The 72,089-nt window shown below is 38.7% G+C and overlaps 1 protein-coding gene and 1 long non-coding RNA gene across 2 annotated transcripts; one reads left to right on the forward strand and one right to left on the reverse strand.

The window, feature by feature from the left end:
• Positions 1 to 15,150: 15,150 nt before the first annotated feature.
• On the reverse strand, positions 15,151 to 23,824 carry LOC112984484 (uncharacterized). Its single transcript, XR_003259509.2, has 2 exons — positions 22,895 to 23,824; positions 15,151 to 21,142 (listed from the first exon to the last, which is right to left on the reverse strand). It is a non-coding gene; the product is annotated as an uncharacterized LOC112984484 (long non-coding RNA).
• A 19-nt stretch (positions 23,825 to 23,843) lies between these two features.
• On the forward strand, positions 23,844 to 44,862 carry BPNT2 (3'(2'), 5'-bisphosphate nucleotidase 2). Its single transcript, XM_026102373.2, has 5 exons — positions 23,844 to 24,462; positions 34,422 to 34,581; positions 35,521 to 35,616; positions 37,492 to 37,653; positions 38,869 to 44,862. Exons 1-5 carry the CDS (start codon positions 24,076 to 24,078, stop codon positions 39,138 to 39,140), a joined length of 1,077 nt encoding a protein of 358 aa, XP_025958158.1. The 5' UTR covers positions 23,844 to 24,075; the 3' UTR covers positions 39,141 to 44,862.
• The last annotated feature ends 27,227 nt before the right edge of the window (positions 44,863 to 72,089 follow it).

A 72,089-nucleotide genomic window follows, 5' to 3' on the forward strand; every position in this document is an offset into this window, starting at 1 on the left:
AGGCAGGAAGAGGATGAACCGCAGTGATGCAATACAGATACAGAGTTGCTGCAGAGCTTGGGGGGGGGGGGGGTATTTTTTTTCCCAACTTTTTATTTTTAATGTCAATTTTTTACTTTTTCATATAACATCTGAGCAGAAGGGGGTGTTCAGTATTATCATGAAGAACTGGAGAATAGTTTGCCTTTGCTAGCTGCAATAGAAACATCAGGAACAGCTGCTTCCTTAGCAGCAGTCTGCAGAACCCTGGCTTCTAAAAGACATGGGAAACTCTAAGAACCAGAACAGACCTGAAAAGTGCAGGACAGGGGGTTGTAGACACATTCTGCCTGCTTTCCACTGTTCTTGGGATGCTTTACATTGTCAGGCAGAAAGAAACAAAGCAGTCCTTCTGCCTTCTCAAGCAAACCATGCTGTCTCTTTAGCCCAGAATTTATTAAGCACAGCAAGAAGATGATGCTGCACCATATACTTTGCCCTGAAGCAATTTTGGAAAGCAATTATATAGAAATTTGCCTGGAGAACACACTACCTGCTATGCTGTCTGATTAAATATTTCAATTACATGAGTGAACCAGAGCATGAATGCCTTAACCCTTTCTAATGCCTTAACCCTTTCTAAATAAAACTACACAATTTTATGATTGGCAGAAAATCCATCAACTTATAGAAGCTGACAGATGCAAAGTGCAGAAGATTTGTGCAAATTGCACTATGGGTTTGCAAAATACTTGGCAAATTTTCTGTTTAGTTTTATATAAACCCCACAGAATTCCCCAAACTACACCACAGAAACAGTAGAAAGTTTGAATGGATATCATATATGATATATAACTACAAATCTCAGAATTCAGTTGAGATAATGAAAAGTTACCTGAGGAGTATTTTTAAATAAACTGAAAAAAAAAAAATATGGTCAACAAGTACAGCTACTAACAAGTACATTCAGAAGAAAGCAAATTCTTTTTTAGATGTGTTGTAAATCACCAATGATTGAGTTTCATGTAAAATAAGTTATTAATAAGCTGTAAATGTCTCCCATGTGATGAGTATCTCATGTTCCTTTGCTTTAAAATTAGGTTTACAACAGAATTTAAAAAATAACAAGTCAGGCAAATTGAAGCTAAACAAAAAATATTGGAAAGCAAAGCAGTAATATAAGGGGTTCTGGGTTCTTTATATTTCATCCTCATCCAGACTGCATTTATAGTAGATAATAAATAACTGGCTCTATTTATCTTGCCAGCATTGCAATCTTTTTTTAAAGTTGAATTTCAAAAAAGTGTTTCCTCTCATTAGCAGATGTTGAAACTGTATAAACTGGGTCTACACTTCCACTTTTGTTAAGTTTCATGATAAGTCAATGGGTTTAGTTGGATTTTCACACAGACAATACTTAGAGATAAAGGGCAGAATTTTTATACGATATCTCTTGTCACAGAAGTATTAGAAATTTAGGGGAAAATCCATGTTTTTATTATATCTATGGCACTACACCTTTCTTATTTCTGCAGGCTGTTAGGAGGAGTCCAAACAGTCTCATTTTCCTTTGAATGTCACATCTCTTTATAGTGATGATGTTATGTGTAACACCAAATCAGATTTTACTCTCACATAGATTATTGTGAATCTACATAAATTGCACTAACATCAGTGAAATGGCTTTGCATTTAGCATTTGAGCCAAAGGATAGAAATCAAATGTATCTATTGAACTGAGTAGGCTATTGATCAGCAGATTTAGTTCACCATGTTCAAAAAAGAAAAGGAATATGAGAAAAGCTTATTCTATCTTGACTACTCTAATGCATATTTTAGGAGATCTAAGGGTAATTAATCACCTCCTCTGCCACCAAAAAAAAAAAAAAAAAAAAAAAAAAAAAAAAAAGATGAGAGAAAAAGGAGATTCAGTTTCTAGAGCAATGGGGCTTTTAATAGCCAAGTAAATTTCCCTGTGCCATTCCCATTCAATGAGCCACTTACCAATATAGGACTCTTCCAGGAAAAATTAGATGAGCAAAAATCTTGTACAGCTACTTACCTCTGCAATGCATTATGCTAGGGAAGCTGCAGAATCCCTCTCTGATCTGGAACTTTCTGCCTATATCCAAGGCATATAGAGTATTGTTTCTTTGCATCTACAGGAACTTATCTCACGCACAGAAAAATCTGTGATAACAGACAGAGGGTTTGACAAGGCTACAGCAAAGTTGAGAAAAGCTGTAATTAAGATTCCCTGTGCAGCCTTAACGAAACCTCCTCCTGCGCTCCTTTTAAGACACTGTCTGTAATTAAAATCTCATATACCCTTCTTTTTACAAGACACCAGTGCACTCTGTGCAAAGGATGAATGGTGATTGCCGACAGGGGAGTTGCTTAGTGCTTTGCTCTTTCTGCACTGCTCAGCCCACCCTGTATTTACTGCACACTGTCGCATCAAATCAGACCCCTTCTCTCTGCGCACTCCAGGGTGTTCATTCTCAGCACCAGATTTCGTATCTCATCTGTCCCATTCCCCACCTTCTGGCCTTCTCATCTCAGTTTCAGTTTTCTCAGCCTCATCTGGTCTCAGGCTCCCACACCACCCCCATTCCAGGTAAATCTACACTGCAGTTGATTCTGCACGTGGAGCTTTTGTCAGCATAGGCAAGCTAGCTTTAAAATAATTAACACTGTTAGCAGTAAAACCTGGACTGGAAACCTGCTAAGACACTGGTAAACCCATAGTGGCCACCTGGGGCTGAACCCCTTGTCACCGCAGCACGCAACGCCGATACAGCACTGTAATGCGCATGCGCTGCCTCTTCCGCTTGCCAGCTCCAACTGCTCCCAGACTCCCTCTCCAAAGCTATTTTCTCTTCTAATGCCCAGATCAGTTTCTGTCTCCTCTGCATACAGATTGAGGATTTCTTTTTCCTCAGTGCTGCCTGGATGTCATCATGGGTGGCTTCCTTGTCTCGACAGCAGCAGACATGGCAGTAATACTCCCGTTCACTTTGTCTCCATCTCCTACACAGCTCTATTTCCCCTTTACAGCAGGGGCTTCCATTTTGTCTGAGAGCAGAAGTGCTGACTTATTCAGTCTAGGCAATATTCACATGTGCTCGGCCCCAATCATCAGCTAAAAGACAAAAAGCAGGTTGTTCTGTGAACTTGCCTTGACATTTTGCGGAAAGCCAAAGCAGAAAACAGATGCTCGTGAGAGCCTGTTTTGCAAGGAGAAGAGCTGTACCTCAGCTCGTTCTGAGCGCTAGCACTGCTCTGGGTATTGACTAGCCAACAACCATTTGCTACTGGCCTTCTGCAAAAATACAGATCCAATGGGAAAGCTCAGTGCAAACAAACACAAGATAAACAAAATCACAGCAGTAAATGCTTATATTCAGGATGACATAAGCTTGATTAATATTTGCTTACCCAGGGTTTACTGTGCCAAAATAATACTGAAATGCAAGATTTCCCTCAGCTTTTTTATAAAGTCAAATTTCAATCTCCAGCTTTTATTGCTTTGCACACAGTACAATTAGTTGTGCTTGTTGCTTTCATAAAAGCTATATCCAAGGGGAAAAACACCCTAAACAATCCCTAATTTGGTCCCTCAGAAGGAATTTGTCAACCATCTCACAAGATTAAATGGTGATTAAGTAGCTGCCTAGAATGAGAAGCAAGATGTTGCTCTACAGCTTCTGAAATATTCTGGGAAAGAGACTGAGACTTGTGTTATCCCTGTTATCCTGGAAGGAAGTCAACCCACTGCATGGTGTGCACTGACTAGAAATAAGACTCCACACTTCCCTTATTTTCCTATCTTCTTGCAAATGTGGAGTATGCATGTTTAATTGCTTTTACTCTCACCCTTTAAGGAGCCCTTAGGCCTTATTCCTTTTCCCTGACATGCTTTACTGCACAGCCTAGGCCAAAGCAAATCAAGAAGAAGAAACCACACTGGGGGGTTGCCTAAGCCTATTCTCACCAGAAGACTTACCTGAAGTATTTCCATCAATCTGTTTATCAGATCTGGGATTCAGTTAGGTCTTTCATTTGAAGTATCTGCTTCACTCAAAACTGAGTTTTGTTTGTTTATTTTTTCTTGTGGTTAGAAATTGTTTGCACTTTTCAGCCAAGCTTGGGGGGAGTTTTCTTCAGAAGCTTCTAGCCACATATATGTGCATACGTCTAAACCTGCTGTTTTTTTTTTTTTTTTTTTCCAGGAGGAAACTGATAACAGTTTTTGTGTTCAGCAAGAAATTGTGTGGGCTGAGGGTATGGGGCTTTCCTATTCCTTTTTATTCCCACAAAATATATTTTTCTCCATCTGTAATTTGCAGGTTGATGCATTGCAGCTGTATTGAGCTTGCTATTGTTCACTCCAATTTATGCTCAACTTGATGTATGTAGCTGGGCTCCTGGTATTCCCCTCTCATGACCCCCGCAGGACATTGTCAGGGGCATGGATTCAGTTGTTGAGCTAAGGCAATGAATGAGATTAGAACTAGGTTCACAAGGGAAATGTACGGTTTACCTAAAGACTAACCCACCCATACTAAGTGCAAGATGCAAAATGTCCTTTGCTTCATGAAACCAAGCTTCTTCACTTCCAAATTTTGGGGGTCTAGCTGACAAAAGCCAGACATTAAAAGAGAAGAAAAGTTGCTCAAGCCAGCTGTATGTATGGAATCATGGTGTCCTGGGGAGCCTCAGAGCTCTCTGCAAGAAAAGCTTTTTTATTCATTATCTAATTAGCATTGATGTTTCATCAGCTCCATGATACACATTAGGAAGTTTTAACTTATTATTGAAAGTGCATTAAATGCTATGATTTAATAATTACTGATTGCATTACATGAGAGGTTATTTATGATTTCAGACACAAGGTAATACAGACAGAATTACATACTTACCCAGAAAAGGAATTCTGCTAACACTTAAATACTCAAATATTTTTTTTATGATTGTCAGTGTTCTATCTATTTACTGGCAATTAGGTTTTTAACTGCTAAACATTAGCTAACTGTTTTCACATTATGGACTCTCTCTGCAGGAAGGCAAAGGTTTCACATACAAGAGAACAGAAAACCTAAACACAAGATATAACGATAACACATTTCATTTAAAGTAATCTCAGACTCTGTTTCTTTAATCCCTCATGCATTCACTCTACCTATGCAGATTGTTCCTGTCTTTAAATAAGCAAAACATTAATCTGAGAAGGAAATAATACGGGAAGAAGAAGGTACATTTCAAAGCTCATGAGATTTGTAAGATTTACATACACTCTATAATCAGACATCAAGTACCTAAATGCCAAATAAATGAGCTTTCTACATCATTTTGGCTGTGTTATCTATTTTTCATCTGGACAGACTTCACAAATAAAATCCTTGTGGCTTTGGTGTCTGTGCTGAATCCAGGAACACACAGATGCTGTACTGAAGCCAGTTATAGTTTTGACTTTCTCCAGGACTACCAAAACTAACTCCTGTGAGGTCACCAGACACAAGTAAGAAATACTGACTAGATAGTATTTAACTGAGTGTAACTGATGATGAAACTTCCTCAGGCATGTGTGCTGCTTCTCTCAGGAACCCTTACTCCCTCTTGAGTGAGAAGCATCCAGGGCAGCTGGGATGGGAGCTGCCGGTTTGCTGCTGTGATTTCTGCACCCTGGGATGGGTGGTGTTGGTGCCTGGGGGCTTGGTGAGCAGAAACTTCTGGCAGGCAGGGTGCTGAAAGACAGGTCAGAGGAGAGAAACTGAGGGGCTCCAGGGATGCTCCGTTAAGCAGTTATTTCTGCAGGTTTAATGGGACAAAGGGCTCCAATGTTTCCAGGCAGGTTGAATGAAATAGCCTGGTTTTTTTTTCTTTCAGTTTCTTTTGTGAAATTCCCTTTAGGCAGGATATCTTGAGTTGCTTTTCTCTTTCTTTAATGTGAAAAGATTTGGGGCGTAGAGAAAAGAGAAAACAAAAGTGGAAGAAATGGACCCAACCTGCAAGAATTTACTAGGGAAGGACCACTTTATTTTCATATCTTTTTTACTTAGTATGATGTCCCTCCAAGCAGATTTTTTTGTTGTTGTTGTTCTAGTTTAGAGCTTCTGTACTAAAATCTTACCTGTGGAAACTGAGAATCTTTTGGCTGATCACTTTAAAGAAGAGGTGGTGTAGTTCTAGCTCAAAGCTCTGGCTGATGCAGGATGTCTCATAACGAGTTTAAATACTTCTTGCATGATTATATGAACAAAAGACACAGAGGAAGTAGCGAGGTAAAATTTTCCTTAGGAACATGGTACAATGTGAGTAGAATTCATTTCAATTAACATCAGGTACTTAAGAGCTAGCTGTGTCCTCTGGGTTCATTTACTGTATAGTCAATGAACAAGTTGCTGGAGAGAAACCACTCACTTTTATCAGTGGATAAATCCAGTCCACAGGTATCACTCTCTGCTTCCATGGACTACAGAAAGAACCTAATTATTAGTAATTATTATTACCGATTATTGATAATTATTATTACACAGCTAGGTGACTAAAGGTAGATGAGATGAATCCCAGACAAGCCACCTCAATTTGAAAAGTGCTTTGGATTTGATGCAACTCTCCAGAATGTAAGCTTGCACTTACAAGGTGCCTTGAAATCAGGCTGCAGTGTGGTGAATGCAGGCATGTTACCTGATTTTTCAAACTATACAAACATGCTTCCTGGATAACTAAGCGCAAGATGTTTGCCTGTTAGTGTATCCTAACTGCCTCTGTAATAGGTGAAGCTCTCAGCCCTATCTTTTGCCGTCCACAAAATGCTTGGCTTTAGGATAGAGCAAATAAGTGCCATTTGTCTTTGAAACAGTTTTCCATTCCTCCAGAGCAGCAATGGCCCTTGGAATCAGTGCTAGGCAATTTGGGAGGTGTGTGAAAGGGAACAAAGAAAAACACTTCTCAGCTTCAATCAGCCACACTGCTTTCAAGCAGCTCAAATCAACAACTTTCAGCCCAGCTCTTCCCATCTCACTCTTACAGTATCTACTCAGATACCACCAGGATCTTCAGCTCGTTCCTTTTCCCATCCTGCTGCTCCCCGACTGTAATTTTCACCTGCCCCTTCTTAGCGGCAGTGCTAACAAACCCCTCATGCTGGCACAGGAGACCTCCTTCCAATACTCCACTCCTTGACTATGTTGAAATTACAAAAATTAGAAACTTGGGTGAGTCACAGGTAAAGAATGTCAACAGTCTGGGGTTTCAAAATTGAAAATATTTTGACAAGACAGTCCTACATTTCAAAAGTGTATTAAACACAAATGACTTTCCATAACATAACATCACTGATAGTCTTGCCTGAGTTGGTCTTCTCTACCTGAGAAACATCAGCATCACTTAATATGAACGATAAAGTTACATGACATTAAAATCACAGTTTCCAAACTCAAATTCTGTTCTGATTGAAGATGGTATAAATCTGAATTTCATTGCTATAATTATTCTGTGTTCAAGTCAGTGTAAGAGGGAATAAAATCTTTTCCAGCAAGCACTGCTAGTCCTTATTTTAACAACACATTTTAATTTTATGGAGAATTTTAACTAATGCAATTTAAAGAAGAGGATGGAAACAGAATGTGGAACCAAGTCTCTTTCAATGAGTGCATATATAATATCTCCCTGTGAAGGAGCTTGCAAACAGTGTAATTGCTCATCCAGAACAGGCTTATATTTTTAATTTTAGCTAATGTTGATTTAAATAACAGTTTAGTAACTGTGAAAGAAATTTAACACTTGATTAATTTTATTGTGATTAATTATTCCAATATTTATTAAGCTTGTTGTGTTAGATTCACTCATATTTTGTTTTCTACTGCTTTAATTTCATTAGTCCCAAAGAAATTACTCCTGATTTTTGTGAGGCCCTACGTAATCTAAAAAATCTTTAATTGCGCATAATACAGCTGTTGTTCACACCTCCTTTTATTTATTCTGAAAACAGGAAAAAGTTAGGAACTCCACTGAGCTTAACAGCATGAAAAGCATGATTTAAACACTTCAAATACAAGTCTAAATAGGTGACTTTAACATGACTCATTTTGCTCTTTGCTGGGTAAACTGTTGAACAGGCAATCCAAAAGAAGCCATTAGGACAAATCAGTTCAAAAGAGGTTTATGGGAGGCTGGGTTAAAGCCTTGAACTTCAATCCTGGAATCTAACTCCACTAGAGTCTTAAAAAAAAAAAAAAAAAAAGTAGATCGTAAACATTTGAAAACAAGAACTGAGTGTAATGAGTGTATTGAGATGTGCCTGATTCTGTAGCCTGTATTTACAGCTCTGAAACATACCAGCCCTATGTTAAGGATCTCTTTCACCTATCAAAGACCGTGTGTGGGCTGAGTCTCTACAAGAAAGACTTGTTTTCTCAGGAGTGAGTAAGTCTCTCCAAAACATCCAGATGGCAATGTTAGCAAAGCAACGTTCTAGAGTGATTCTAAATTTGCAAGGTCCCCAGGGCAAAAGATATGCAGAGAGACATCTGTGTTTCAATGATAGTTTACCAATAATTAAAATTATCAGCAGTAATGATACAGGAAAAAGAATACTCCCTAGTGGATATAGCTTATCACATCTCTCATAGCTACTACATTGCCATCCAGTCTTCATTAAATGAATACTCTAGATGTATCCAGAACATCCCTATTACATCTGACAAATTAGTGATGTCCTTTAAGGGCTCAGGAAACTAAGCATGATCGGTCACATGGAAAATGCAAAAAGCTCAGTTATGATCACAAAGCTCCTGTAACTGATTATAACCCCGTGAAACTTGTGAGAGACAGAAACAGACTCAGCTAGAGCAAAGGCTAGAACAGAAATTGACACTTTCTCACACAGCCAGAAATATCCAGCTGCACCTGCACTTGCTCAGAAGCGCATACAACATAATTTCTAAGCTCATGCTGTCTCTATTAGCAGTTTAGAGCTCTATGATTTTTCAGTGTATTGGTTAACAATCACATGACATTCTGGATTTGTAATGCCTGAAAGGCTTTTCTGCCATGTTATTTTTTAATATATTTTTTCTCCAGTTTAGAGCATATAAATTAAGACTGAAATTATGCATTAGCATGGAATAGGCTAGGAACAAAATAAGTGAGTCACAGAAGTGGCTAGCTCTTTGCAGCATTGGTTCTGCTTAAGCAGGCTCACTGAATCAACTCATGTAACCTGGCCAAACACAGTAGTAATGGTGAAGTGACAACAACTGTTTGGAAGATTTCAGTGAATCCATGACAACCAGTCAGAAGAAGGTGGTTTGCACCTCTCACTATTGCTAGAAAGATAAACTGTTCAAAATCTGACCAGCTGTTAACATATATTATTTAAAAGATTTATTTCCACAGTTAGAGATTCCTGTAGTTAGAAGCTATACCATAGAATGCTCTAAGAGCTGCAAAGTGTCTGTTTGTACATGCTAACAGGTATGGCTGTAAAAAAGGGAAGACTTCTGCTTCCATCAGCAGAGTTTCTCTATGCAAGAAGCCATTCTCTAGTAGCCCCTCTGGCAGAATACAGTTCCTTAGTGCCAGGAGAACAGGAAAGGAGTCCCTGCATAGACTTAGTCTGCCTTCAAATGTGAATTTTCTGTGTTGCAAGGTGAGCAATCACTAACACAGGAGCACTCCAGTGTATAAACTATTTTGTTTTACTTCTCTAACAGGTAGTGTTCAAAAATGCTGAACGTCTCTAGATATTTGAAGTATTTGTTCAGCCCATTCTTGGATGTAATATTATCTTTTATCCAGAACAGCACACTCTCTCCTTTGCACAACATCACCTGTTCAAAGTAAATTTAATGCCACTGATAGTATTAATAGTTTATAAAATAATTAGCACAACATTACTTTTCTTTAGGTTTATTCGTTGGTCGGACCTCAAGGTATTCAGCTTAGATTTATTTCTATTATTCAATTTCTCTAGCAATTCCATTTCCCATCAATTAGATTACAGAATTAGCAAACAAGGATTAGTAATGTTGTGGGAGGAAAGAAGTATATTTATTGAACTATGGTAACAGTAAACATTCAGTTCACCTCTTCAGTCATTTTAGCATTTGTCTTTACAGACGTCCCATTAATTTACAGCCAGGGATTCTTTTATTTTTGTTAATCTTTCTGCCACTTGTGAAAGGTTTTAGTATTCACCACAGATTATTAATGTACCTGTCTTTTTCCTGTTTTCAATCTACCTCAGCTATCAGATGCTTTGGAAGATATTTCCCCTAACAAATTCCATTGGTATTGACTGTTTACCACATCAAATGTTCAGTGTGCACTGTCAGTTTTAATCAAGTGTTTGCTTGAACAGGATCCATTATTGTCATTGTATTGCAAAGAGCTAGATTAGTAAGGTTTTTCACTTTGCAGATTATTGAATCTTTTTGATGAACTGGGCTGTCTGTAGTCTAACAATCATGAGCGTTTCGTTATTAAGAGTCCTGGAGAATTCTGAGTGGTACAAGACAAAGAGGTTTCAGTCAGCACTCTGGACTCTGATTTGTTTCAGCATCTGTTGCCTGCCCTGTGGAGCAAGTCTGAATGCACAATGAATGAAAGCATCGAAGTATTGATTACTGTCTGTGTAATATATATATGTACATGTATATATGTGTGTGTGTGTGTATGTATGTATGTATGTATGTATACATCCCTGAAACACCAGTTAAACTGTTTTTGGCTTAAACAATGTAGTCTGACAAATTTATGTGTGGGTATGGTTCATAACATTTGCTTTGAATTCTCTTTCTGGACAAATTAATTTCTGTTGAGCTTCATCATCAAGATGTTGAAGTGCTTGTTAAGATTGCATGTAGCCCTCTGATAACTGTGTTGATGGATGATACCTTTCTACCGTGGGAAGAGATCTAATGCCTACGGCTGATTCTTTGATATATATGAAGTTCTGTTCATATGTTAGTATCTTAGCAACAGCAGACAGTCTTATTCAAGTTCACTGGTTTCTCCCTGGGAAATGAATATGATGATGTCATCCCAGTCTAATCCTCTATTCCATTGCATTTAGAGGTATAGAAGATCAATTTATTTAGTGCTGTGCACTACAAAGCAGCAGCTCTTGGAGCAATTAGCCCAGGAAGAGCCTAAGTAGTGTTGCTCTGATAGGGAAATCAGCCATTAGATGGAAAATTTAGTGTCAATAAGATACAGCTCTTCAGGGGACTGTTTGATAAGTTTGCAGCTTAGGAGCTTTAATGTTATAAAATTGGGGATCAACAATAACAAGGTAACTTGCAATTTGATTATATACAGGCCAGTCTTTATAAATGCATAGGCAAAAAATGAAAAGGTCATGTAAATCATATATTGCCTAGACTATAGTGGAAGAAAAATAAGCTCTGTGGGAGATTGTACCTATACAGCAGTAGAACTGCAGCCATATTTGGTACGGTATTAGTTCAGTTGTTTGGGAGAGAGAATTCAAGTATGTATCCTAGTATTTTGTGATTGAACAAAGGTTATAAACCAAACATAAGGCTCCATTTCCTTCTGACACTGCCGGCTCTTCATTTGAAGCATCTCTCTTATTAGTGGGGAGGCACTGCTGTAATGTTAAATGAAAGAATAATGTAATCTATTTTAGCTGCTTCTTTCTAGATGTCAATCTAAATGTTTAGCATTCAAAAAAAAGAGTGAGTTGAGTGCTATAGCTAGATGAACTTGATTTTATGGTCCGACTTTAAAAACAAGTTTCCTCCTACCCCTTGGCCTTAATATGCAAAAGTTCAAAGTTACACAGCAAGATATGTGCCCTCAGAGCCCTGTTCTGAAGCCCCTGCTCATGGGGGCAGTCCTGAGGAAGAAAGCAGACCAGTGTCTGTAAGCAGCACTGGTCTTTTGATTAACAAAGAACAGGTACTCCTTCCAGGCTGTTAGGTTCTTGGTCAAATAAAAATATACCATACTCTGTGCTTTTAATACCTGAAAGGCACCATTGGTCTGTCTCCATCTCCTGTTGTTCAGATTTTCAAGGTACATCTAGAGTGCTGGAGCTGTGCATTAGTCTGCATTCAGTTTCAAACACCCCCTAATGTTTCTGTGTGAATTTCAACAATGCTAAGTGTCTGTGATGTTAATGTAAGAATCTTGATAGTTACAACCTACAGAGTGTGTGCTAACCAACTACAGCAAACTTACATGGGAACCTGATTAGCATCAGTCACATAAAAACTACTCTTCTTCACAGGTTTTCTGTTTCCTAATAACAATCTCGTGTTAGTCTAAATAATATATTTAAGATTAAGGATAAACAAAAGGGAATTTTTTAAAGAGAAATAAGAAAATCTTTATACTTTTTGTTTATAACTTTAGTGCTCTTCAGTGTCAAAATACATATATCAGTCAACATATATTCTTTACTTGACCAGAAAAATTGGTTTGAGACTAAAATTTAGTCTATCTAAAAAATATATTCTTACTCTTACTGCTCTCAAGAATATAATAAAAATTCACACTTTTATTCCAGAATATTCTGTGAGGATCATAATCACATAGACAAATAAATTCCTGATTGCAATATTCAAACAACATATAGTTGTTTTGGAACAATTTTTCAAAGAATATCTAAAGATATTCTAAAGACATCTAAAAGATATTGACTATATATACATAAATATATACATATTTTTGGTCATTAGATAGTCATATATCTAGTCTACATCTAATCCATAGATTATATTTGATATAGATATTTGACTGATGTGATCCCTGCATATATTTCTATTCTGCTTAATGGAAAATTTTATTTGAATACATAAATACGCTTTTTCATGAGTATTAAAACAGTCTTATATCTAACAGCACATTTTTTGTTTCTGTGGGGATTGAGAGCCTGTGTGTGCAGTGTATCCTCATTCTTATTCCGTATTTCCAGAATGATCTTAATGGAACAATGTGTTCATGTTCAAGAAACAACAGAGGAAGGCAGCCTACGACTTCACTCTTTCTGAGCCAAAAGCATTTTTGTACAAAGGATAGGGAAATGTGAACATCTTTATTTACTCTTTTTTTATCATTGTTGGGAAGCTATTGTTATACTGCACAGTTTCTTTAGAAATGGCATGCATTTGGGGAGTACGACACTTTCTACATAATACTAACAGAAAGCCAAAGGACAGTATTCTTAACAGAGTTCCACAATTAGATATTCGTTATAATAATAATAATATTAGTAAAACCCCAAAGGACAGGGTTATTAACTGAGTGGATGTTACTTCTGAATGTTTCAGCAAAAAGTTTTTCAGAACCTCTAATGAGAGGCAGAACTGCAGATCCCGTTACTTTATACTCTGCAGCTAACTTCCTTTTTTCTTCCCACTGTTCCCTTTTGTCTAACTGGTCTTAAAGCTAGAAAAGTTTTAAAAAACCAAAACAACAATTATTCTTTCAGCTATGTCTTCCTGGATAAAGTCTTTAAATCTCACATGTAATCTCCTAACTTTCCTATTTCAAGTCGTAAGACTTTAGAATAAAAAAAAAAAATACTTTGGAAATTATGTATTCTAATCAAGATTATACTAGGAAAATAGAGATAAACATAAATATTTCACATAGTCAAGTCCAAAACTAGTAGTTATTAATATTTTCAATAACAAGGTAAACTAGTAAGGACTTGATCAGGGGATTTCGAAGATAAGAAACAAGATGCTGGTATGGCTGAAGGGTAAAACCAAAAGCAACTACCTACCATGGTTTTCAAGAAAAGAATTAGAATGTGATTAAGCTGGTGATCATTTAATCTCATGTCTTCATTTGTAAATACGCCCTTGCAACTCTTTATAATGTGTATGAAATTCACTGTGGAATTTACAGAGGGGTAGAATGGAAACTTTAACTAGAGCTTCTTTAACCATTAACTGGATCTCTGTCACACTGATTGTCTTCAACTCCCATATAAAAACTGATGGGCAATGATAGAGCTCCACATGCTGCATGATCAGGCTTTGTTCAGGGAGCAGGGACAGGTATTTCCAATATGGCATTGCAAATAGAGTCCATTTTATGACAGTCATATGCTACCACCTAAAAGCTCCAGTAGCTGTCCATGGAGAGACAGTGAAATCCAAACACAGGCCTATGCTATGGCTATGGATACTGAGCTACTAGACAGCTATACCTACTGCAGCTGTTCCAGTTCATAAATGCTGTAAATCCTGTGGGCCACTAACACTGGAAATCCTAGTTACTGTGAAAAAAAGATCTGGGACCATTCCACAAGGAGAAGTACTCCAAACCACATAAAACCAAAACAGAGGACTTTTCTAGTGCAAGGACAGTGTGTCCAGGTAGCCTCTGTGCAATTCTTCTGAAGGCTGTAATTTATGTTTAACTAGTAATTGAGCAAGTCAAAACAGAGAAAGGAAAATCTCTGCTATCTTCCTCACGTCAAGGAAATCTTCATGATGAGCAAAGAGACCAGCTAGCAGCCATAACACCTGCTACCCTCAGCAAGTTAAGAATGAAACATTGGTACTTCCCCTTTGAAAAGTATGTAGCACAAGCTTCTGGCTGCAAATGAATCTTCATTTGTGTTTTTCATGGCATAAAACAGCATGTTAAGTACTTATTGGGAGCTGGACCTCCTTCCCATCTCAGCAGTCATAAGAGAGTAAACTGGAGTCGGCACAGTCAACACACCAGCTTCTCTCTTTTTGAAGACACTGTCTGAGAAAGCTACTCATCATTTAGGACACAGGTTATTCTAAGGCTACTTCTCAGATGTCCCTGAAGTTCTTAAAGCTTCTGAATGTGGACTTATGTTTGCTGCACCACATGATTCAAGCTGGTGGCCTCTACACTGCCTCAATCCTCCTTCTGCCTGAGATTAAATATGTGGTGGGCCAGTTGTTTGTCCCAAACTCAACCCCATCTAACTAACAGGGAGGCAGTATGAAGACCTGGAGAGTGTGAACTCAAATGCACAGTTGATGTTTGTGCTAACCTGATACACCTAATTTGAGGATGATGCCAGATCATCAGAGAAGTAGAATTGTCAATATTTAGAATAATACTTCTGTATAATGGTAGAGTGGTTGACTTACTCATAGAAAATATGATCAAATTAATAGCACCTGTTGTACACAAACTAAACATCATTGGATCCATTTAACATTATAGTTATGATTAAGTCATTGTTGCTTACATGTAAGTGAAAAGAATGTAATTTGTTCTTATAGTTGGCAAACTATTACCTCTAGAAATACCACTTCCCTCCAGATAATCTCACAAATACTTGTTTCATTAATTTCCCACAGAGCACAGGAATGGAGATTAAATAATATTGATTCATCCCTTTTTCCAATGGGCAATCAATTCCTAAGAACAAGATCTTCTCATATAAAATTTTGTTCCCAATTGCCCTGATCCTACTTTCTAGTTGGCAGCATAGCAACAGCAGCAGAAGAATAAAGACAGAAGGCATGAGATTTTCGAAGGAGCCAAAGGAAATATAGCACGTAGTTTCCATGGAATCTCAGTGCCAGCTGGTTATCTATTGTCCGAGGCACACAAAAATTCAGGGTGAGCACAGGCAGGCCTACAGCAGCCAAAGGAAGCAATTCTGCATTGGCTAATTTAATATTCTTACACTTAATGACCTTCTCATTAAAGCCAAGACTATAAAGTTTACTACTCAGTAAAGAACAGTTTACAGAATTAAAAAAAACCCCTTCAAGTAGTAGATATCATACTGTTATCCTTGTTTACATTCTCATGCAATGTCATTAAATTTGGAACTAGTAGAAACTCTGTATTGTCAATTACTTCAAAAATGATTTAAAGTTTAAATAATGTATACAGGGTGGACACTTGTCCCCAGCCTTTGACTAAGAAAATATATAAAACTAAATGTCTTCTAGTTAATATTTTCTAGCTAATATTATTCTCTAGTGTTCACTGCTAGACTATTAATACCACGGATTGGATGATGTACGGTGACTGAGACCAGGGAAATCAAGTAACTATCAGTAACACCTGGGTTCCATAAAAAGAGCCCAAAAAGGCCTCAATTTCAGCTTCCTCTAAACCTCAGAAATGGACTGTGTTGACCAATTAACGTTGTAGATTAGAGAATAATTTTGAAACAACGTCAGTAAAATCTTAAACTTCTCAACAATCAAAGGTAAGTGTTATCCACAACCAAAGGTAAAGATGGTCATCTTATTTTAAAATTCATTATACAAATAAAGCCATCATCTCAAAATATCAGAACAAACTTCAATGATGTTGGTATTGTTAAACAAATTTAAAACAGAAAAAATATGCATGGGACCTCAAAGGATTGCTTTTTGACACAAACTGCAGAGCTGCTTAAGAGAATAATGGAGCTTGTTCAAGCTCCTGAAGTTTCAGAGCAGCTTTCTTTAAATTCTGATACATTTTTACTGCATAAAAAGTTCCTGGACAAAGTTTAGTGGGAGTTTTGGCACAGAATCCTATTCCCTTCCTTGCAGAGAAGTCTCCACCATGAGGAGGCACTCACCACCTGGATGTTTCTGATCAAACATAAAGCGTGAAACCAGATGTATCCTCAAACCAGATGTTAAATTTGAAGGCAGAATCCAGGAGTTCTGAACTAGCCTAGATTTCAAGACTGTCTTCTTCAAATGGAAAAACTGTTGGAAGACCTAGCTTTCGTACACCCCTTTGAGGTGACCATCCTCAGATGTTCAAAGCAGAGCACACGTGCTCTTATTAAGGGTATTAGTACCCTATTTCTTAGCTGTTTTGAAGCCAGGATAGGAAGCTCTGGCGGTAGTTTCACAACACAGAACTTCGGAGACAACAGTTGGAGCCTTAGGGGTTTAAAGTGTTCCTGACCCTCAGTCCCAGACCATGGCATGACATCCTATTTCTCAGCAACTTTAATCAGGCAAAAACCCATTTTGCCACCCAAAAGACCAGTATAACACTCAATCTCCATGCCATGCCCAATGTTTTCTGGTATTTTTGCCAGGTTATTTTTCAGATGAATGGGTTCCCTTGCACAGCTCCTGACATGGCTTCACATACACAAGTCAGCATGGAGGTAGTGGGAACAAGCAACTGGGGACAGCACATGAGGCTGGAGAGCAGGCAGCTTTGGACTTGCATCAAATTAAAGAGCTTGGGTAAGCAGTGTCACACAGTGACATAAAATTGCTTTAAATCTGGATCAGTTCACTGTCCTAGCCCACAGGGGAGCTCCATGAACACCTATGCTGGTACAACTGGGGGAAGAAGAGAAGTGTGGGGTGAGAAATGAGCAGTCATGGGCAGGAAGTGAGGGCAGAAACCCCTTCAGCTGTTATTGTCACTGAAGTACTGAGCAACTGATAATGTTCAGTGTCACTTCTGAAACGTCCTGAAATGCTGGAAGCAGAGAACATGCTATCTTGTTTTGGGTGGATTAGGAAATCTGTGAATAAACTTGATGGCTGTGAGGGGGTGCCTCTGTAAACCAACTCAATAATAAAATGAAGTTCTGCCTAGCTAAGGGGATTTTAGCACCACAACCCTTTCTTGGAAGAATCCATGAGAATCTATCAACACTTAAACCTCTCAGGTGACACAAAAATATAATAGAGTTCTAAAAGAGTCTCTTTATAAAGCTGTGAAATGTAATATTTCATTGCCCTGCACTTCATATAGTCATTTACTCCTTTGCAAATTGAATGGGTATTTCATATTAATGGATACTTCCAATTCATACGTAAATGCTGTTCTAAATTGATAGCATTTATACTCACTTAACAGACTTGAAAATTTTGCATTTAAGACCAGAAATGACTTTCAGGTCACTTAACTTTTTTATCCTGGACCCTTAAATTTTATTCCATACTAACTAACTTATTTGATCAAAGTGTAGCTTGTGCTTGGTCTCTGCCACAAGCTCCCTTAACATTCCTGTGGTTCAGTGTGTTTCCCAAAGTTTTATCATGCCACAGCAGCTTCCTTACTGTCACCAGAAAATATCTTTTGGGTTTTTTTTTGATTTTTGCAACGTGCTCTCTTGAACTGTTCTGTACAGCTTCAATGCATTTAGTCTGTGCTGGAATGCTGGGCATGCCAGTACACTGTGGTTTAGCTTCTCCACAGCCTTGGAGTTAAGTTACCAGTGAAATCACATTTAACTCTCAAACTGTTTACAATCCAAACAAAAGGATTTCTTTATACAGCATCCAAAACTGACAAAGTTACAAGCACTTAAGCTTTTTACACCAAGATCAAATATAAAGTCTCCCTCCTATTTCCTGTGGTTGCAGTTTTCTGCATACCATAATAGCTTAGACTGCATCTGCAGAGCCTCTTCCTTATGTCTCACGCAAGCTTTTACACATAAGCCCTTTCTTCTAATCCTCCAGGGGTTCCCATGCAGATTCAATCTTTCCTCTTTTAAGCTTCTTTATTTCTGACTTATTCAGAAGGTATTTCTACACTTGACTTCTTAAAGACTTTTTTATTTCCTTGGAGATATAAGTGTCTTTTTAGCAGACTAGCTGTTATCTTCTGTACCCAAGTGACCTATCAACAAATTTGTGACTCAATAAGACAGTAAAATTCTACCCTTTCCCATTATCCTAAACTAGGTTTGACTATATACCCTATATACCCTAAAGATGACATAGGGTCTTGAAGCAGCACACCAAAATCATTGCAGCCAGGAAAGGCAAACTACTGATCTAATTAACAGCATTCTGTCCCTTAAAAAATGTTTCAAACATTTTGACAAACTAACTTTGTATCAGATCAAGTAGTAGCTGCCTATTTCAGAATTCCCCAGACCACCCACAGGTTCTTTCGGGACCCTCCTCATTCCTTTCCCACTCCTTGAGTCTTGAGATCCTGGCACCTGGACGGTGCTGCTCTCCTGTAAATGCAGGCTTGGACTATGTTGTTTCTTCCTGGAGCCTTACCACAGCCAGCTTGCTCTCTGTCACACTTTGCATGCCACTCTGCATCAGCCTTTTGCCTTGGATGCCCTCCCTGGGACTGGGTTCTTCTGCTTTCCCTCAGGCCCTTTCCTGAACCACAGGTACCACATTTCATACTCCAGCATTGCCATCACAGCAGAACCCAACCCCAGCACCTAGAGCAGAGCCAGACTTGCCATAAGCAGCATTCCACTGGATGTAGCTCAGTGCAGTGAGACTCAAATGGGAGCCAGCAGGCAGGATGGCAAAGCAATCTCTCCTGGCAATCGCACAGTGAGGCGCTTTGCTACACCTCTGCTCACTGAATGTTTCAGGACCACTGCTAAGGGAACCTGGAGCAATGCAGGAGGCAGTCTCTGACTATGAATGTCAATGACAGCTCCAGTTTTGGTAGCGTGCCCTCCAGCAACCTCCCGAAGCTGGATCACATCCTGGAGAGGAACGGAGATGTAATTCTTACGTTCAGTGCAGATTATGGTCCTTTCCCATATTTGAATCAATTTCTTCTCCACTAAGGAAAGGGAAGAATCCACAGACAAAGAGCACACTGCTACAGAGAGGAAACCTTTGAGAACAGCTGAGCTACTGGTATCCAGGAACTCCAGTTCCTATATAGCCTCAAGACATATCCAGGATCAAGACTGTCATTGGTCCAGCTAAGACATTTACTCCATGGGACCTTGTCCAGTATAGCTGTTTTCCCTTGTGTTCTGGGAATATAGCCAGGTCTTGGGCATTTAATTAACAGAGCAATCTAACATTAACTGGGATGCTCTGTCTCTGCCTCACCTCCAGCAGTGCCCAGGCCTGTTGTCTTCACCACGCTCCAGACCCATCCCAGCAGCTGGTTCCACACTTTTAATACCTGTGCCATTTAACCTGCACTACACATACTTTGACATAGGTCTTACTGGCTGCTATTTTGTTGCCAGCTGTGAAAAACTGAGCTCCAGTGGCCACAGACAGAGATAAAGGAATAGTCTGTCTATTCCACAAAAGATCATATTGAAAAAAATTGAGCAAGGTTTCACCCAACCCATCTCCCTCAGTCTCTACAGCTGCACATCTGACCTCACCCTAACATATTATGAACTATGAAACTGCACTGCACTGTTACTGTTATAACATCCTTGGGATGCTTCCTAGGGTAGTAGACTTTTCTGCTGAGCCTCTGTGGGTAACTTCTTCTGCCTAGGCAGCCCAGTTTCCCAATATACTGTGAGCTTCAGCAGCTTCAGGACATGCACACACAGTCTGGTCTTGGGTGTGCAAAGAGGCATTCATTGTCCTAAACAGACCCCAACACTGGTGCCTTATCATGCAATATTGGGTGTGTCTGCAAAGGCATGTCCTGCTTTCATCGCATCCCTTCACACCTATCTATCCATCACGGGTCCCTCCCATCCCCAGTAGCAAGTGTGTCCAACTGACAACCTACTCCAGGGCCCCTGATGCCCAGAACCCGCAAAGATTCAGCAGCAGCCTGCTCCTCTGTGGGCAGGGTGCCCTACTTTATGCAGTAGGTTTGAGCAGTAGCCCACAAGGCCAGGGATCACATAAAAATTACCTGTGTCACTAGTTTCCCACACACACACTGTACCAATCAAAAACTCTATGCAAGTGAAAGTTACACAAAACTACAAAAGATTTTACATGAAATAGTAACTACAGGTTTCCCTCACAGACTACCTTCCCAGTTCTCACAGGCAAGTGAAGTAGCTGCAGCTGGTGCCAGCACTTGCATAGCAGGTGTCCCTTGGTATTTTTGTCGTGTCTGACAGCCATTTGCTCTTTCTTGGCCTCTCAGAAGTTGAGAACGGGAGCCAGACTGTAATATCTGCCTTACCTCTATGTCATGTACAGCCTCTGTTGGATGAATTAAACAGAAAGCAGCATACTTCACTCCCAGCACATTGCATTCCATGTAAGAAATTCTGTCAAGGCCTTCTACAATGACTGTTTATGTGGGAGGCTAAAGGAGCACATTACTTTCAGCACGTTGTTTCAGTCATCAAGGTCAGGGCCGCCTTCAAAAGAAGTTGACTCCTAACATGGCAACTGACACAGTTCCCATATGAATGTATACATCTTTGGATTTGTATCCTCAGCTTCCATCCAGGCTGGAACACTTTTATTGCTTAGTTAAGGAATACTTTAGTATTAGAGATGGATGTAGTATTTCTGCAAAAAACACAAATATGTTTGTTGAAAAAGGTGGTTTGATTCAAGCAATTTTTTTTCAAGTTTGTCAAATTATTTGCCCCAGAGTTGAAGTGAAAGAGTCAAAAAGAATTATTTTCAAAAGGAACATTTCCTTTAGAATTTTACCTCTCTTCCCCCCCATGTAAATGGTAAGTGTCCTGTTGCTAGAAATGAATCAAACTAATTTTTTCAAGTTTATTTTGAGCTTCTACCTGAATCATAGTCTCTGGAAACCCAGGTTACAAATTAAACCTAGTAACAAAACCCTACCCAAACTCCCTTAATCCTGCCTGCTAGGAGCATAGTGCAAAGATCTCCATGCTGTTCTGGAGCCCAGTGGAAGTTAACAGCACCCTGGAAAAACATGAGGAATCCAATCTAGGGATCTTGGGTAAATAGTACAGGAGGTGTCACACCAAAACTCTTTGAAAATAACGTCTGTAATTGTAGAATAAGTTTGTTATGGAGAAAAAGGATGCCAGCATATTGTCTACTTGTTATGTGATTTTATCCACTATTTGCATTCTGAAAAATGTCAACATTTGTATTCTGAAACCTGGCAGAAATAGTACCTAAACTAACACTGAAATAAAGAGCTCTCTGTGCATCGTCATCCTCACAGTTTACACTACTGTCTGTATTTACCGTCCTTGAAAGGCAAGCATAGAAATTTTAGTAGCAAGTAATAAATCCATCATTTTTCAATGCCTCTAGAAAGTCTCCGCAAACTTCAATAGGTTAAAATGCACAGCATTTTACTTTCTATTAACAAAGAAACCAGTTCAGAAAGCTGCAATTTAAAATAGCAGAAGGTTCTCCTCCTTATCCTGGGATTCTTCCACTAGTAATTTAAAATTCCTGTTCACTGAACACACAGAAACTGTTACTGACAGCATCGTGCTGAACAGCTTTGATTACTTTGCCCAGAAATATTTAAAAGGGAACTAATTAGAAGCATGCCTGTTTTGTTAACTTCACACTCACTGCTCATTACAGGCACAAGTTTATTCTTTTCTAACACCAACCCTGTGTTGCTGCATAGTTTATTACCATTAATTATTAGTATAAGAAATGTTGAATCATGAAGCTGATGCTTAAGAAAATAAGCAGCATATCCTTTCAAGCCCATCTCCTGCCAGAGAAGCAACCAAACAGAAGAAAAAAAATGCATCTTAAAAAGAATAAAAAGCTGGAAAATGTGGACATTATAGTTGTCTGTACTGCCTTGCCTAATAGCATATAAAATTAAATCCTAGTATAGCTAAGAGTACAATCCAACTCTTTTGTATCCCATTTCAGATCCAATCCTTTCTCTTCCTACAATCCTTTGTTTCATTTGTAGTCCTTGCACATACACATACACTTAAGAGAGGGTGTGATCCTGCAGGACACAGTATGCAAACACGTAATTGAAGATTTAAATAAGATTCAAAGAGGGAGATAATAAGTCAATTTTAATTTGCAAGGGCAATCTTAATTTTGGTCTTTCCTAGTTTTCACATTCTTGATTGTCTAAGTTTAACATTATTTAAAAAGAAATAAAATACAAGATCCTGAGCAAATAGTTATACTACATGATCTCAAATAATTACTTTTACTCAGAGTCATCAGCGGAGTTTGTTTCTACAACCTACATATCAACAAACTAGAATATTGCTGCAATAAAAGAATACCTAATTAATTCAAACAATGTCACACTAATTTAGCTCTTCTGTTTCTGATTTAACTTACTCATAATTACTAGAGGTAATTAGAAAAGAGAACAGATGAAATCAGTGAATATTCCTGGTTTCCATCACAGATGTCTGTTCTGGGCATAAGCAGATAGTTTCACGCTTCCCGAAATTACCTGAGGTGCAAAGAACAGATATAAATTAGGACAGTGGGCCTGTAGTCCATAATCCGTCTGGGAAAATGGTTGGATTAACTTCATTTTACTGAATGGGAGGGGCTCATTGTTCAGAAGCTCGAGAAATGCTGCTGTAGGCCTAAAGTGCCCCTGGCTGAAGCTGTGACCCTGCAGGGTAGGCACACGGGGCCAAGACCCTCACGGTTCCCCATACTGCACGGAAAACCAGAGAAGAGAAGCTCAGCGCTGACGTTCACAGTCATTAACAGCAAATCTTCAAAAATTAAGTTTCAAATGGCCAGAATTGGATCAAATTTTTGAACAATATTCTACTGAGATTATATATATATATATATAAACCCTTTCTCCTTTCTAGCCTTACAAGCTATCTTTCTGAACAACTTCTGATTCCTGCTTCAAACTCTGCAGATCTTCCAGCTCTTGAAAACAGAAGCAGTTGCACTGACCACATTTCTTACTCTCCGCTCCCCCTGTCACTGCAAAAAGCTATGCTGCTTTTGCTGACATTTCCAGCGACTTGGTGGTGCGTGTTCTCACACATCTACCACTTAAAAAAAATAAAAAAAACAGAAAAGGTATATTGTTAGGCACATCCACTGCAAGAAACGGGAGGTCTGCCACGGGAGACCTCCACAGCCTCTTCCCAAACCGCGGGGAGACCACCGCGAGGGGGGCCCGAGGGGTCGTTGGAGGCTGCCACGGCCCCGCCGCGGTCTCGGCGCCCCCCGCCTCGCTGCAGGGCCGCTGTCCCAACGGCCGCCCGCTGGCCCCAAGCCCGGGCATGCTCAGTGCGAGCCGCAGCGCCCCGCCTCCGCCTAACCCGGATACAGACGGGCCGCTGCCTTTCACCCCGGCTCGCAGGGGAGCGTGGAGCCGGGGCTGGCCCGGCGGCAGGAGACGCTGCTGCCGTGGCTGCCGCGCCGCGGGGGAAGGAGGGGAGCCGCCGCCGCGGCCTCGCGTGCCGGCGGTGCCATGGGGCCGTGGTGAGCGCCCGCCGCCGGAGCCCGCCCGCCGCCCGCCTCGCTGCGCCCCCGTGGCGGCCATGGCCCCCATGGGGATCCGCCTCTCCCCCCTCGGCATGGCCGTGTTCTGCCTCCTGGGGCTGGGCGTCCTTTACCACCTCTACTCCGGCTTCCTGGCCGGCCGCTTCGCCTTCTTCATGCTGAGCGAGCCGGCGGCGGGCGGGCCCGAGGCCCCGCGCGGCTCCGCGCCCGCGGGCGCCGTGGACCTGCGGGACCTGCTGGCCGTGTCCGTGCTGGCCGCCGTCAGGGGCGGCGAGGAGGTGAAGCGGGTCCGCGAGGGCAACGTGCTCAACGAGAAGGCCAAGGGGAAGACGCGGGAGGGGGCCGAGGAGAAGCTGACGAGCGGCGACCTGCTCTCCAACCGCAAGATGTTCTACCTGCTGAAGGGCGCCTTCCCCGGCGTGCAGGTGGGTGCCTGCCCCGCCGCCCCTGCCCTCCGCGGCTGAGGGGCGAGGGCGGCGGCGCTGCCCCCGCGGCCGCTTTCTCCTCCGCCCTGCGCCCGGCCCGGGCGCTGGGAGACGCGGGCAGCTGCCGCTCCTTCTGCGCCGTCGGGAGTGCGGCAGTAACGCGGCTGCGAGAGAGGGATGCAGAGGGGCTGTTGGTGAGGCTTTTGAAACCTTAGCATCGCCTCCCCCCGCCCGCTGGCTTACCACTCCCGGGCTATATTGCTAATTTGAATTGTTACAAGTTCGTAAGCGTCGACACCGTGAAACAAATCATCAGGCTCTGTTGCTGGCTCTCAAGCGCCATAAGGGCTTAAGATTCCTACTGAGCTAGTTGTAGAGACACGTGTCATATTTGAGTAATTGGGGACAGGAAATATTCCCCCCTCCACCACCGGTTGGTGACTTTGTGCCGGTGCTATTGTGCTAAATGCAACTTCTTATGTGTTGCCATGGGTTTTAGGTGATGAAATAATTGCAAGGAAAGAAGAAGCGGGATTGTGTATAAGCTAAGCCATGCAAAGTGTTTGACATGGGTATGAGGGGAAAAAAAAAAAACCCAAGAACTGAAACTTTGTGAAATATGATTTCTCTGGCTAAAGCTAAACGTAGTTTGATAGTACCAATTCTGTGTATGTTTAAGATGCTAAGATTAGCATATGCTATTAACTTATTTTCTTTGCTTATCTTTTTTGCTGTGTATTACTGAGAGAGCCAGAAGTGGGGAGAGCTGGTTGAGAGTTTGAGGTTGGGGAAGATGGCGTTAGGGTACCAGAGCTCTTTCCTAGCTCTTGCTGGCTAATCTGCTTACCCAAAGTTACAGCTGTCTCACTCTGTGGATCACTGTTTACATGGGGCAAAATGAATTTAAGTTTCTTTTAGAGATGTAGGGCACGCCAAGCTCACATTCACTTCCAAAAACTGTGTCTAATGTTTAAAGTTGCACCCAAACCAGGACCATACCAAGGCTTTGTCTTGGCTTTCGTCTGCTTTACTTATGCTTTCTCTGTAGTAAATGAGAACTTCTCTTCAGTATCTTGATGTTCATTTCCTTAGCTTACTCTGAAGTTATTTGAGACTGGTGGGGGGAGGGTTATTGTTTTTTTCAGTAAAGTTTAGTTACAACTCTAATCAGCACACTAGTCCAGTTAGTTTCCAGTGGCTATTTTGGATGTTCTTCAGGCCTTTTTTTTTCTTAAGTGTTGTATAAAGCATATTGAATAGGAAATCTAAGGGAAAAAACAAATTGTTCAACATTTGAAATAAACCTGAAATGTCTAACATTCCTCTATAGAAAAATTATGAAGGCTGTGTTTTTAAAATTGTTTCTGTCAAGGGCAAGCCACCTTCACAAGTCATACACTGTGAGAAGAAATTTATTGTCCTCTGTTGGCTTTTGCTATTCAGTGTCCTCATGGAGCTTGGCATTAGGACATGCCTCTGTCATTGCTTGAACCTCTCACACTTTCATCCATGAGCTCACTGAACAATATTGCCTGTTCTGTGTTTCTGGTTACGTGTGAACTCTGGTCAGGTGCCTAAGATGCACAGCGATGAGAATCTGATTGCATGTCTTTCTCTCAGAACTTGGAACGTCTTTTCAGAAACTTTGGTATTCATTTTTTATTTTCCGAATAGTTGACTTGTGCCTCTGTTCTTAAAAAATAAAAAAGACAGTATTTCCAAAAGCACAGCTATGTTCTAAAACACAGTATGAACTTTTGAGAAAATCCAGATATGTCTCCCCTCTCCCTCCACCTTCATTCAGATCAACTGAGCTTGAGCATCGAGGATAAACAGGAGGTTTCTGGCTAACAAGTCTTTCGGCTAATCTAGAGTTATTGATATTTGACAGGTCAGCTCTGGTATATTTAGTGTTCTGAGTACATGATATGGATTAAAAACTTGTTACTTAATGAGTAATTTTAAAAATACCCAGCAAATTGTATATGCTAATAAGGTATGCTGTTTCTTAAAAATCTATACTATGATGAAAATGTATTCATAAACATTTGTCAAATCAAAATAACAAGATGCATTTTATGCTTTTACTGCATACATGTACAATTCTCAGGTCTGGAGACAAGAGCATCTCAACCTGTAAATCCTTCCTGTGTGCCTTCAGCACTATACACCTAAAACTGCTACTACGTCATAGAATTGACCTGCAGGTTTCAGTTGGTATGAATCTGAGGATTGAAGTGGATTTCCTGAGACACCTTTCATGTGAAGCCATATAGGACTGCATCTTATGTTGTAAGAGGCATCATGCTTTCCACCCACAGCATTATCTCTAAGTACAGAGGGACATTTCAGAATAAAAACCATTGCTGAAGTCAAATAAAAATCCTCTTCTCTTCTAGCTGGAGATGACGCTACTAACCAAAGGATTGTTAAATAAAAATTCAAACAAAGCATGCAAAGAATTTCAAGAGCAAACTCATGCCAAATGCTCATTTATTCACATCATGGCAGTCATGGGCATAACAGGGGTATCTCAATGTTCAAGCTGGTGCCAAATGCACTAGCCAGCAATGACCGCTCCCCTCCCCCAAAAAGTAATAAAATCTGTCTTTAATGCAGAGAAAATAATCCATTGATTATTCTGTAAGGATAGTTATAGTTTTCCAGTATTTAAAAGTAACTGGAAGGAGAAGTTATTTGACCAAAATAAGCTTAAGTCAGTGAGCAGTCTTGGATTTACTGTCTTTCCTGTGTTGTGCTGCTTGACACGGTAAAAGAAAGCGCAAAAATGGTCTGTCTGAAGCCGATCTTCTGTTAAGATCTTTATTAACAAAAGATTATTGTTATTTTGTTATTAACAAAAGATGGAAGAGTTAGACTTCCCACTTACGGAAGTTGAAATAAATCCGGAAAGATTCCTGACAGTTCCAATTTATAAAATAATAGCATTCAAAATCTGAGAGTGAGAAGAGGAAAGTCATAGAAAATGTTTTGCCTTTCTTTTAAGAAAAAGTATAACCTCTTTGAGGGAGGAGGGAAACTCCGCTGCTTACACAAGCTGCTCTATTTAATATAAATGAGTGTATTTTCATAAACTAATAACAAGACCTGTAAGAGCAAGGTTAGATAAGAACAAAGAATAGTGATTCCCTTCTGTTTTATCAAGGGAAGAAGGGGCAAGTAAGTCATCTCTGTCTCAAGTCTTACCCAGTGTTGTCTGATCACAGTCAAAATGCAGCAATAAATATTTGTATATATTTTCTATAAAATAGGTTTGTGCAGCTGATTTTAAAATACATTTCATGAAATGGTTTTGCTTGATAAAGTCCCCAGCTGCATGTAATGGCTTGAGGTGTTTCCTGCTCCTATGCTACAGAGCATTGCCCTCTGTGTGGCATGCTGCAAACCAGCTAACATCCGATCCAGCTAAAATCTTCCCCTTTGCTATCTTTCCTCTTTTTTTTTTTTTTTAATCTTTTTTGGGTTACTTTGCTGCTTTTCTGTTTGAATCTCAACATAGCCCTGCTTAGTGCCCTTGCTAGCACAGTGGTGGTGAGATAGGATGGGTTGGGCTGGGAATAAGGTGAGGCTCAAGCCAGCCCTGCTGCTAGGAAGGGCGGTGAATGGAGTTGGGGCTGGGGAAGCTGTCTTTGAATCCAAAATTAGAGATTGCTCAGAAGAGCTGATGCACTTTGCCCAGAAGAACTTCCCTCTTTGAAGAGATGATCTGATAATATAATGAGTTCAGTGGCATTATCTGGTGAAAGAGCTTCTGTCCCAGTGCCACAACTCAGGGTCTTCCGTTCTGCTAATACCACTTGTCCAGGAGTCAGTGTTGTGAACCTGATGTCTGAATGCCTCCAAGGTTTTAAAAAAAAAAAAATACACATATATATATATATACACACACACACACACGTATAGAAGAGTAATCCTTATTCAGTTCACAGTGTGGCATTACAAACAAGCTGTATCAGTTCATCTGAAGGAACAGAGTACTTAAACCAAGGTTGGAGTGTTTGACAGAGCTGGGGTGTACTCCTTAAACCAATACGTTCACCAAAGCCCCTGTGTCTTCAGACTATGAAAATGACAGCTTTACAATGGCCTGCACAATTCTAATTCGACTATTTTGCTTCTGCAATATAGTGTGGCTTGTTTTCACAAGATGCAGACTTAATCTTACTCGCTTGAATGAATTCTGCACTGTACTTCCACTGTCATGCTCTGTTTTGCAGTTTTAGCTAATTTTTGACCAGAACAGTGATGTCTGTGCTATAGTTGCGCTAGCTATTTGTCTTTTTTTCTAGCATAAATATAGAACAGAGAAATATCTTTTGTTCCTTCCTGTTTTATTGTGACTGTAATAGAGCATGAGTCTTCCTCTGCCCCAATCTTTCTCTTCAGACATCATCTTTATTCCTCTTGCCACTGACCTGAAGGTTCTTGTATCTCTTTCCTGGTTAAGGCAGACTATATAAATACCTCATTTCAAGTTTGTGCATAGTAGTGTTGAAATCTGTCATTAATGTTTGAAATGAAAATTTAAGAACTTGTCAGTTGTAGTTTTAACAAGATTTTCTTTTAAATTAATTCCACTTTTTGAGTATTAGTGTCTAGAAGCACTCCTTTTTCAAGCTACCTGAAGTATTTTCTAGGTTTAAATCTGATGTTTGCAGACTTCTGACCACAGTGCTGCTTATTATGCTTAAAAAAAAGAAAAAAAATGGAATTTAATCTGAAATGACAAGTTCTGCATCTGATAATGATTCTTTTGGGAGGACAGATATGTTAAAGAGTAGGTTTAAAAATCAAAATGCTACTTAAAAACTTCACAAGAGTTTCACAGTGCTCTGCAGAATAAATTCCATAATTTGTATTTGTGCAAAAAATGGCATCCTCAATTCTTAAGGTTTTTAACAAAATTAACATCTATTTGACCCTTATAATTTTTAGCAGCTGCCAACAGGTTTCTAAGTAAAACAAGAAGTGTGTATGTTAATCTGAAATCTCATTAATAGGTGTTGTCCTTAGATACAGCTTTTAATGTGGGTTTTGATTGCTGATAGATGATTTATGCTGGCCTTCTGTACCTAAAATGAAATTAAAGCTCTTAACTTTATGGTAATGAATTCTGTAATTATCTTTTTAGATGTAATTACAGGTAGTTCAGTTGGCTTGTGTGTGTACTGGGCCTGTTTAATCTGCCAGCTCAGCATCTGGAGATTTAAGTTTCTTATTAACGTAGTGAAGCACAAACAGTGTGAAAGTTTTTGTTTTATTATATTCATATACATCTAATCTGGTCTGATTTAGCTGTTTTCATAAAATGAAAAATAGTGTTGAGAACCCCTTGTGATGTGCCAGTCATCCTTTTCTTTTTGCTAAATTTTCATGGTTACATTTGTACAGAACTGTAATTGAGAATTTTGCCATCTATCGAAATAACTAGTGAACTAACCAGTGAGTGGCTTTCTTAATGTTTTTAAATTTTAGTTCTTTTAACAGATTACTATTGAAAGTTGTATGAATTCTATGATTCATACAGTTCCCTTTGTTGGATTTTTGTTGTTTTTATCGGTTTTACCAACTTGTATTCATCATAAGTCAATAGAAGCAGATTAGTCATCTGATAGGTCTTTACTATATGTGGAAACCTGTTAGTTTCACTCTACTTCCAGCTGGCTTAATGACCAAACCCATGTAATGAAATTTTGATAAGCACTGATTGAGCTTTTTGACACTTAGTTTAGCCCATGTTCCTGCTTGCCCCCACTGTCATCTTACTCATGCATGAAGTCACTTCCTGCTGTAATTCAAATAAATAAAGATGGAGTTGAGAGTAGAAGAAACTATAGAACTTCTAACCAGCTGGACATCTGTCCCCTTAAAAATGTGTGCCTATGTGTTATCTATGGTGAGGCATTATTAGAGAGGTTTGTGATATTTTAATTTCAAATGAATGCCAAAATGATACAAGCATTTTTTTTAATATATATTTGGAATCTCTCCTTTCATAACAAAATCTGCCGTACTTAAACTCTCTGTAAACTGGACTCTAACAAGTTAAGAGTTTTTCAAAAGCATGAAGAAGATCACCTATAAAAGCTATCTTTTCTTTGTAGTATTTAGTGGTAAACTAAGAAGGAAAAGCTTGCTATAGAGCCCTTTCAAAAGAAAGCAGCTGGCTTTAAAGATGTCTGCCTATTCAACAAACCTAAGTTTTGACTGAGCTAGATTAGAGTAAGATTACTATACTAAATGTTAAACACTTCTCTCAAGTATTTGAACAGAAAACTCTAATTTCTTTAGCTTATAGTTTCAGTTTAATTTCTCTTTAATGGGTGGATTCAAAGAGAAAACTATAGCTGTGCTGTACTCTTTCAAACCAGGAAAAAAAAATTGTTCACTGCCACAGACAGCTAGTTGGTGTTTAAGTAGGTTTGTGGGGTGGTATGTTGCCACAAAGATTTTGTAAAGTGCTGGTAGGGAATGAGCCCCACGCAGGCAATGAGCCAGTGTGAGGTTGCCTTAATTCTGTCAACCAGACTGTTGCTTGTTTGTTCAGATCACTAAATTTGTCCACACAGATTTTTAGTACACTTCTGAGTTGTCTCCCTTGTTCTCGAGCAGTCCCAGATTCCTCTCGCCAACATGCAGAAAGAGAATGTTTTCTGTATAAAGACTTAGCTTTCCGAGGCCTGGGCGTGCATCTGGGCTGTAGAATGCACAGCTTGTTCTGGCTCAGGTGTTTCCATTGAACCTCTGCTCCTGCCTCTCAGGAACAATTTCCCTCATTCATTGTGAGATTCCTCCATGTTATTTTAGAGAAGTTCTAAACTGGAAAAATGCAGATTGCCTCACTTATAAAAATGAATTTTTTGTTGACCTTTCAATGCTAGTCTTTTCACCATTTTACATAGTTTTAAATAAATCTCTACATTCGATGCAGTTCTTTTTTGTGAGGAGGGCTTTTCCTCCAAATATATATATATTATATATATTTATAATATATATAATTGGGGAAGATTGCTGAAAGGTAGTTAAACTCAGTATGGGTGGGCAGTATACGGTAAGTTTATGACACTGGCTTTTGTAACATACAGCTGTTAAGGGGCTAACTCTAAATAGTTATTTATTTCTGTCCTGCTTGTTGTCTCAAATTCTTGCACAATGGGTTGCTGTCTATATCTGACTTACACTAAAAGCTGTAGGAGGAGGCAATGTTACCTATGTGGTAGCAAGTATGCAAATTTGCAACTTTGTAATTACTTACACTGAAGCAGCAGTTTAGTTGACTGAGTGTGTCTTGCTGGAACAAGCTTTGTTGACTGAAACATTTGATATTGTGGTTCTTTAGTTACCATAACTACTCCTAATTTCTGAGTGAAGACCTGGGGATACAGTCAGCTACATACCACATCACTTCAGAAAAGACTGAAATTTAAGATCACGGCTTGTAGAGACTTCCAGCAAATAAGCAGGAGCTGAACATTAAGCAGTAAAATATGCCACCATATTAACACACAGGCACGCCTTCCTACGTGGTTCTCTTGCTTAAAAAAGGGAAGTTTCCAGTGTTAAGGACTGCTGATACTCTTCTCAGGCTACCATGTCTTGCAGAACCCATAATATAGGTTCCTATCCATAAATAAAAGAAACATGGTCACTGCAGATATTGAAATGGCTATGAATTTCTACTTGGCCTATAATTTTTAGGATATGCAGCCAAGGCTATGGAGTAAATGGTAATATGAATGAAAGAGCTAGTGATCCGGTTGATTTTTCAGATGACCCTCAAAGGAAGAAGTGAATGGAATCAATGTTATGGGATCTCTGCAACTATATTACTATTGTCTGTAATACTGCAGATAGTAATACTGATAGTACAGATAGTAATACAATTACTGCTATTATTAAGCTGTAGCTTTGTGTCTGAAATTACACAATTTGAACTGGTAGATGTTTCTCTGAAAACAGTACCTTTCAGACTGTGTAATGTAACGATAGGTTTAATAGGAGATTTTTCCATTTGAGGGTTGGTTCCAACCTTGTAATGTTTTGGAAGCAGGCTTTATTCTGTTGAGGAAAAAGATTACTTATGCTGGCGTGTTATGTGCTGTACTGGAACTTAAAAATGCCTGGAGGTTGTGTCGAGACTGCCAAGTCTGTGGAACTCGTCTTGTTCACTTTGCAGGACTGTTTTCCCTAGGGGAAAACACAATCAGCAGGTTTATTGTACAGTGACAGATGTTTAATTTGTAAATGTCAAAGCAACTTCAAGGACTCTGTGGTTGGCATGCAACACTTCAAATATTGGTTTTATATCAAACGACAGCCAGGATGTGTGGCTGGAATTGCTGTGGTTCTGCTTGTTTTTTTCTGAATTCTCTTGGAGCAGATGACCCTTAACCCTTTGCTAACTATGTGTTACAGTTGAAGTGTGTTATTTCTCTTCTTGTCAGGGTGTGAAGTATCTAAATACCTTGCTGAATCAAAGTGTGATACATTCAAACACAGTCTGATGGTTTCAGTGTCTCTTGCCTACAACATCTATAGTAACAACAAAAGTTATTTTAGTCAGATGGGATTTGTCTGCTCTGATAGTCAGATATCTGGGTCTGAGCTAATAGTCCAGACTCCATCTGCAGTGGGTGGAGGGAAATAGGTGCTTCTAGGCTGTAGACATGCTGCATCCCACACATGCCTGCTACTTTCCCCGGACTGTAGCTGAATAATTGGTGGAGTGAGGCATTTCTGAAGGGTTCACTCAGGCTAAAGCTTGAAAGGTGCGGTAGCAATACCTTCCTTTTCTTGGCAGTAGGAGGAGTGTAGAAATGCTGGTCTCCTAATATAACCGACGTGCTAAAAATAAATGGGATGGTTCTATCTAAACTCTTGTTGGTGTTACTTACGTCTGATTGCATTACAGCTCTCCCATAAGCCACTTGGTGGTGAGCTGGGGTTCTAGTATGTTTTCAGGATGTTGACCCTTATTACCCAGTAGTTCTTCCTGTGAGGTTATATGATGTTTTGTGACATGAGAGATCTTTATGTACAATATTCTGTGATAACTGCATCTCTCGTGGTCTAAAAATAACTTTCCACTTCAGCCAAAATTAAATTGTATTGGGTTTTGCAGAATGTTTCTCATATCAGTAGAATGGGACCATGTATTCCACTGATCTACCAAACTCTGTTCTACAGACTGAAATGCTCTCTAGTCCAGAATAAAATTCATCAAGATAGGCAACAAGTGACAATAAGCTTAAATATGACCTTTGACTGCTGTTTATAAATGTTCCTTACAGGTCGTCTTAGGTTCTCAGCCTAATCTCCCCTAAAGGTAGGTATGGAATACTATTAACTTGTTTATAAAATAAAAAATATTCAACATTTGTATAAAGGTAACATCCAGTTGAGCTGCTTGAATCACAGGTCATAAATCAATTCCAGAAGCAGGAATGGTATCTAGGATTCCTACTCCTGTATGTTATTCCACAGTTTGCAAACTGTTTATTGGTAAAGTATCTGTAGATTTGAATCTGCATCTAGTGATCTATATAGAGGATTCTACATTGGTTGGAATATTAGACCACTACTATATCTATATACCTTATGATTATCCAGGATAAAATGTTCTACTTGTGATCCTTGAAGTAACTGCTTTTAACATTTGATTTAAAAATGCAGTTCATTCTGTGAGAACATTCAGTAAGAAGAACTGTAGCCAAACAAATGATGTCCAACTGTGGTGTGGTTCACAGCAAAATTTAGAATTCTGGTTTTTTATTGCTTGCCATGTGATAGCTTATCAATTGCTGAAAATGACCAGTCCATACTGTTTTAGCTTGAGGTGAAGGGAGAAGAAAAAGATAGGAACAAACCTTTAATTTTCCCAGTACCACAGTTATTGCATTTGATGAGTTAATGCATCTACTTTTGTGGTCTTATCATAGATAAATTCTGAAGAACATGTTGATGCAGCTGATCAGGAGACAGTCTCTTGGGATCGTAGTATTCCTGAAGATATAAAGAAAAAAATACAACCTACAGAGGTTCCAGCAGAAAGCGTTACTGTCTGGATTGATCCGTTAGATGCTACACAAGAATACACAGGTAGCTGATTCTAGCTGACAAATTATGTGTGTAATTCTGATGTCTGTCTTTTGTGCTGGAGACAAAATAGTAAGTATTTAGAATGACAACTCTTGTTAAAGTATGCTATATCAAAGCTGGTGTGATTTATCTGAACAAATTGTAAAATGAAACCTCTATAGTTGTCAGACCCTAGCATTTACTTTTGTATGTGCCAACTCTGAAATTACTCTGATATTCCTTGTAACTAAGTAATTGCTAAAATAAATGGTAACTGTCATTTATGGATTTAGCTGGGGATTGCACATTTCATTGTATTTCGGTTGTTATTGTGGCAACACTAAATATCTCAGAATATTCTTTGTTCCTCTAAAGGAAAGGATAAATGAATATCATACTTGAGATACAAAGGTTTTTTTGTTTTTTTTTTTAATACATAATTCAGTCTTCTTTTACAAAAATCTAAGATGTCACATAAGCAGCTTAAGACAATACAAATAAAATTCTAACTCGTAAGTACTTTAAAACAAACACCACCTAATATTTTTTTTTCTAGTATTTTATTAATTCAGTCACCTTTTCATGTGAATATTCTTTAACGTCTGAATTTTCAGCTTTGAGCCAATAGAGGACAGGACAAGGGACATAGAATGGAGAATTTGGGTGCACATATCTGTTTATGAAAGTACATACTGCATAAGATATGACTATTAGCATTCGATCTGGTAAGAGTATAGGGTATATCCACGGAACAGGAAGAATTACTGGAAAAGTAGAAAGTTTTAAGTCTTTTGATAACTGTAGGGTGACTTGAAGATACAACACAGTTATATAATTGTAAAAGGTGGAATTTGGAATGTCAGCTAATTTCCAAAGAACAACAGGTCTCTCTCAGGTCTGTTTCCTTTTTGTTGTTCACATCTGATTGTGAACGTCTTTATTTTCTCATTTTGCCCACAGACGATCTTCGACAGTATGTCACAACAATGGTTTGTGTGGCCGTAAATGGTAAACCCGTAATAGGAGTGATACACAAGCCTTTCTCGGCATATACAGGTACTTTTATAACTTTACTTATTTCTGATATCTTCAATGATAGTGCTAATTAAAATCTGATGTTTGACGGAACACCTGTAGGTATAAATGAAAAAATAAACCTAGTGCAAACTAGCACTGTTGTAGAGCTCAGAATTAGAGCTGCAAATGTGTTCTGTGCTATAAAACCACAAAGGAAAATGTTGTCTGTCCATGTTTAACATAAAAATGATGCATAAAAAAAAAACAACCCTGACAACACATTTGGCAATTAAGATCTCTTCAATAGGGGTGCTTATAACAAACCAAAGAAAATGAGACTCCCACATACAGGTCTTTTGTGTGTTGTTACTCTTGAACAGAATAGTACTTTGCTCATTCAGCAGAAATACTTGGGTCTGTGAAATTGCGCCCAGGAGCTGGTGTTTATTCAGTGTGAATAACAGAGATAAAGATACTAATGACAATTGTGTATATGTTTCTGGCAAGACTGTTCCTTGCAGCCTTGTTGATTGTCTGATGTACTTTAAAGTGCATGAGCCTGACCCAATTAATTCTTTGATACTAACCATGTGCCTGTGAGGATGGCTGCAAGTTTGGCAGTGTGTATATACAACCACTTCTGAATGATTCAAAGTGCTTTAGTATTCACATCTTATATATGATATAGTTGAAACAAGACTTGCTGTTCTCATTTTTCCCCTTAGGCAATACTGACCTCTAGAGTTGTGAAATTATGCAGTAGCTCTGATACAGGAACTAAGAACGTTTAAATTAATGTATTTTTTTGTTTGTTCGCTGTAAGTTTTTCTTTTTCCCTACTGAACGCTCAATATTTTGTGCTAAATACTTTGTTTTCTTTAAATGATGGCTTAAATTCCAGTCATTTTAGTATATGCTGTATTTTGATATTCTTTAAGTATCTTGACCTTTTTGAAACATACATTCTAAGTATCATCTTATATCTGAAGAACTTTTTTTCAAGACTGTAATTACAAGAGTTTATCTCCTTTAATAATAATGAAGTCTGACATCTTTAGACATGGTATCAGATGCGATGCAATGAATCTGTCATTCCATGTGAAGAATACTCATTTCCCAAGCTGGAAATACCAATATGTTGTCAGTAGGATTGTTCCTAGTAGTACCTCACAAATACAAAGCAATAGGGGCAGTCAGTATTGTTATTACACATAGCTTAGTCTGTTGCTATACAATCTGGCCCTCTAGTGAGATGAAATTGCTGGTTAGTCTGCTAAGTAACTGTCAAATTAGTGGTTAGGGGATGCCACCTACCAAGTTTGGCTTTGAACCTCATAATAAAACAAGAGGGAGGTTGTGCATTCTAAATCCAGTCCTCCAAAACACACTCTGTAAAATGTTTTCATATCCTTCCTTGGTATTACTGTCCTTCTGAACAAAATGACTTAAGATAACATTTTTGCTACCTGCTTTGAGGAGTAGTGGGGTTATTTTGTTTTTAAAACAAAGTTGTTTGAGGAAATACTGGATATGTTTCTGACTCAAAGCCACCCTCTTAACTTTGGTGGCTTTGCAACTGTATGTTCTAAATACCGCTTCTTGGTTTTTTTCCTCTCACTGTGTTTTTTTTAAAGTCTTACACAGGAATAGCCAGGCATGGAATAATGCCATATGCACAAAAGTGTGTGTTTGTGTGGGCAACCGTTTATTCTTCTCTTCCACCCATGTGCATCCATGGGCATGCAACTCTTTCTTCTCTGTCAGCCCCAGCTTTCACTATTATATCTAACAGCAGGAAGAGAAATTAATTCAAAGGCATCACTCATTTTCTTGGATAAGTACCTTTTTAGCTTTACACTTAACAACAGAGATTGCCCTTTATAAAGCTTACCAGAACTTGTGTTTCTTTTGTAGCCTGGGCGATGGTGGATGGCGGGTCAAATGTAAAAGCTCGTTCGTCCTACAATGAGAAAACCCCAAGGATTATTGTATCCCGCTCTCATGCAGGAAAAGTAGAGCAGGTTGCACGGCAGACATTTGGAAATAAAACTGTGATAATCCCCGCTGGTGGAGCAGGTTTGGTTCCTTAAGCATCCTATCCCTCTTATTGCTTCCAAATGATTTAACTGGGTAACAGATACTAGACAAAAGGATGCAACTGTGGCGTGCCCCTTTCTTTTCTTACCTTTTGTTGTTCACACCCCCAAAAGCAAGCACTTGGCAGTAGGAACACTGTTTTCCCTTTACATAAAACCCTAAATGGAAACCTAGTTCAGACTTCAGGCTGTTTACACAGGTATGTGAATCTAATCTTGGACCAGCAATGTTATTTTGGTCCTTTCACTGAATGCACTAATGTGCATTCACATTAGTGTTTGCAGAGGGAAAAGGAATATGTGGCCGAATATTGAATCACATAAGGAATCTGTTGGCTGTTAGTTAACTAGTAGTATGTTTTTTTGTTTGGTTGTTTTTTTACGTTTTTTAACCTTACATAGTATCCTTGCATGTATTATTGCCAGAGTGCAAATATGCGAGGCACCACTGTGAAGCAGTAACTATTTTAAAGCCTTGTAAAATCCATGCAAACTCTGAATTTTATGGAAGTATATCTTTCCATGTCTTTAATATGAAAAAACAGAGAATTTCCTTTTAGAAAGTTTAGTCAGTAAGATCATGTATCGGTGAGCAGCTCTGGCTGTGACAATGAGTCTAAACAAATTTTGTTATGATAGCAGAGGAGATGAAAGTATAACTGATTATAGTAGTTATTCTCCTAGGTTTGACTTTGTGTAAGAAGAAAAAGAAAGGCAGGAAAATTTTAATAAAACAAAGATGCTGGTTGAACAATTGAAAAATTTCTATAAAATAAGGAATGTTGACTATGAACAGTGACTTGTGAACTGCATAATGGATGACAGAGAGGAATGAGCCTAAGAGCAAAATAGTATTTCAGTTTATAGTCTTGTTCTTTTAAGGTGTCTCTAGATATATTTATGTAACACACTGGTAGAAGCTATCTAAAAACAATATGTCCAAAATACCCTAGGTTTCAGTAGCGGTTCGGGAGAAAAATTTTGATTTTTAAGCTTTCTCTGTAGGTCAGACAGCAGACAACAGAGGTTTTTGGTGCCTCCACTGTTGTACTGGAGTAGCATGATATAGTTGAGAACATAATTTTCCTAAATCTTCCGTGTGCATTCTGTTAACATTTATTAGACTTATCCTTTGTGATGAATTGGGAATCTTGATGTTTTCTTAATTTTTGTTACTTCTGCTCATTTTTTCTAGGTTATAAAGTGTTGGCCCTCCTTGATGTGGCTGAAGAGAATCAAGAAGAAGCTGATGTGTATATCCATGTCACATATATTAAGAAATGGGACATATGTGCTGGAAATGCTGTGTTGAGAGCATTGGGTGGCCATATGACTACCCTGGCTGGTGAAGAAATTAGTTACACTGGCTCAGATGGCAATGAGGGAGGACTTATAGCCAGTATCAACATGAACCATAAAGCACTGATTGAAAAACTTCCAAATCTGGAAAAAACATCACGCAAATAAACTTGGCTGGTGGAGAAGTACAAGTAATGCTTTTGTAGTCTCCAGATGCTCTGTCTGAAGAAGCAGGTGTGAAAACCTGCAGGGAAAGATGCACAGCAAAGCAAGCAATTTGGTGAGGGTTTGGGGACTATAGAGTACATTGGGTTGCTTGAGTGGTGGTATTAAAAAAAAAAAAATTTGGAAGTAGAAAGGTGACTGACTGCCTCACACCTCAGTTTCCATGTCTTATTTTTTAGACTGTTTTCATGCAGTTCTTATACTCAAGGTGCATATACAGTATGTATTTGGGAATATAGGTGAACTAAAAGGAAAACCCAAATTGGTTCATAAAATAACCAAAGTAGTTCTCACAGGAATTTCTTTGAACCTTTTACATCTTGTTACTGTAGTTTTAGCAGCTCCATAATGAATTAGGTAGAAAAAAAGATTGATTTATGTAACCATTTGATAACTGTAAACAATTTAGCAGGAAATATGACCTTGTGTTCTATATCCCCTGAACAGAAAGCACAAGAAGGCTGACACAAATCTGTATGCAGCAACAGTTTATCTTTGACAGAGTGGCACTCTTTCTGCTTTTTAAGAGAAAAAAGAAATGTTCTGTACTATTTTGACATTTTTCCTGAAGATGTAAACCAGTTTAGTTCAGACAAGTTGTGAATATTGGTGTTTTATTAATCAGTGTAATTATTTCCATATACCTTTTTAAAAGAAGGCAATGTTTCCTTGTATAGTTTTTAACAATTAATTCTTGTCTTTGATTTCTGTGTACAGTGTTGAAGGTGCATGCCAGATTTTTCTCTAACGTTGGACTTGTTCATCATTTGGTGTTTATACCTGTAGAAGCAGCCTCTTCCTTCCACATCTATTTTTTTCCTTGAGCAAAGTCATATGGAATGAGTTTGATGGGAATAGTGAGTTGGTTGTTTTCATTTACACCATGAGATAGAAACCAGCAGTTTTTCTAGAACCCCATAATAACCTTCGTCCCCTAGCTTAGGAGGTATTTGTTTCTGCAGAAAGTTCTTGAGTCATCCTGAACAGTCTGTGGTTACTTCATTTGTGGAAATTAGCACAATGCATAAGACCATTTTCCCATAACTCTAAATTTAGTTTAAGCGATTTTGAAGAGTATGTGGCATTTGAAGTACAGGAAGATGACAGCATTGTTCAATAAAGTTTTGTGGAACTGAGTCCAGTATACACAGGACAGAACCCCTTTGATATCAAAGAACAAATTGTTGCATCTGTAAAATATGTGAACTTTTATCTGCTGAAAATGTAACTGTCTCTAACATTGTCCTTTCAACCACTCTTAAAGGACTTCAGGAAGTTAAAAAGTACCTGTTCTGTGAATATCAATGGGTAAGCTTCCCATATATCTTCAAGAAAGCTAAAATTCTTATTTAATACAAACATTTTCTGTTTGAAGTTTATTCAGTATAAGCATAGGCTGTTTAAACCAAATTCATATTCCCCTGGTAAATATCTTAATTACTTGCATCTTAATTTTTTCCTCTATTGCTGTTCTGATTAAGAGTGTTTTTCTCCCTACATCAATAATGGTGCATGTAATACCACTTTTAATACTGTTAACTTCTAGCTAGTGTTCACATTTCTGAAGGACCTCCTCAGATGTTACATAACTACAGATATAAACTTTCAGTTACTTTTATTTTGTAAAGTTACAGGCAAAGTAGACTGAAACTTAGTCCTACTAGCCTTTTGGTACGGGTAGGTTTTTTTCCTGATACTTTTTTTCCCCAAAATTGTCACTATTGCTGCTGTTCGAGAATAGCTTTTACATGTGTGGATAATATACACACAAAGCAACTTAACTTCCAATTTTAAAATTTAATAAACTGCTGTATGCTACAACAAATAAGTGAATATGCCCTTCTTAATAAGGGGCTTATTTATTTCGAAAACTTGTTGAGCTTCCAAATCTCAATGAAGAACAAAAATCTAGATATTTATCAAGGCTTTAGTAATATTTTACAGGAAGACTGCAGCTTTTTTTCCTTCAGGCTGCTTTAAGTGACTTAAAGCCTAATAAAAAGGCAGCTCTTCTGTTTATTAGTTAAACAACATGGGTTTAAATTTAGATATGAGAAATAGCCATAGTAGCCTATTATAAAAACCTGAGTGTGTCACTAAGGGTGAATGCACAGTGTTCAGATAGACAATAAGACAAAGCTTGTGGGAGATGGTTGTTTTGCATTCAGGTTGAAAGTGTGTGTTAGTTTTCCTCATGGAAGTATGACTGCTTTTATTTTGGGTATGATTCCTTGCATAAGCTGTGGTCAGACTTAGTTTCCACATGAAAAATGGAGAATAGGTGAAGATTACATATCTTGGGCTTACTTGCATTTTAGTTGAAGGTACACAGCAGGTAAGAGCAGTATTTGCCTAATTAATTTCTCCCTGGGAGGATAAAGAAGGTACAAAGGTAAACTTCAGCCCTCCTTTCCTTCATCCCATTTGCTGACTAAAATATCTAGTCTTTCATCAGGAAGACTTAAGCTTGTTTAAACCTGATTATATACTGAAGTTCTTTATTGCACTGGATCATAGTGCTCAATACCTTTCAGTTTTGGACCCTTATTGGACCATGCTCACTTCTGCTACAAGAAAAGGAGGAGATGAAAGTGAGGTGCCCACATAACTGCTTCTGGCATAGTCTGAGCACATACAGCTTTCCCAAAGCTAAGATCTAAGGTGATGCTTGGAGTCCCCCAGTGAAGCCTGAAGAGCAGCTTCTTTCACATGAGTATTGTCAGGCTCCTGGTGAATATCAACTTCTGATATTGTCATTTTACAATAAATGCGACTTTTGCACAGGCCAGGGAGTATCAAAAAGTGCTTGCTTAGTGCATGTGTGTCCTCACTCTTGGATATTTGTATGTATAATATTAATACCCAGTATATGTTATTTCTTTGACCATGTTTGCACTGTTTTAAAACACTTTGCTGTCCTGGCTTGACTATATGTTTTGTTTCACCTGTGTGGATGTGACTTAAGTTTGTGCCCAGAGTGGCAGAAAATCGTACCACAACATGTCACTGCAGGGCTATAACATTGTTCTTTGCATTCTACCCTCTTCCACATAAAGCCATCAAATCATTTTTAGGGATGCTACTTAAAACAATAGCACAGTATAGGTGAGTCCTACAAAAGTACGTCTTTTCTAAAAAAAAAAAAAAAAATTAAAATCTTTCACTGTATCATTCTGGCTGCAAACAAGGAAAGTAAGAGAATGTATTGTTTTGGCATTGTTTTTTCATTGGCTGTTTTTTGTTTGAATGGATATTATGAACAAAATAATTGCAAGTGAAATTATTCTAAAGCTGTGTGTATTATTATTTTTTTTAATCATTCGGCTAAAAAGAGTGAATGGTAGCATAGATGATACCTAGGACTGTATCAAGAGTCCTAACTTGCATTCCTTAAATTAAGGTTTTTTAATTAAATTGACATGGAAATAAAAGGGTTGAAAATTGTACTTAACTGATTTCTAGTTCAACATATTTGCCAACCTTTTACAGAAGAATTAAATAAGCACAGTTTGTTTTGATCTATAGAGCACACAAAAATACTGAAAATAGTTAGCAGAGAGAGCTTGGTTGATGAATTTCACCATATAAGTGAAGCTGAGAAGTCATCCAGTGATGTTATTTCATATATTTGCTCTTCCTTTATTCATTTAGTCATTACGGTCATTAGAGTAGCTCTCTTGAGGACATATTTTTCTGATTTCCTTCTGATTTGAGAAGGCTTTTTTGGTTTGTTTGTTTTCCTTTTAATAGTCAGTGGCTGGAGATCAGAAATATGGAGGGGAGTCATTACTGGGGTTCATCTCTGCTTATTTATAGATTTTTCTCATTAATTGAGAACATCAGGTCTCCTAACATGTTTGGGATCCTGTTATATCTGTTGGAGTTATACAACAGCACTGTAATACTCCTGATTTAACAGTATAAAAAAGTCTGCATCCCCCAGAGTAATGCAACAAGAAGTCACTACGTATTGAGCTGGGCCTATTGTGTGTTATGCCAGACCAGGCTTGCTATTTCATTGTCATGTGCATGTGGTTCCAGTTGCAATTTTTCTGATGGCAAAACCTTTTATAGGATACCGTTCCCCCCCCCCCCCCCAATTATGCCCTACCTTTTCGTGGGTCTATTTTCTAAAGTAAACTAGAAAAGTGGAGAGGGAAGAAGCAGACGGCTGTGCTAGAAAAATTGTAACAGAGAACATTTCCATTTCTTGCTTTAAATTCTTTTGTTAGTTTCTTTTCTCTTTTCCTTAAAGGTTTAGATAACCATACAGTTAAAATTTAACGAACCATAGACGAATGCCTCTGTGATTTTAAGCTCTAGCAGGATGGGAGAGAAGAATTTCTCCAGCCAAGGAAAGCCTGAATGTTTTCCTTTCAGGTTGAGCCTTCCTCGGTGCTTTGTTATAGAGATTTAGGACCTTACATAATTATAAATTTGACATTGCCAAAGTCTCATTCATAATCTGTCTTCTGACCTACCATCCTGAATGATAAAACTGCTCTATATCCAGTTCATTTTGATTTAACTTGCTGAGACAAGATTGCACTAACTCTGAGGACTCATAAAGATTGCTTGACTTTTGAACTACATCTTCTGTATGGCAGCTGTTATAATGAAGTGCTAGCACCTGCTAAGAATGTGTTCCCATCACACAAGCAGCTAGTACCACTCACAGTTCATATTGAGAGACTGTTGAAGCCCTAAACTTCATGATTTTCAGTTGTCATACTAGCTTTTTCAGCTTTTCTGAGAGGTTCGGAAGTGTTTTCCTCTGGAGTGTCTTATCTCTGGAGCCAGCAATTGGCAGCCACTTTTCTCTTTACTGTTCCTCATTTTCCTACTGCTTTCTGATCCTTGCTCCTTTCTTATTCCATGTGAACAAGAGAAATGAGAGCTCGGAGGTGGAAACAATCCAAGAAAGAGAGGATGAAGGCAGCAAATTACCCAGTCCACTTCATCCTAAAAACTATTAATGTTTTAGACCAAGGTCTAAAGTGTTGATCCTACCAAAAATGTGATAGATTCCAACAAAATAAATGCAATTTAGAGTTTTATGTGATTGTTGGTGTAATAATGCTGAACATCCAGAAAAGATGCAGATGGACTAGGGAGTACAAGTTAAACGATCTTAAAAAGGAGAAGAGAACAGCCTTTCAATGTTCTGTTGCAAGCATTTCTCATTTCTGTCCTTCTGAGTACAGAGCTTTGCTTATGAAAGAGGCTCCGTTGGCTCAATGTAAAAGGCCTGATTTTATTGAAGTCAGTAGCAGAATTCCCACTGCTTTCAATGTGAGCAGAAGCAAGCACAGTAAAGAACAAACAATAAATTAAGTTCTAAAGAGCTCAACTTCTGCCAATAGTGCAAACAGTCTGTGTTATGTTACACTTAACTCTTATGGCTTATTTCAGTCTACGTTACTAGAGGACTTGGAAACATTTATCATCTGAGCATCTCAGCTTTCTAACCCCCCCCCCCCCCCAACTCTTGCAAATAAACTTGTTTTCAGCCCTGACTGTTCCTTATTTGTAATTCATGTTTCTTTTCCCCACAAAGGACCAGTAACACTCTGGCATTTTTCCTGTTATCCCAGCAAATTGTATTAGCATTTTCCAGTTGTGTGCCAAATTGAAATAATTCTATAAATAAACTCTCTGGAAAATGTTGGACTGTGAGGCTGTTTTTTTATATCTTATCTTTCAGTTAGGTATTTTTAGTTTTTTGTGCACCTTTTTGTTTTTGTTTCTTTTTCTGCTAATGCATGCCATACTGCTTCAGCTGTGCTGTCCCCATCCCGTGTGCATTGCTAAGCCTAAGGGTTTATCATTAGTGGCCCTTCCAGCCAAGTTCATGGTATGTATAATTTCAGATCTCCACTGCTTTTGCTTTTATATGGGTTTTCTGAAGGTTGGTGGATTCTTGTGGTGGAAAATGAGTTCTTAGAAATCCCTCACATAATACTGTTATTTTGATCTGAAGAAATTTTTCCTTTCAGCTTCAAGGCTCACTCCTAACTATGTTTTTTTAAATTCTGTTTGAGTCTATTGTTTCCACCACTTTATGGTATCCTGTCAAACTTTACTAAATGAAACTGAGGAATAAGTCGAAAGGGCTTTTATATCCCAAATCAAGATGACATATATATATATTGGGCACTGTAAATATTAAAGCCTATTAAAAACAGGCTGGGCTAGACAGGGGATGCTCTATGTACTTTAAAGGCATGGGGAGAGCAAGCTTCAGATAAGATCTTCATGCTGAGGATCATTTAATGGTATAGACAGCTGAGCACAGGAGTCCAGGATCACTTACGGACTGAATAATTGACTTGTATGGACATAGCCACAGTATGGCACAGGAACTGTGCGTGAATGTTTTGAAAGCCATTGTTGGTTGTTAGAGATCTGATCAAATAATTGCAGTGAAATATCTGGCAGTAACTTAGAAAGGGCCTTGCAAAGCTCTGAAGATCATTTGGGGGAGAAAACAGACTAGAAGAACAAAGCTTCTCCTCATCTTCCAAAGTGTGTGCAAAGGGAGGGGATGATATTTTCATTTATCAATGACTGATGATTTCCCAAATGCATTTGATGACACATCTTCCCCACAGCAACACGGACTGCCCAAACAGCAGCTTGTCTAAGGGAAGTTAGCGTGTCCCTAGCTGTCATTTCATGTGACTAGTTGCTGAACTAGCCAGTTCTCTGTGGGGCAGTTTGGGAACTTCACTACAGTGGAAGTGTTTTCTTCTCAAGTACACTGATTAGGGGGGGGAAAAAAAAAACAAAATAAAAAAAAAACAGAAATTGCTCTTTATTGTGGCTTATGTTAAGGTACAGAAAGGACAAAAACCACAGGCATGGCAGGAATTGGACAATAAGGGAAATTGCAAAAACTGAGTAAATATGTTAACGATTGGTAGTTGGCTTGTAAATGGCTTGTTAAAAATGAATGTATCTTTTGGGAGGCATGAAGGATTGAGTTGTAGGATAATGTCTATTCTATGCTGTCAGCCATTCACAAGACTCTCAAGCCTGTATTTCTTTCACTTGAGCTTATCCCCACAGTATGGAGTAAGACCTGATTTGCTGGCGGCTGCTTCTTCCAGACTCCAGCTGCTGCCATGTTGTGCTGGTATCACATCTGGGACCCGTATTTGGAACTGGAGAAGGCAATCGCTGACCACCAATGCTGATCCCAGTCCCTAATCTCACCTCGGACCAGGGCTCACACTTGCTCAGCCTTGCCTGAACGACAGGATTAACCTAAGGCTGACTTTTTGCAGCTGTCTTTGTTCAGAGCAGTGTGATAGATAACAAGCATAACACTGGGTACAAATAGTCCAGAGCAGCACTCAGCTCTCCAGGAGCATAAATCCAATTTATGGCTCACTTTTTATATCCATTTGGTAGTTCCGTGCCTATATCATGTTCTATATCCTCTTGTTTTCATGCACTTCTTTTAAGTGGTATGTTGTCCATATGCTAAGTATAAATCCAAGCTTAAATCATTAAAAATACCATAAGTTCTGTTCCAGTTGTGCATGCTTAAGAGCTGTTTGCACATTTCTCTCTTTGTACAATAGTAAGACTGTCCTTTGTAGACTTTTGTTAATCCGTTGGCTTACGGCCATCCCACACACTAGCCTATTGTCTGAGGGCTCATCAGTCACACTTTCAAACTCAAAATGTTAATTCAGATGTAGAGCTACAATAAATAAACTCCCTTTTTTTCAGGATAGCACCACACAGGACTGTTTTAACTTGGCCTGGACACTGCATTGTTTTAAGGCATTCTAGGAGTCTTCTTCAGCTAAACAGGAGCATTTCTCATCCTCACAGAAACTGTTGAATTCCCACTGCAAAGGACTGAAAGATATACCTGGTGATACAATTTGATACAGAAACAGTGAAGGTACAATAAACCAGCTAGGAAGGGGCTGTGGGATGCTTTGCACTCAGGTCAGATGAACTTGGAAGCCTGTCATCTATGCCACGTACTTAGACTTGGTTGTCCCAGCAGAAGTTGCTCTTTACGTGTCCTAAGTAAAATAACTCCAAATCACAGGAATTCTTTCAGATTAGTTGGTATGATTTAAATGAAAAATCCATACTAGTGCAACAAGTATTGTGCTAGTCTACAGTAGTAATTGTCTATTTTAGTAAATCTACTAGGGTGATGAACTGATGTAAAACTACACAGCTTTGGCTTTCACATTTAAAAAAAATGTATTTTTTCTTCCAAAGGGGCACAATGGGAGAAGCTACGTTTTTGTAGAGTTATGAATACATCAAGCTCACTCTCCTTTTATCTGAACTCCGCCCAGGTTGGGTAGGTCTGCTGTACTTATATTTGCAGAGAGCAAATATCTCCATGCAAGCTCTGTTTCTGCATGGGGACAGTGTTCAAGTAAATTAAATAAAGAGGATCAAATTCATATGAATTTTGTACAAGGGGAAACAGGAATGTTTTAACCTGCTTCACACAATTTTCTGAAATCTGACTACCTGAATTTGTTGGAGGTATTTGAATCAACAACAAATATTTTCATGTTTTAGCAAAAAGAATATTAAATCTCTGCTGTATGTGGTGTTTCCTACAGGACTGAATTCACATAGGCATGCTTACTGTTCCAGTCAGGTCCTTATCTTTTCTTATAGGAATAGTTTTATACAAGTCTAACAGTGGCTGTGGGAAACTAAATTACACTCCTTCCTAAAAGATTTAGACCAAGAAAGTGACAAATGCCAGAATAACATTAGCACTGACACTTGCAGCAGGCATAATTATTCTGGGAAAACTTTCCAAAGCTTTTTCTCAGTGCTTGTGATTGGAAATCTAGCAATAGGATTTCTAATTCTAAAGAACTTACGGAAAGAAAGGCATTGACCAGTAGAGGGCTCTATCTTTTCATCAACACACTGAACAGCTAGAAAGGTAATGATAAATTCATTTTTTACCAAGGTAATTCTTCCACTGGTTTTGTTCAGTCTTGTCGTATGTTTTTAGTTAAAAGGGCACTCATATAATTTTAGGGTCTGATCCAGATGTCTACAATGAATTGTTACAGTACAGTTTGATGGCTTGTTGCTATTTCTAATGCACTTTTTCTTGGATTTTTCTTTGTTATTTGATGTGATTATGCAGTAAAAGTGCAGTTTTGTGTAGAGTTCATTTAAGCTCCTAGCACTTTCTTTTAAGTAACTCTTTTCAGACTGCTTAAAATTATCCTATGAGTTGACAGACATCTGTAATCACAGCTTGAAAACCACAGCCTGAAGTTCACATGAAGGCATCCATGTGCATACTCACCGCCTGGCAGTTTTACTTCTGTAAACCATGAGAATAAATTCACATGTGACAACTGTACAACCAATCTTTGTGTAATTTTTAATGCATAACCACTCCACCTGCCACTTCAAGTTAATTGCACAGGTCTGACCTTGGAGTAACTCCTCCGCTTCCATCAGCTCAGCTTCTACAGCTCAGTCTCACACAAGTAACATGTCTATTCCCACCCACTGCCAGCATGGCTTGATGGTCCTCGCTGACCCTCTAACCACATATTCTTCTTTGGTGCAGGGCTGGTGAGGAGCTGTGTTTGCCTAGCTCCCAGCTCATACGATTTCTGCGCGTTTGAGCAGAGAGACTGAGCACAGCAAACCTGCTGTAAAGAAATCTAGATTTCTCAGGTTTGGTCCAAGTCGTTCAGCTGCTGCCAGCTCTCACAGTTTAATGGGTATGGCATGAGCCTTGCTGCTTGCTCTAACAGAGTTTCATGTTTTATATCTTCTTATCTACCTATTACTTACTTAAGTTGTTGCTTAAGCAATTTCAACAACACATCTTACAATCACTTAAATTCCAAGGCTTGCTTTTCTGGCTAATATAAATTGCCATGACTTTCTTGATATCATCTGAACTTCCTTCCGGCTAGCTATGAATAGGCTTCTATCTGCCCTTTTTTGCACCTGATAAGAGAACTACTGCACACTTCTATATCTGGAATTTTTTGTCCTGCAGCAGCACATTGAAGGCTCTCGGAGCACCTCCATCTTGCTTATCCAGGTTCTTTCTGTACCGGCAAGAACAGAGCACTGATATTTCCTCAGCCACTTTCTACCGAAATCTTTTGGAGTTTTGTCACACTTCTGTGGCAGCCAAAGGGAGTCCTCTGTTATTGACAGTTACAGGTGACACTTGTTTGTGTTCTTTTTTCACATGGAAGGAAAAAAAATAACTGTTATTATTTTCTTTTCTAGCATTTTACTTTCTGTGCTTTTCTCCAAAACTATCTTCCAGTATTATATTAATTTAACATAAAAATGGAAAATTCCTCCTTTCTTTGCATTGCCTTTTCCTCACGCTATGTACTGGGTTTCTAGGATCACCTTCCTGCTTATGGAAGTGAGAAAAAGAAAAAAGTCCATGTCCTGCACACTCCAGCCAAGCACAGACAGAAAGTAACTTTGTGCTGCTCTCGGCCTCTGCAGACTCTTGCTTAGTCAGACTCAAGGCAGGAAGGAAGAGAGAAGTTTGGAGAATGTCCATTTGCTACAACCTAAACTTCAGTCTTCAAGTGGAGGGATTGTTACTTCCTCTGTGAAAGCTAAGAAAAATAGTTCCTTGCCTGCCAGAGGTATGGCATGGATTCCAGAAAGTCTAACAACGAAAAAAAAGTTGGAGAAAAAAAGATAGCCTAACGTTAAAGGCAGAGTTGACAGTGAGGGACTGTCCCCACAAGACTGGGACTTGTGTGGGTTTACAATCAGTCTAAATATCGTGCGAATTTGAGACTTGTCTTTTGTGTGTGCAATTAATTCATTCTGTTAATTATATATAGCTGTATATTTAAGTATAATACTTAATAAAAATAATATAAAAACTAAATTCCTCAGATTAAATTATACACTCAAATAAGAAATCCAATTGTTCTAAGCTTAGCCATTTTTGGAGATGAAAGAGAATTAAAAGAGAAGCCAGCTCCAAGTTCTAAAGTAAACAGTGAAAACATTCACTCTTTGTTTGGGCAGCCCTCCACAGTATAAATTAAAATGCTCTGAGTCATTGACACTAGCAATCATTGAATCTTTCTTGGTCCACGTTAGTCACAGGCACCTTTTACAGCATTTGCTACCTCATTTGGGACTACTCAAAGCCTTGTTACTCATCTGTGATCAAATGGAGAGGGGGGTAATTTCTGAGTTCTAAGCAGTTATTGGGATTATCAGAGAAAAGTCCTTACTGAGTAACACCCTCTGCATTTGTGTTTTCAAGTCTAATACTTCCATCTACTGAAATGGCATCAGGACAAACAAATTCCTACGGAAAATAATGTCCCTGGGGAAGATGCTGTTATGACTATGCCTGTTGCTGCCTTCGACTTGATATGATTTTCATAGTTAAGAGAGAAGTGCTTTTCTCAGCCCATATATGCTGAGTCACATGAAAAAGAAAGAACAGTTACCATCCATTTTTGAAGCTCCACATTTGATATTCAGCCTTATTATTAAAATTACAGTCAAGGGGGAAAAGTGCATGAATAATTACTAAATTCTACAACCCCTGATTCCTTGTGGGAATGAGATTTAAATTTCTGCAGCTTGAGTCCATTTCTAATCACAAATCAATGGCACAGAGAGCAGAATGAGAGGGGCAAAGGAGGATTTTAGTGGAAATAAAATCGAGATTACTTTATATGGACACAGATCAAATATTTAGGATTCAAATTTTTTATCAAAATGAGATGAAAAATGATGATGATTATATTTTGACTAGTAAGAACAAAATTGCTATCATTGGTATTTCATAAAGCTCTTAAGCCAAAACTGAAAAATTAAGTTGGCTTAGCCAAGTCACTTAGGTTTTGGCTTGGTTTGTTGTTTTTTTTCCATTTGAAATAACGGCCATTAGCATAAATGAAAATGCTTAAAGTGCACTTGAAAGTAGTTTAAATTATTTAATGTTAAAAACAATACTTTTTGCATCAAAACAGTGTTCATTCTGGTAACGTGCAATATTTCAGTATCACACCATAAATATGTAACAGACAAAGCACAAAGATCTTGCTTGAAAAGCCATTGAACAGTTAATGTTTCGAAGATGTTTGCCGTTTTGAAGGACCCACTCATCTATGTTTGTCTGTCCTGCCCTAGTTTGTGAGTGACCCCATGCAAAAATGGGACAAATAATATAAAATAAAGATTTTCAGGATCAGCAATGCAGTCCTTGCAGCATCCTTACAAATGATTTTCTCTTCATGGAAAAAATCCAGCATTTCATTGTATTAAATACTAAATGTCTTGACACTAATGGACTTTTCCCAAATGTTCCCTTTTTCAGCCATCAAGATTCCTTGAATTTCTTTATCTTTTTGAAGGTAAGAGTCTAAATAATATTGCCAGAATCATATGCTGTATCTCTCATTAATGCTTCTGTCTTTAACAAGTAAGGAATAAAAAATAGGCTACAGACTGCCTGAGATGAATGAGATCACATGCTTCTTGTTTGAAGTTATTCATTGTGGTAATCTTTTAAAATTGCCTTGGCAATAAATAATTTGAAATATGCAGGCTCAACATCTTGGTGATGGGAATCATCTGCCCAAACAGTGCGGACAGGAAGGCTACCTACCCTGGAAGGCCTCAAGCATCTCCATCATTGCCATTGCAATGCCCTCAGTAGTGAGGTGGAAGGAGTATCTCAGGTCTGAGGTGTCTGGATTATGTCCATTTCCCACTGTCTCAGTACAACCATTTTTTCCCAAAAATTCTGGAGCACAAGTCACAGGGTGTAGCTGTTAGGTAAAAATTTAGATCATCCTCTTGTGCAAGTGGGACATGAGATGGATTCAGATCATGCTTCCCCCCTAATAACCCTGTGTGGAAACCCTTGCTGTTTGTGTAAGTGACAGTAGTTTTGTCTCAGGATTTGTTCATCTCTTGAAGACTCTCCAAAGCATTTCTTACTGGAGGCTGATTTAAATGTAGACTGTGATACTCATCTGATTGCTAGAGTGGAAATTTGAGAGTCTGCAATGAGAACTGGAAGTATTTGAGCCCTTTGAAAACCCTTTTGGGACGGATTCCAGAAGAACTGCCTCAATTAAAAATCAGGCTGGGAATCTGAAGGAAATGGAGATCATGATGTTCCATTTTCTGTCTCAGAGGTATGACTGTGCTTTTGGTATCAGTAATTTTTAAGTATCCGTTCTTTGTATGGATAGGATAGGTATATTTCTGAGCTTTTTTTTTATCAATAAAGCTGTTAGACATTTGAAACTTTAGTGTCAATGCTGCTTTAAGTTTTCCTCTTAGAGAATTTGAGGACTTGAAATACTGTGCAAATAAAAAGGAAAGGGAAGAAGTTTATGGAACAATTTGTATGGTAGTGACAGCAAAACTGAAGAGAAAAAATCTTTCTCTCTAGTTGTGAAATATTAAATCACTTATAGCTGATCTAAAAAGCAAAACTGCCAGTTGCCACTTCCTCTCTTTTCTTTTCAGTTCATGGTATGTTTGCATCCTACTAAGCAGAATACAGTGCTGGGAAAGGATTAACTAGGAAAGGATTGGGTTGATGTTCGGTGAACTTGAACGGTCTCAGGCTTTTTTCCTCCTGTGCTATAGAGACAGTAGATGAGGAGGCAGGAGTGCATTTATCTAGAAGTACAGCATGTCCTCCAGTTTGCACAGAAAGGACTAAATTACAGGGACTTAACAGTTCTTCCTCTTTGCAGATATATTCCTGGAGTTTGGGCCTGACTTGGCTTGTGTGCTCAGGGAGCAGTTGGTTCTTTCTTGCTTTCATTTGGATATAGAAAATTTAGACTTATGTTTAGAAAATTCATTTTAGAGTGCAGTACAATAGCAACTTTAAAACTGAGTGTGGATTTATACTTCTATGGATCAGATAAACTCACTGCTGTGCCCTGGCAATGAGGTTCAGCTTTAATTGCATTTTTACTGTTGCAATTCACTTTTGTTTGAGAGTGCTAAGATATCACGTGGTCACTCTCCAGCATATTCTCAGTAAGTGAGAAAGAAAAGTGCCCAAAATGATGTTCCTATGCTTTTCTTTTTTTCTTGTGAGGCGAGGGGTATCTATGTCCTTTTTATAGAGAAGAAACCTGAGACATACAAAGAAGGCCACTGGGGCTTATGGCAGACACCATAATATGAGCCAATAACACTCTTTCATTGCACGTAAGGCAAACCACACAGTAGGCTGTATTATGAGAAGCATAGTCAGCAGATCAAGGGAAATTGCTATTCTCCTCCGCAATAGTGAGGCCATACCTAGAATGCTGTGCCCAGTGTTGTCCCCCATCTTCTTTCAAGAGGGATGTGGAGAAACCAAACAATCCCCAGCAGGAGACCGCTGAGAAGGTTGGGATCCTAGAGCACGCAGTGCACTAGGAGAGGCTGAGGGAGATGGGCTGGTTTAGCAGGGGGAAGAGAAGGTTAAGGGGCAATTTAGTAGCAGCTTGAATGGTATCTACAAAGATGGCAGGGTTGCACTCTTCTTGGCAGTGGCAGGTGGTGCAACAAAGGATAATGGGCACAAATTGCAGCTTAGGAGGTTTAAGCTGGGCATTAGCCCCAAATTCTGTCCTGTGAAGGTAGTGCAGCACTGGAACAGCTTGCTGAGAGATACTGTGTAGTCCCCAGTCCCCGGAGACTTGAAATTCTTGAGGTCTTCAAGATGTAGCTAGACAAGATATGCCTAGACAGACCCACAAAGGGTAAAAAAAAGGCCTTATTTCTTAAGACTCAGCATTTCTGCAAATCACAGATCAGATCAGTAGAAGATGACTGTGGAGGTGGACACCCATAACTTAATGCAAGGACAAAGAGGGCCTAAATTAAAGTCTCACAGGAAATCTGAATTCCAGGATTTTTGAGCGATTTTTTCACTGAATTGCTGTCTCTTTCTTGTTTTTTTTTTTTTTTTTCTTTAATGTAGATTTTTGGTTATGGTTGTTTAAACAGTGCCTAGTATTTCAAAAGAACATGAATAGGAACAGTATACATGAGCTTCAGCCTTTTACAGAAATAGGCCCTTTACTGACAGATGATTTACAGTCTCTATATAAGTGGCCTACTTCCATAGACTGTAACTAAACTAAGACAAGAAGGGCAAACAAATTAGTAAGAAAGGAAAACAGACAAAACTGGGACTATTTCCAAATTCAACTCTTTCTTAATGGAAAAGAGTGGAATTTAATAGACCTTTTTGTGCTATGCATAAGATATGTCCTCAGTAAGAGTAGCTCCAGTTGTTTAGACACAGCCCAAAGCAGGAGAATGAGGCTTGTCATTGCAGCTGAGAAGCTGTGAGGCTAAATTTCACTGCAGTATTTGCTTTGTTTACTTTTTCTCCGTTTATACGAGGCAGATGCAATAAAGAACTCCCTCAGGAAAATGCCCTCAGAAATATCCCCAAAGGCCTCAGGGTCAGCTCCTAGACACTTAGAGGAATGGATACCTTCATGCTTCTCCTTTCCATTTTGCTTCATTGCACCTCCTTCCCTCCATCCCTTAACTGAGCCTCAGCACCAAGAGCCACTGTGCTGTGGTTTAGTGCCACAGCAACCTGAACCCATGTAACCCGCTGCCTGCTACAGCCCTTCTTCAGACTGGCACAAGGGCTCATCTGACCCTGTGCAGAGCTGTTTTAAACTCATCCAGACAATGCAACAGTTCGCCTGACAAAAATGTTGTAAAATATCTCAGACCAGGGCCAGGCGATTGCCAGGAGGGATGGTGCAGAACAAGCAGCTGGATTACCTTGGTCTACCACAAAACTGCCTGTGAGACTCTGACCTGCTGTTGCTTTGCGCTCATGGCTCCTGAAATGCAATTGTACGATCATATTCTTTTTCCATTTCTAGGGATGTGAAGGAGGAGTGTATTGCTCTTCTGGCACCTATGTTATGTCAGTCCTGGAAAGTGTTTCACCTTCATATTGCTTGGCAGGAGGGTTCAATATATTAATAGATAGGAAATGACCATGGATCATCTTTATAGCTTCACAACTACTCTCATAAAAAGACTTATGAAAGATGTTTGAGTAAGGAGACTTCTGCAACACTCACACAATGATGATCCTGCAAAATCCCAAGCAGCCTCTCTGCTCCTTGAAGATGTTGTTCTTGTTGTTTCAAGCCTTAGATTGTGCTCTGGCAGCATTGGTGTCCAAAAGATCAGAAAGAAAGACCTTTGCTCATCTCTCAGCCTCAGCTTAAAGACTGGTATATTCCTGGGTACATAAGAGAAGTTAAGTCCTGATTTTAACGGAGATGTTAAAACATGAATGCAATGGGTTGTAAATCTAAAGATTCAAATTCTTGGTTCTACTTTGTCTGTGACTCTGGGTAATTTTGGTACTCGGTACACTGGAGAGCAGCTGTTCCTCCTCCTATGTTGCCACACTGCTCAGAAAAGCATGTCATTTATTGAGTCATCATGCAATTTTATAGATCCTATATCAAATACAGGCTCATTTAAGCCAGGATTATAGTGACCACATTTTACCAGCACATTTCCAATTTTTTAGTACTGCTGATATGTTCAAATCCTTGGTCCTCTCTCCTATGGCAGTCAATTTTAAGTGCCAGTTTTAAATCCTACCATACTCTTTTGGTGTACAAAGTGCCTTCCAAAACTGATTTACTATATACAAGAACAGTCAAAAAATGAACTTTCTAAAGGGCAGCTAGCCAGGAAATTTCAAAAAGACTGCTTTTCAGTGATGAGGTCATGAAAACAGAGCATTTCTAATTTCTCAGCCTTTGTTAACTTCTGATTCAAGTGCACAGAGACATCCACCCTACTTTCACAATTCCATTTGCCACTATGCAGTGTCAAAAATGATGCCTTCCCCTCCCCCCTCCCCCCGCTTCCAACCAACTAATCATTTCAGTAGTATTTGTTTAGCAAGAAACAACTGGCTTGCCTGTTGCCATTGCAATGCAAATGCCTGATTGACCAGTTGTTTTCAGGGTATTGTTCCACCTGCCTTCAATCTGTGCTTGATTTGTCAGGTGAAACACTGTCATGACAAATGTTTAAAGCATATCTCATGAATGTTCCTAAAAAATCCTTTTATACGTATATAATTTTCCTGTTATGTGGTTTCTAACTCTTAGCGATGAGCTGAAAAAAACATTTAATGTGCCACAATTGTTTCGAGCCTTCAATGGCCTCTGTAAATCAGAGATTAACACTGGAACTCTGGGGATTAAGCAAGAAAGGGAAGTTGTGAGCAGCAACAGTTGAAACAGCACATCGTATTTTGCAAATAATGTGCCTAGAGGAGATAAGATGAAAAAAATGTCATACAGAAATTGACGATGCTGAAGAGTAAGACATTAATAAATGATCTATGCAGTGACAAAACCTTTCTGTAAATCACTGCAATAAAAGCAATAAAATTTCAGAGAACCATGGCTCTATATTTCTGAAGCTGATGCAGTTCCATTTTTAATTATGCACTTACTTGCTTTATTAAAAAAAATACTAATATATTATGTTTCATGAACTACTGTAATAGTTAGCTTTAGGCTACCATCATATGCAATTTCTGGAGACATAAAATACTTTCAGAGTAATAAAAGCAATTTAATTTAATAAATTTTAGAGATTCTCCCAAAGAGAAAGAATACCACATATCTTTAAAATTCAGAATCAGAAAAGAGCAATGAAATTAAAATAGTATTTTGACATTTAAAAGAAGTAGAGTTTATTGAAATGCATCATTAAGTTACCAAAAGCTTAACACTGTCTTCTAGCAACAATATGAAAGAAACAGACAGTGGTTGTCAATGCATATGTTTGTAGTCATATGTTTAATTACAGTATTTTTAGTCATCAGATTTTCTTCTGCCTTCTGATGGTGGGTTGTTGGGGTTTTCCCTAAAGCAGGGAGTTAGAGTTGTCTGGATGATTTAACCATGACTCTCTATCCTCTAGAAAATGTTGACTTGTAACCTATTGGAGTGAAGTAGTCAAATGAATACCACTGAAACTGTTCTTGATAACCATTAGTAATTTTTTTCTCATTAAAATCAACAGCTATGTCTAATAAAGGGAAGTTGGATAGGTTTTAATAAACCTCCTTTTTCCTTCCTTCATTTTTTGCTATATTGCTGCATGACCAGTGAACTATCAAACTTCACCACAGAGGGGAAGTAGAGTATCATTGTAAATCCATGTCAGAGCAAGCAACAGCCCTTGTGCTCTAATGGAGTTGAAAACATTGCCGGTAAAAGCTGAAAAATTAGAGCCTCTTCCTGCACCAAACTTTTTTTCTTTTGAGAAAGAAATTAAAAGGCTTATTTTTCCATATTGCAAACCTTAAGTTTTCTGGCACTTCTCCTTCCATAGTATCTATTATGAATAGGACAAACTACCTGAAAACAGGATGCTTGTAGAATAATTCTCTTTTCAATTTGTATTGTACTGCTTGACATCAAAAGAATTTCCTAGCCTTCTGCTGAGATGTGAAGATTTTAACTTAGAATGAAGAAGGTTATTTTAGGAGGTATTAGTTGACTGTTAAACAGGTGCCTTTTCATTAAAATGACTGATCTGGAATGCAGAAGTTTAACCTCAGTGGGAGAGAAACACCATTCCGAACACGGAATTTATTAATATCTAAGGAGCATTTATCCACGTAAGTCGTTTACATGAATATGCTTGCGAATGTGACTGCTTTATTGCATAATGTTTCCTATGGTCAGCCCTTTGGCCATGGCCAAAGTACATGGAAAACTCTGTACTATTTTGCTGTGTCCAGGCTTTCACAAAGGAGAAGTGAATATAAATGCATGTACGGTGAGAGAGGCAGACAGTAAATATAAAAAGTGCAGAAGTTATTACAAGCAGTCTTTGCTATGAAGAAGCTTAATTAGGAAGCTAGGTCCTATTAACACCATCAGATTAATATTTTTATGGAATTACAAGTGTACTGACACAGAAAGCTAGGGATAGCCCTCCTGCTTCTGCAGGGAACACAGCGTGCTCTCAGCTAACCATAACAAAATCAGTGCTGCAGCCCAAAGAAAAGCTCATGAGGAAAACTGGCCCCACTGAAGTGAGTGGGAGGCATTTTTTTGCACAGATGTTAACATGGCAGGACACTGCCCTCTGATTCCAGCGTGCTACCTAGGGGGTTTGCTGACAGGCAGCAAAAGCCTTTGGGGGAACTTTTTTTCCTAATCTGCTGTCTGGTGAAGGCTAATGCAGAAAGCAGGACTGTTGATCTGTGTAAGCCATTATTTACTTCGTCGCTTCTTCCTTACTTACAACAAATTGTATAGAGATGTGTGAGCCCAAGAAGGAGGAAATTCAGCTTAACAGAAAGAAAAGAGAACACAATGTCTGCAGTGTTTAGCAAGCAGATGGAATATTTTCAGACCCTGGAGACTCCCGGGACATGTGTACTTGGTTTGAGCTGTATTCTCCTCTCAGCCATGGGACGGGGCATGGTCAGGTGGTGAATGTGAGCACCCAGTCAGGAGGTGGTCTTAAACCGCGAACACAAGAAGCAGGGTCTGTTCCTATAATCCCCACAGTAGCGTAGGAGTGGTTTGTCACTGTGAAACCCCCAGGGAATCTTATACCCTGACCTGTAAGCCTTGGGCATGCTAAGTTAGCCTTTTTGCTACCATTAGCAAGCTGTCTTTGAACTCGTGATGAGTATGTTTGGTCCATGTTCACACCTTCCTTGGGAGTATTTTCCAGGACAATGAATATTTATATTGCTGGCTGCAGTATAGCACGGAAGTTCCTGTTCCCTTTGGGTGTAGAAACTGCTTATCTGTGGCAATGCAGAACTCAGCAAAAATGAGTTTCCTCTACCAGGATAGGGCGCTCAGCACCATCCCCTTGCACAGGGGAAGAAAACGCAGGGCTGTGCCACTTCAGGTTGCAAGTGCACTTATGCACATTTTCACCCTGACAAACCCAGCCTGCGTCTGCTGGCTCTCCAATTACTTCCAGGAATTTCTCCGAGTCCATTTCATTCCCCATCTAACAGTGTACGTGAACTGGATTGAATTCATCATATAGCTTGCTTGCTGCTGACAGCTGCATGTTGCCCATTTCCTCCTGTTGCAGAAAATATCTGTAGAATAAGGACTAACTGCCTGCTAGAAGAGAAAGGGAAGGAACTTTATTATCCATAGTTATCAGAGAAGAACCATGGGACCTTTTGTGCCAGGAGATATGTTCTATTCAGCCAGAGAGATTTACCTTCAGTTTATCTTCTTTCCTGGAGGAGATGGATTAAGATACGGAATCTGCATCCCATAGCTTCTTTGTCTTTGTTAGGGCACGGAAGAAATCTTCTATAAATATAGATGTTTACTATCGGAAAATGTGTAGTGTTATAAAGGTCCCAGAAGTCCTCCTGAAGTTTTAGTATCAGAAATCCTAAATACTTTCCATAATGGGTATTCATATTTTAAAGGCTTCCGCAGTCTAGTGATCAAGACCCAGTTTCCCCTTTATGTAGAAGCCTAATTGTAATAGCATATCAGACGTGTGGTCCATCTTGCAGCACTCCTGTGACCATTAGTTCCAACTGCTTTGGGGCCAGGCTCAAACAACAGGTAAAATACAAGGTTTCTCTTGTTCTCCATGACTTCTGTTAATTCTCTGGTGCATTTATATATCCTGCAGAAAACCTGGAACTTGCTTTATGATCACTGGCCTGAGGCTAAGGAGACCTGCCTCCTTGACATCCTATAACATGTCCTTGCTTTATCCTCTTTTGTTATGATTTCATTCAGCATTATATTAGCAGCTGTCTGCTTTGTGGGATGACTCGGTGGCATAGGTGGGAACAGTAGTCCACCTTTTTAGTTTCATTTCCTCTCTGTGATTTTTTTCAAGATGCCTGTGAATGTTCCCACTGTGTGACTTTCCTCTCTCCCCACCTTCTGTGGGATCAGAGATGTATCAGTGTTTCAGGGAATAGCATTTAGGGTTTAATATATTTTCCTCTTTCTTGCTGCTTGACCAACTTCTATTTTTTTTCTTCAGTTAGGAAAGATTGCTCTCCTGATGCAATGGTCCACTCAGCTGGAGTGTGGCCAATCTGTCATCATTTAAATGCTCCTTGATTGATTCCTGCCCAAGCTCTAACACAGAAGTTGACACAAGAATTTGAAAAGTGATTACAAAATCCCACAGACCTTCCAAAAGGTCAAACTTGGTTTTGATTTTTAGCTAGAAAACAGTTACAGTGAAGATTATTTTAATAGAAAAGTTAAGCCAAGTGTGGTGATGTTTTTTGAGGTCAGGGGCTTTAAAAAGAGAGCTTCTATTCAAAGATTATCATGTCCATTAACTTCACTATTTTTGTCAGCCTATTTTAATTTTTCTTAATGCTTCTGTCTAGGCAAACTTTAAGTAGAACATTTTTGTCAAACTAGAATGTAAAATCAACTCTTTGTGCAACTCTGGAAATCCAGTGCATTTCCGCAAGTAAAATTACTACAAAGGCAAGAGTTTTAAATATCTGTTATTCCAACAAATAGCATCCATCAATGTGCATTAAGGATTTTGTGAAAATGTTAAATACTGAAGATAACATTGGTTTTGACTCTTCTTGCCTTTCTTATGTTTCTAATTCAAAGCAGGGAAAACTTTGTATTCTCATGTGTCACAGTTTTTGAGTTACCGTTTCTCTTCCTCCTCATCCATTTCGAGCAAAAGGCAACACAGCCTCCAGATCTCAGTGTGGGTCTGTTCCTAATCAGGGGTGAAAACTATGCCTTACAACAGAGACAGAGCAATGCAGAAAGGCCATATGATGTGAGATTATGGAATCCCGGCTGGAAAAAAATTCCTTGACATCTAATCTACCTGACACAAATAAAGTTGTTATTCCTCTTCAAATTAAACACATCAGAAAGATGACTTCATTGTTATTACAAGGCAGAAGAATGGCCCTGGGACTATATAAAATAATGATGTTTAATATGTATTTGTTTACTGCATAAAAATAGTACTAATTAGTATAACTGTTTGATTCAGTATTATTCATCGTCTCTGCCCGTAGGCTGGTTTGATGCAGTGATAGATGAATTTGTGTGTATGCTTGGTCAAAGATGTCAAAATATTTGGAAACTTGCCAACGTGCTCCAACACGATGCAATGCTGTTTCTACTCATGTTACATCTTGTAGCACTTCAGCCCTTGAGCACTTCCATACTCATTTTTCATTTATGAAACAATTTCAGAAGGTTGAGCAATAATTAATAGTTTCTGCTCTTTTGGTAGCATAGGTTTTGGTTCAACATTAAGAAAAACCTGTCTAGTAATACCACTGTTTCCCAGAAGGTTGAACATGCTGTCTCTGTGTAAGAATAACCCTTTTCTCTTATCCACATTTACAGAGGGAAACCTTTGGACTCAGAGAAGAAAAAAGAGTTTAGGATAAGTAACTGAGAGCACTCCCAAGAACTGCTTCCTTTAATAGATTATTAGCTCCCCATAGTCCTTTCCTAAGCAGTATTACAAGCAAGCACAGGGTTTGACAAAACATAATTGTATCTGCCCACTGTGCCAGATACTCTTTTTTCACAAGTAGCATTTCAGCTGGTAATGACCATTTCTCTGCCACTGGAGTCTCCAGTGAAGAACAGTGCTGAGAGAATGGAAAAGGCATGTTCTATAAACTACTATGTATTTTTCTTATTAGGAATACAAGGCATCTTTCTTATTAGAAAATTATTTCCATTGTTATTTTTGTTGCTGTTATAAAGTTGCAGAGAGGACTGGTGCTGTTTATATTTCAGACCTTGTCTGTCACCTTTTGCTTGGTTGTGAGGATTTTGGTATCCGCTCAAAGTCCGTGGGTGACAAAGGTTTTACTGTAGCAGCCCTGGTGTTGCGGGACACTCCATTCCATGTAATATGGTTTTTCTTTTCTTCAATCTGTGTTTTTTCCAATAAATATTTTCATTCCATAAGTATTTATATTTTTTATTTGCCTGTCTTTCTTTAACTTGGGTATTTTCAGTAAAGGAAAACTTGTTCCATGAGCAGCACATAGCATTGCTGGAGAAAAGTGGTCTTTAATACTCTTTCAGGAAAGTACCTTATGAATTGAAAAATAATTAATAATAGTCAAGGATGACAGGTGGCATGTCAGTGAACTTTCTCTAATGAGGCTGAGCAATAAGGACTGCAAAAGATTAAATGGATTAATTCAATAATAAAAATTTAAAAAAACGGGCCAAGAAAACACGCTGCCAGTGCAATATCCCTTGTGCTTATGCTTTCAACACCATGAAGAGCTGTACGAAGGGCTTGGTGCTGGGTAGTCATCCCAGACCCCTCAGCAGGGCTGCCCCTGTCAGAAGGGCCTGAGGAAGGGGCAGGTTTTTCCCTCTGACCTGGAAGGGTGAAGGGTCTATGTCCAACTGGGGAGGAGGTCTAGAAGAATAGGGAAGAAACTCTTCTCCTTTCCCTTCCCTCAAAGATCTTTAGCCAGGGTTAAGTCGAAGCTACCCTTTAAAGAGACTTTCCTCTTGTGACTTATAAGCCAATAGATGTTATTTTAGGGTTGGAGAAAGTTCTTTTGACCTGCTTCCTCCATGCTCCACCCTTTATACCCAAAACCAGGTCCCAGCTTTCTTGGAGAGACCTCCCCTGTATAAATTACAAAAGGCAATAGCCCAAATGCAGGACAACCGGGTATCTAGAGCCACACTTTGTAACGTGTATCTAAGAGCAAAATAACACCCTGTTCTTGTTCCTCAGTCTGATGAAGGCTAGCAGAACACCTTATGGCAAGCTTCAGTCCCCAGACAGAAAGCATCAGCTCAGCGATTTTAAAATAAATACTGAAACCAAACCAAAACAAAAAAAATTACCTCTGAAAAAAAAGCCCTCTATCTTTTACCAAATCAGATGCAGTTATCGTACTCAGCCCAAAATGAACCCAGACATGCAGCTACACCAATGGTAAGCAAGTTAAAAATTGACTTAAAGAGAATGTGCATGCGTCAGAGCATTATTAGTAGCAGTAGTAGTATTTTATTATTATTCTCCTTCTCCCTTAGGCTACAACAGGATTTGTGAAATATTTCAAACAGACATTTGAAATCCTGCTCTTTAAACATTCACCAGGATTGTCATTTGCCTGGAAGCTTCAATGCCCCAAAAAAGTTACCATGGGAACAGTATATGAGTCTGCCATGCTTTAACCTCTATAATCCCAGGAGTGGAAGATTGAACCAGAGCCTTGAACTCTAGCAATTATGCTTTTGCTAATGGTTTTGAGTCCACTGGGTAAAATATTCACTGGGGTGGGGGAGAAAGGTGATTAAAATATATTAGTAATGAAAGGTATACCTTCAAGTGTCTTTAAGAGCATCACCCTCTTCTACTAAAAATAACAAAGTAGCCACATGACTCAGATTAGGGAGTCATTTGAAAAAGTATGAATCTCCTAGAAATCTCCTAGAAAAATGTGAATCTCCCAGCTTGTATTCTCTACTTGAGCCACTGCAGTCATTCTTCATCTCGATCAATTGTCACCACTCCCAATTAAAGATATGGAAAAACATTCTGCCTCCTCTAATTTCTTGTTTCCTTTGGATCTTGGACTTCAAAGAAAGTTTCTGTTTAAGTCCAGGTTACTTTGAACATTTATTATAGGAATTATATCCAATACAATAAATGCTGCTGGAGTAATTCCGCTATTTATTATGCATGCATGAAATCAGAAATAAACTTAGTTTGAGGCTAAAACTCCATGCCTGATATGAGATGCATAATATTTTTGTTTTTAAAATCCGTAAGATTTAAGGCATTAAACATTTACATAAATCTTGAAAGAAAACTTGTTAACAAAGAGGCAAGGATGGAATTCCACCCTTAATTTATAAACGTCCTGACTGTGATATATGTGCAGCTTATTTTAAATTCCTCTGGCCAAAAAAAAAAAAAAAGAAAGAAAAAAAAGAAAAAGAAAAAGGAAAAGGAAAAGAAAAAAAAGAAAAAGAAAAAAAGAAGAAAAAAGAAGAACTTCAGTACGAGGAAGAAAGCAATTGCAAAATGTTTTATAACACTAAAAAAGCAATTTCACTAAATAACAATTAAAAATTCTTGCATAGATTGTATCATCCAACAGAGTGTTTGGAGATCTTACTCTGTTTCAGTCTCAGCAGCACTTGCAAACTATCTATATTCTGTGTTCTCTGGTTGATTTTTGAAAGTCTGGGTTGATTATTATTTTCTTTACTGTGAATGGATGCCAAATATATATCCTTTGAAATGTAAGGAGCTAATGATACTATGTTTGCTTGGTCCAGAATGACAGGACAGCTCAGAAGTGTGGAAAGATGTATATCTCAAAACAGTGAAAAAAATGAGTATTTCAGAGTGAACTGCAGTCTTTTCTTTGTTCTTTCAATTTCTCTACTCATGTATTAGGTCAGTATTTTTTGTAATTCAAATACTACAACAATCATCCAGCCTTTCTGCTTGCTCCTTGTTTTGAACATACTTTTCTATAGAGCTGATGTTATACTGTATAAAATTATTCCCAAATAGCCTGCATTAAAGTGTACATGCAGGAAGTACATACTGAGACACGCCTGGAAGATAATTACTGAGGCAAAAAGATGAAAGCTGTTGCAGAGCATGGGGACTACAAAAAAGGTGGTTTGAGCACAAAAGACAGCAAGAATAAGATGCGCAAAACCAGGTCAATTTTAGCTGAAGGAACGCAGAACAATTTATGACTCAGGTTCAATCAAGCCTAGCAGAGACTTCAGAAATAATCAGATTTGAATGAATTTCTGACTCATAGCTGGTCCAAAGAATTACCTGGAGGTCAAGGTTCAGATCTGGCCAATAGTACTTTTTCCCTGATCATCTGTATTACAAACCTTTTTCAGGACTCTGTCCTTTTTTGATTAGTGAAATCACTAGGCTCTCTGGAGGATCATTGTGCTCGGGGCAATAGGTACCTGTTAGACAACAACAATTATTATATGCAAAGCATCAAAAGTTCTAATGTAACTTAAAAACTAGTATGAACAAGGCATGTAGGTGTGTGTGTATGTATGTATATATACACACATATACATAATATTCCTGAATATTCTTGAATGTTAAGATCCAGAAAGGAACTTAAATGTAGGACTCCCCTACTTCTGCCCAGGATTTCTCTGAGAGAAATATGTAAGTATATGGCTTAGGGCATATATGTAGTGAGGCCAGAGCATTCAGATGTATTTGACTAACTATGCACAAATTATTCAAACAAATGCAGCTGGCGTATCCAGAATGCACTGGACCCAGACTTCTTGATATACATCAGCTTTGTCAGAGATTCTGTCCCACTGAAGATACAGGAGGTCCAGAAATCGGAGGCAAATGTTTAAAATTCTTATTCTACCCAGACCAAATTTCCAGATGACAAAAAGTGACTGTATCCAGAGAAAGATCACCCAGCTAGTGATCCTACTAACGCAGTTTTCAGCTGCCGGAACTCTCCTGCATGGCACCAAAAGGTCTCACCTGAGCGCTGGTCACCTGGCATGTTTCTGACATGTCAGAAAGTCCACCTGTGGATTCACAACACCGATGATTTTGGGGTGGCTGGAGCTGTTTTGCATCGCACTGTCTTAGATATCAGAGATGTTGCAGCACTGAGCTTTCTGACAGCTGTGGCCTTCTGAATCTTTAAAAGTAAAATCTTTAAAATCTTTAAATCTCAAAGTAACTGCTCTGTCCTATTCTGCGGTGATCCTGGATGCTGAGAATATTCCTATATGTTATATCTTTATTATTTCTCATACATCCTATATCCTCTTACATCCTATATCCTACATCTTTAATACCATTTATTAGAAGAAATAGCATAATTCTCATTGTGTGGGAACTGGAAAATAAAACACTGTTCTCTGCTATTTCTTCATACAGCAGATTTTGAAACTCTGCAATTATAAAGAAGCAGAATTAAAATCTAAAAATTGTATTCTTGACTTATGTAGCACTAAATGGATACATATCATTTTGAGACAGAATGCATGAATTTTCTTGGAGTCCTGAAGATTATATTGTTCACAAAAGTCTCCAGCAGAGAAAATCACAAGAAGGAGCAAATAAACTCCAGCACAATGTATAATAGCTCCTTTTAGGACCAGAGAAATAAAGTCAAGGCAGAACTTTATCCAGGAGCAATAATCACTGTGATACCTATTCAATAGCAGGTTTGCTAGGACTAACTTTTAAAACTCTTGGAAAATTATTACACTCATTCACATATTACACAGCTCCTGAGAACTTTGTTCTGTTTTGTTCTGCTTCATTCTGCTTCGTACATGCTCTAGAATTCATTTTGAAAGATAAAGAGATTTCAGCCTTCTGTAATAAGTAACAATCTTAGTATGTTTTAATGGCATGTCTTATTTGGCCCTTTGATTATGTATCGTTGCACAAACAATCCTAAAATATGATTAGTTGAGAACAACAAGCCTATTAGTCTCTATTAATGACATTATATGTTTCCATTTCTTGTCACTGATTTTATCAAATCTTTGCAGAGAAGCATTAGTGGTAGTGAGCCCTCTGACTCAAACAGCCTCGGAAAGTGGTTCGCATGCTGTCCTGCACTTATGACATCTTTATAATGGGAAAGGGCATAATAAAGGGAAAATGGGGGAAGCTAGAGGAAGAGGATGGGACCTATTTCACATAGGGCCAATTATGAATGCTGTGGTTCTGCAATGAAATAACGCCAATATGGAATCCCACTGAAACCAGTCAAACTCCGTATGAATTGATTTTTAGGGCCATTTTGATCTCCAATGTAAGTAATATTGGCAAGAAGTACTCGCAGGACTTTTGTGGGTCAAATATGATGGAATGTGCCAACATTGTTTTAGGCTTCCCTAAATTATGCTGAAGATAATTCTGACCAGTATGAGGACCAGGAAAACAGAAATAAGGTTTTAACCGCTGTTCCCCTCCTGTCTCCCCAAGCTGCTTTGACAATAAATCTGCTCATCCCAGGAGTGGATTTTGTGAATTCAAAACTGGGAAAATGACCATTTTAATTCCACTGTGGTGGCCAACAGCCTGTCAGTACGATGGTGTATATGGCAGAAGACATCAATTTATCAATTTTTCTCAAAATAGCAGGACCATTGTAGATGCAACCTTTATCCCCTCCATTTTGTCAAGATATAGTAGAATGCTCATGAACAGCTGGTTTTAAACTTTAAGTAGATTTATTTAAAAGATTTCAATTCAGAGTAGATTTTGCTGTGTTCAGTGTACAGAGGTTGCCTGTTTTTTTCTTCTACCTTTGTTGCTCTTACGCAAATCTGAGTGATAAGAATATTCTATACCATGCTGCAAACTGCACTCATTGCTGTAAGAATACATGAGTATTGCAAGGTTGAGCTCAACCTTGACATTCAAAGCTGATTGTAGACTTTACCCCCCTTCATTATTCTGTTACAGAAATATGAAACACAAGTATAATACAAGCAAAACAGTAAGATGTGAAGTTTGCTGTAATTTCAAGTAATTCAAAGCATCAGTCTAGGGATAAGAATAAATGAGAACTGTCTTTCACAGTTCTTCATCTGTGTTTTCATTTGAGTCGAGAGGATAGTGTATCTTTAGAAAAGCAGAATGCAATGTAGATTCCATTATATGACTTCTAAACTATTACAATATTGTATTATAGTCAGTAGCTTCAAAAGGATACTCATATCTGTAGTTCAAAATGGGTCCTTGCATCCCATTTGCACTCTCTGCAGACATTTATCTGCATACACATTTGTTTCTCATGAAAAATGTATGATCTGTATTGTGAGAATAAATGAGGAGAAACGAAGCAAACGAGTTCCATTTGCAGCTAATTGCTATCTGTCAGACAGCACACTATTTCAGTTCTCAGTTGTCCTTTGGTCTCCAGCAGTGCTAATATTCATATTTTTTTCCAACATTCAAAGCTTCAGTGTGTAGGTTCAGCCTGTCTCAGGTGAACTGCACCCTGGGCCTTGTCTGTAAAAGTTTTGCTGAAGTCAGCAGAACTTTGTGTAACTAAGGAAGAGGTACTGAGTGATGCTATTTTAGCTTCTTGAGCCCAGTATGGATTAAATTGGGCCAGGTGATGTGGTGACTCATTCAACCTACCCACCCAACCCCTTCCTGGGATGGCTCAACAGGAGGTCTGGCAGCTCTAGGACTTTCCAGTGTTACAGTCAATGTAGAAAAAGAAACCAAAATCAGTGGCAATTTACTTCAGAACAGCCTCTTACAGGCTCAGGGCGTCAGGAAAAGCAGTATTGCATAATAAGCCCCCCCAAACTAGAAGTAGAAACCTTGGAGGTGAACCACTTCAGTCTTCCAGCTTCCACATGTGAGTCTACATCCATATACACACTTAGAGAATAAGTCTGCAACAGGGACTTCAAGCTCATGCACAGGGAAACAAGGTCTCCCAAGAGGGTAAGTTTATATTTAATTTAAAAATTTTATTCTTTTTCAGTTTCAATAGGACATGCTATTCTATTTGGCTTGTCTTATTAAAATCCCATCTTATTAAAATCTTTTCATTTAGTTGGTAATAGTATCAAGGACCTTTCAATAACCAGAAGTGAAACATTGCAACATACAAGGCTTGCAAACACTGTGAGCCAAGTTACTTTGCTTTGATCTCTCCACCACCAGGCTATGATTTGGTTCCAGGCAATGAGCATTCTTACTGATCAGTGTGTCACAGGTAAGGACAGCTGTGGCTTGTGTTTTTTAAATGAGCCTGAAGTTTTATCATGTTCAGTAGCTTTATTTTGGCTTTTCATTTCAGCTGTTAACAGAGAAGCAGCAATTCTTGCCTTTCTTAAATCAGCCAGAAAGTCTATGCTTCAACTTTGCATGAAGGCTTTTGCCAACATGGAGGAAATCCTCCAGTGGCAAATGTAGACTTTTGTCCATTTGTTTTACGCTGCAAGATGTGAAGCGTTCCCTGTTAGTACGGATGTTGGTAATACTGTATATGAAGAAATATATCTGCCTAAATCACAGGAGAAATCACATCAATTTTTTATGTTTTCCATTCTTTTGTAAAACACTAGTGATTTTATGGACCAGGCAGTCAGCTAGGATAAACCTGTGCCATTTTGCAGCAGCTCATGTCTATATACCCTGTGGTACAAACACAGCCGTGACACCTTTGCTGCAGACAGCCCAAGGTCCTTTCTGCAGGGCAACCACAGCAGCCTGGGGCTCAGCCCAAGCAAGCCACCTGCATTCGCAATTCCCCCTTGAGATTAACTGCATATTGCACCTATATTTTTCCAGTTGCCCAGCTAGCAAGTGTAGCCACTGCAGCTATAGCAGGGACTGCAGAGTAGTTACTTGGGTTGAACTCTTGCTTTGAACAGGCAGGGGAGCTCAGTCTGATCAAGAGTAGGAGTGGAGCTATTCTAGCTCAGCCCACCCAAGGATGTGCCCGTATGATAAACGGAAGGACAATGTCCCTCTCATGTTGTCAGGATCTGCCACAAAGTGAGTACCAAAGCGATAGTCCTGCGCATACAGAGAGAGCACTCTCATCAGAAGGTTACTCATACATAGTTAGGTTCAAGACTGAGACCATTGGTACAAGTATCAGTTTTGCTTTCAGAATTTTTTTCTCTTCTCCTTGTAAACTGTGCCATGATCATTGCACAAAATCTAGACCTCAGTTTCCTTCCTGGCATGTGACTTTCCAACAGTCACTGCTCCTTGCCAAAGTTTTCAGCTTAGGAGCATCAGTAAACAACTCTGGTCACACCTAATCTTCAATTAACTCCTCTGCTTGGTCCTCTCCCTGGTAGCTGCTTGCTTAGTTCTACATACAGTTTACTCCCCTCCCTTTTTCTCTTGCTTTTATTCATTCTAGAGGAGAAATGCCTGCCTGAGTACCACCGACATTTGCTGCTTGGCTCCATTTAAGCACCCCAGGCACAGCATGGGACAGAAAGTAGTTGAGAGTATGCAGCAGAGCAGTAGATGCCTTCACTTGGCTCTTTTTTACTCTTACGATTACTGTTACCATTACTTTTAGTATTACTATTGCTTTCATCTTAAACAACATATTTATTGTATTTCACACGCACTGGTAGGGGAGTGCCATAGCTAGAGTTCAGTAATTTGAACATTATATTGTGCATATGATTCTGTTCTATTAAGATGCTGGTATGGCACCGGCTATAAATTTTAATGTATTACCAATTCCTTTATCTCATAGTCTCATAGTGTCATAGTGTCTCATAGTAACAGGCAGTTTTGCATGGCTGGGAGTGGTGGATAAACATTCGAAGATACAGAGGCACTTATCCATACTGTGATATATCTGTTTCCCACGGTAGTATAACTTCACTTTCCCTCAGCAACTTTCTAAAGCAGGGAATAGTTACTCATCAGTCAGTTGTTCCCCCGCAAAAGACTCCATCAGTGATTCTTGACAAAAATTTCAGTCTTCACTAATATTCTCCAATTCCTACTCTTAGGAAGGAGGTCAATAGCCCTTCCCCCCCCCCCCCCCCCATTTGCTTCAGTATGGACCCAGGAGCAATCCAGTAATTCACTGTGTTGGCTGTTCTTGGGGGAAGGCACAGGTCAGTTATTTTCACCGTGAGTAGAAGAGAAAAGTCATGAAGAGACTGGGGAGGAAGTTTTCTCCAAAACAAATTTTGTCCCTCTCATTACACTATCATAGAGGTGTTTTAGGATGCAGTAGCCTTCAGCTGGATCTACTTTCAAGATGGGGAATTCATAAATATTTCTCCCAAATTATTAGTACCAAACAAGTGGCAGAAAATTATTAGTTTGACCTCTGTTCAATAGCCAGACATTTGGATAGTTGAATCATTTTGAACTGGTTTGGGCTATAAATCAGGCTATTGTGGAGTACTTTTACCCAATCAGCTAGTTTGGAGATAATGAAAAATAGTACTGTTTAATGGAAATATTTCAAATCATCAAAAAAAATTATGTCTAATCTAGTTATATTTTAATTCTATTCTTCTGGTAATCTTATATTTGATAATGTCTATATGGACTTATTGCATGCTCCTTAGAAACACTATTACCTAATTTGCAGAAGCTATTTCTAATATTTTAAATAAATATAAGATATATTTGCAAATGAACTTACATATGTCATTTTAGGTTGTAATAGAATTGTTTATTACCACATATTTTATGTTAAATTTAATTTTTTGTTATATATTAGATAGAATCTCTTCATTTGTCACTAGTGGCAAAAACAGTAATAAAGTCCTCTTGAGACAGGCTGTATTTTCTCTGCACCAGTAACTAATGGTATTCATGGTACTGTCTCTTGACTTCTCAATGTTACAAGTAAGTCTCAAAGAGAATTATAGTGTCTAGCAATTACCTAAAAATAACTTATTATTTTACTGAGTTTATAAATAAATTAATTCACACATTTCTCTGTGATGTAGTGGGGACAAGTAGAAACTGAAATTCTTTCCAGTGTTTACATTTCCAGACATATGTGGCTGTGACATTATCAATTTTTATCTTAGCAACTAGCATGTGCAGAAAAATGTGCAGAGCCATTTTAACAGACCTAAAATTAACAAAAATAATAGTGATTTCTCTGCAAAATTTACAATAAAGAAATTTAAAACATTTTTAAACACAGAAGTAAATATTTCTTTGGAATTTTTTAGCTTTCTCAGACTTAAAGCATTACTTTTTAAAATCAATTTCTGCAATGAAAATTCAAAATGAAATCTCAGAATGTTTGTGCTTCAAGGAAAGGAGATATTGGAACTTTTCTGACATCACTTCATTGCACTTCCCTCATTGTAACACATTTTTGTTAAAATTGTTTGGGAA

This window comes from Dromaius novaehollandiae, chromosome 2 (genome assembly GCF_036370855.1).
Source record: "Dromaius novaehollandiae isolate bDroNov1 chromosome 2, bDroNov1.hap1, whole genome shotgun sequence".
In the NCBI taxonomy this organism is placed as follows: Eukaryota; Metazoa; Chordata; class Aves; order Casuariiformes; family Dromaiidae; genus Dromaius; species Dromaius novaehollandiae.

What these genes read in the sequence shown, in the direction of transcription:
- BPNT2 (XM_026102373.2), top strand. Translation starts at nt 24,076, where the DNA reads ATGGCCCCCATGGGGATCCGCCTCTCCCCCCTCGGCATGGCCGTGTTC. An exon ending in TGCTACACAAGAATACACAG is followed by an intron (nt 34,582 to 35,520) that starts GTAGCTGATTCT and finishes TTTTGCCCACAG; the next exon opens with ACGATCTTCGACAGTATGTC. An exon ending in AATCCCCGCTGGTGGAGCAG is followed by an intron (nt 37,654 to 38,868) that starts GTTTGGTTCCTT and finishes CATTTTTTCTAG; the next exon opens with GTTATAAAGTGTTGGCCCTC.